Source organism: Oncorhynchus mykiss, chromosome 5 (genome assembly GCF_013265735.2).
Source record: "Oncorhynchus mykiss isolate Arlee chromosome 5, USDA_OmykA_1.1, whole genome shotgun sequence".
Classification (NCBI taxonomy): domain Eukaryota; kingdom Metazoa; phylum Chordata; class Actinopteri; order Salmoniformes; family Salmonidae; genus Oncorhynchus; species Oncorhynchus mykiss.
Window position 1 is genome coordinate 80,553,297 of NC_048569.1, and position 72,089 is coordinate 80,625,385.

A 72,089-nucleotide genomic window follows, 5' to 3' on the forward strand; every position below is an offset into this window, starting at 1 on the left:
GTTTGTTTTATCAACATTGGTTAAAGCAATACATTTGTATACACTCTCATCGGACTACGGCAACATGTTTCCCGCCATTTTCTTCAAATCTGAAAAAGGATGAAGCCACGCCTGTTTTCTGAAGAATTGCATTATGGGCCCTAAAACCATGGAAATAGTGTCCACTGCATGTATACTTTGTATTTTGGCGAATTTATTACGTACTTTTGGCATGTTAACTATATCCATACTATGACCAATAGCGATACTATATACTCAATTCATGTCACAAATAGTACGATTACTGCGGTTAGAATGAGTATTCGAACACAACTTAGGTCTCTAGTGCCGCCTTCAAAACAACTGGGAACTCGGAACTCTGCAATCTCTGACTTCCGGCTTCAATAAGTTCAAGACAACTGGGAACTCTGAAAAAAATGAATTCTGACTGGTAAAAATAGTTTTCAACAGTCATCCAACTCGGAATTCCAATTCGAAAAAACTCTGGCATCTTTCTCCAAATATCCTACCTGAAACTCACTGATGTCATGATTTGACCTTCTTTTTCCCCCAGAGTTCCCAGTTTACCACACATTTACCTGTTTAACCAACACAATCACTGTCACCATGTCTTATGGTCAGTGGCGATTTTAGCATGTATATCTTGGTGGGGGAAAAATAACTTCTGGGATGCATACCAGCAAAGCCACAACACAAAACTAAACAATACATTAATTGCACTATAACTGTGACAAACAATGCCCACAAACTGTTAGAGCCTACATAAAGCTGTCCCAACAGTAGTCCCTCTTGGGACTTACCACTGCTACACCTTGCTATCACTGGAGCCTTGTCTGGCAGCGAAACAGTTCATTCAGCCTCATTTACTGCCTTTAAAAAAAACATAGCTGATATGGCTGACTTGCTTAAACAAATGTGGTTTCTACTGACAATTGAGATTTTCAAACTATGGCATAAGGAGACAACAAGCGGATAAGAGGCAATACATCATTTCGATTAAGACATTAATGAGCAAGTTAGGACGGACGTCGTCAATATAACTATGTGTTCAACACTTTTGAAATGTACAGCGACAGAATTCAGAACATAGGCCGTTCTTACACTGTTTTCCCTGTACACTATGTCAGAACCGTAGGATAAACAAAGGAGGCAAATAAGCAGACAATGAAAGCTCTTACAATATTTGATTATTACATTTTCTCAAAAATAGGTTTAAGGGTACATGTGCACCACCAAGTCAGAACAGTATACCTAATTATTAGGGTGAGGCACATGGGCTACTAACAGCTTACTACACAACATATACTTAGTATTACTTTCTTAGCTACAGTATACATATCTCCCTGGCATATTACATAAATTATGCAGCAGCATACAAGACATTTTTGGACTCACCTTGTTGTGCTGTGTTCACTTGAACAGGAAGGTGGCACGGTGGTCCTTCGTGAGCAAATTTTTCAACCAAAGTCTGGCACTCTCTGGATTTATAGTGCTTTCAGTGCAACTGGGAACTCTGGGGAAAAAAGGTTGAATCATGATGATGTCAGTGTTCTTCAAGTCATAGGTCTAGAAAGAGGCCAGAGTTCCCGATTCAAAATTCAGAGATGGATGAAAGTTCAAAACATATTTCCTCAGTCCTAGCTCATTTTCCCGAGTTCCCAGTTGTCTTGAACTCACTGAAGTCAGATTTAACAGTTCCAAGTTAACAGTTGTTTTGAGCATGGCACAAATCATAATTTATTGACAGCATGGCCAATGTTGAATGTTTATAATTTTAAACTAGGAAAAGAGACCCTTAATCTTAGTGTTGGGACCACACAGACACTCCTCTGAATAGCAGGCTAATGATTGCTCTGCAATGCTTGCAGTTAGCCACAGATTCCTTCCAAACCACTCATTGTTGAATTTGCGATTTCCAACTTGTTGTGTAATGTTTATGTCCAATGGCCGATGAGCACCGATACGTTTTATCTATAATATAATAATTTATCTATAATTTATCTATAATTATTTATTTTCATATGACAAGGATTAAAAAGGATTTGCCAGTAGATTGTCGACGTGATTCATGAAGATGAGTGCTAGCTAATATTTTGAAAGTATGATGTTGGCAGTCCAATCAAAGCTACTGTAGATATAACGTCATTTGATGTCATTTAATCTGTAGCCAATGACCTTGAGCCTTCTTGGATGGGAACTTCTAATGTAACTCTATGGCAGCACCCAAGGGGCTTGAATTTTTGAGCTCTATCCTTAGACTTAACTTAATGCAATGCTGCAAAGCAAACGCAGCGTTTAATTGGAGACGTAGAGTTTAATTGGAAATGAATGTAATTCTGATGTACCAAAATGCAATGATGCTGTCATACCTGCATTTTGGTTCATACATTTCCAATGGATAGAACATGCTAGCAGAAGGTGAATGTTGAACTTTTGTTGAATACATATCCAGATGATGCTGCGTAACATTTTGTGCAATGACACTGTCGGTGTGTTCGAAGCTAACTGCCTCTGCAATGCAATACTGCAAGGCAAACACAGCGTTCTATTGGAATCCATTGAAAATGTATGAACCAAAATGCAGGTATGACAGCATCATTGCATTTTGGTACATCAGAATTACATTCATTTCCAATTAAACGCTACGTTTCCAATTAAACGCTGCGTTTGCTTTGCAGCATTGCATTGCAGAAGCGGTTAAGCTTTGAACACACCGAGAATGTTATTGCTCAAAATGTTAAGCAGTGTCATCTGGATAGGTATTCAACAAAAACTCAACATTCACCTTCCTCTACCATTTCTGTCAAGCCATCTACATATACAGTTTGACGCATACGTTGATAAATCCAACAAATGCACCACACCAAACGCACTGCAACTGCCTCTGCAACACAATGTTGCAAGGCAAAGGCAGTGTTTCATTAGAAATGAATGTAATTCGGGTGTAACAAAATGCAAAAACGATGTTGGTGTGTTCGAAGTGGTACAGCATGTTCTGTGTGGAGTTGGATTTATCGAGCATATGCTCAAACTGTATGCATAGACGGCTTGACAGAAATGGTAGCAGAAGGTGAATGTTGCACTTTTGTTGCACACATATCTATATGATGCTGCGTACTATTCTGCGCAATGACACTGTCGGTCTCAGCATGCATAGAAGTAGGCTACGTTGCCTGCTTGCAAGTGTTTGCTAAATGTGGGGATATTTCATAGTATTTCTGATGATCTTATCTCACCACCACCAATGAACCAATGGTTCAACTATCTAGAACTTAAGGATTCTTCTGCTGTTCCCATGGGAAAACCCTTTGATGAAGTCATTTTGGTTCCAGGTAGAACTCCTGCTGTTCCCATGGGAAAACCCTTTGATGAAGTCTTTTGGTTCCAGGTAGAACTCCTGCTGTTCCCATGGGAAAACCCTTTGATGAAGTCTTTTGGTTCCAGGTAGAACTCCTGCTGTTCCCATGGGAAAACCCTTTGATGAAGTATTTTTGGTTCCAGGTAGAACTCCTGCTGTTCCCATGGGAAAACCCTTTGATGAAGTCTTTTGGTTCCAGGTAGAACTCCTGCTGTTCCCATGGGAAAACCCTTTGATGAAGTATTTTTGGTTCCAGGTAGAACTCCTGCTGTTCCCATGGGAAAACCCTTTGATGAAGTCTTTTGGTTCCAGGTAGAACTCCTGCTGTTCCCATGGGAAAACCCTTTGATGAAGTCTTTTGGTTCCAGGTAGAACTCCTGCTGTTGCCATGGGAAAACCCTTTGATGAAGTCTTTTGGTTCCAGGTAGAACTCCTGCTGTTCCCATGGGAAAACCCTTTGATGAAGTCTTTTGGTTCCAGGTAGAACTCCTGCTGTTGCCATGGGAAAACCCTTTGATGAAGTCTTTTGGTTCCAGGTAGAACTCCTGCTGTTCCCATGGGAAAACCCTTTGATGAAGTATTTTTGGTTCCAGGTAGAACTCCTGCTGTTGCCATGGGAAAACCCTTTGATGAAGTCTTTTGGTTCCAGGTAGAACTCCTGCTGTTCCCATGGGAAAACCCTTTGATGAAGTCTTTTTGGTTCCAGGTAGAACTCCTGCTGTTCCCATGGGAAAACCCTTTGATGAAGTATTTTTGGTTCCAGGTAGAACTCCTGCGGTTACTATGTAGAATCCTTTAGGGTTCCATTACACAGAGGGTTCTACATGGAATTCAAAAGGGTTCTTACTGGAACCAAAAATACTTCTACCTGGAACCAAAAATGGTTATACCTGTAACTAAAAAGGGTTCTCCTTTGGTGAAAGCCAAAGAACCCTGTTGGAACCCCTTTTCAAGGTTTTTTACTAATGTGGAATTTTGGCTTCTAGAGTTCTCTTGCTGTTTAGGAGAATCAAGTGTTTTATGACACAAGTCAACATTATTTGGTATTTATTGTGAAAGCAAACCATAACCAATAAGATATTAAACACCAGATTGTGATTCCCCAGTTCTTGAATATTACTGGACCAGTGTTTGAGGCAAGATAAAATCCATGAAACATACAAATACAAATGCTAGGTACTACTGCCCACATCCGTTTTGCAACATTTCACACTAAAATCAACTAAAACGTACATATTTATTTTTAAGCTACATTCTTCTCATCATTGACATCAATTTTCATCAGCAATGACAAAAGGAAGACAAAAGAGAGCACCCCACACAAATGTTCTACATTTCCATAGTTCAACAGATGAAAATCATTCATCAAGATGCTCCCAGAGATAGCAGGACATTCAGTATTCACTGAATGAAGTAGGATACCAATCCCCATTTACAATTTAATTAATAAATTATTCTATAGCACATTCAATTACATGATTAATTTAGACTATAGACTACTCCTGAATCTACCTTGTACAAATTATTTTTTATTTTTTAAAAAATTTGATTTAATCTTTATAAAACTAGGCAAGTCAGTTAAGAACAAATTATTATTTACAATAACGGCCTACCGGGGAACAGTGGGTTAACTGCTCAGGAATTTGATCCAGCTAGGCTACCTGCCGCCCATAATACCATAATCATTGAATGAAGTATCGTACCCATCCACATTTACAATATAATTTATCAATTAGATAAACAATACTAGCACATACAATATTATTGTAAAATAGGCTACTCCTGTATCCACACTATAATAGGATAAGATTATGATTTCATTGGTCTTGTCAGGCATTATTTTAGGTCATCAATAGAAGTTGTATGTTGTACCTCGTTTCTATCCTTCAGGGGAAAGTAGTTATCTGAGGCAGACACTCTGGGGCAGCTATCTGGGGAAGACACTCTTGAAAATCCTGTCTGCCGCTTGTTGTGTGCAACAGTTTCATTTCAATAATAACGTAAAAAATAAAATGCATAGGGCTAAAGCCGATAAATAAAAACTGTTGAACATATCCTGATGATAATTCTGGTTCTTTTAATCACATTCATCTCTCTGTTCCGCCTGTCTGCCTCCCTTTATATCTGTCTTGACTTGAGCTATTGTTAGTGAAGTTCAACATTGTATGATCACTGGGTCTAGCCAGAAGCTGTCGCTAGCGAACTTCCAACATTGCATCAACTAGCCTATTACAGCACCTCAGAGTTTCCTGGGCAAGATATGGGACCATCAAATCATGAAATTTTGCTCTTTCAGACGAGGCTTGTTGATTATCGAGGCCGGGAGTGTTGGAAGAATGTTTCAATTACTGAGGAATGGATAAATTTGCAATGGATAAAAAATACTTTGTTGACTTGTGTGAGGCAAAGATAAAATTACTGATAGGTTATGCTTATTAGTAGTGTACGTGGTGAGTTAAGACAATCAAAAATCAAACATTGCCAAATGGGCACTTTCCTACATATGCATGCATTCCAGAGAGAGACGCACCACATCACCCTCACACACCCCTCCACTTTCTGGGAGAACTTGCACAATTGGTGGCCGACTAAATACTTTTTGCCCCACTGTAGATGTCCTAACCCACTTGCCAAAACTATAGTTTGTTCACAAGAAATTTGTGGAGTGGTTGAAAACGAGTTTTAATGACTCCAACCTAAGTGTATGTTAACTTCTGACTTCAACTGTATTTACGCCCAGGTGTCATGATCTTTTCTGTTGGAATCCGGTCCGTCTGCTGGAGAGTCCATCCGAGTTCCTCTATCTCTTTCTGTTTCCCTGAAGATCAAAGTATTTTGTGGTTAGAATGGGTACTTCAGTGTACCATTCACAAATGTTCTCATGGAATAGAAGTTTTGTCAGTTGTCGGTATTCGGATCCTAGGTTTCCATAATTTCTAGCTGCGGACTAGTAATTAGTATCTAAGATTTTCCCTTATACTGTAGGGATTGATAGTCTCAGAGTTTAACAATTTCCCGCCGTGTAGCCAATGCTCCACCTGGTATGGTTAGGAAATCAATAACTATTCGCAATCACAGCTCACGCTGTGGGTTTGCTTAGTCTTGGTACTCAAATGTGTGCCACCTCAGTTTACACCGAGGTATGCGTGGTCTGAAGAGGATTTCCTCAGGAGGGGTTTTTATTCGTAACACTAGAAAAGGCCTGATCATGTCTGTGTCACGGGGGCGGGCTAATGACTTAGTTAAACTATAAAGGGAATACAATTCTCTCACATTAAAGGTTTAACATCACATTACATCATTTCACAAATAGTTTCATCTTTACTCATTCATTTTATACAAGAATTAGATGCAAACCCCATAACTGAGAAATGTACACATTCAGATTTATAGTTATGTGTGTTTCCTGTCCTCTCTGAGGTCACCAAATGAAACACACTCATCATAAACGTCCCTTAAGTGGCCACGGACCATTCCCACCTCCTCATAAGTGGACATTTTGTTTCATTTTCCCATTGTGGAAAAATTTTAGGAGTTCGGCCACATGAAATCCTTTGTTCTCTCTGTGTCTTTCTCTCTGCATGACCAGGGGGAGAGAGTCTCCACCAGGAATTTACGACCTGAGATAACAGAACCTGGGTGTAGGAGAGAGTGAGAGAGGGGGAAGCCACGATCTATATCCAGAAAGGGCCACGTCATGATACTGTAAAGTAACAAAATGTGGAAAAAGTCAAGGGGTCTGAATACTTTCCGAAGGCACTGTATGAGTTATTGTGTTAGGTGTACGTATCCTGAATACAATTTATGTTTGGCTGTGTGGACTTGGAGACAGACAGCAAGATAACTATTGTGTTCTGTCAGCTTGTGTAACATTTTTATACTCAATGTTTAATAAAATATGTCACATTTTTGGACTACTGTGTGGCCTGCCTTCCACCCCATGCCCTATCCTAGAACCTGGTTGTGAGTGTGACACACACACACACACACACACACACACCCTCTCCCGGAATTGAGTCGATTCAGTAAAGGAAGTAAATCCAGTCCAAAAAGTCTCTGGGCTGATCGTAAAAAACACAGTCAGCTGTGTGATCGGAGTTTCCCTCAGAAACACTCATGTATTCTGTCTCGGGCTGTCTGACATAGAAAACTGTCCCAGCCCAAGTATGGCCCACTCTGCAGCAGGCCTACAGACCCCATCTGAGGATGAATGTCCCATCTGTAGGAGCACCCCAACGGACCCACATCACCCTGCTGCCTGTTCTCATGTGTGAGTCACCTCTTTTTATTGTCATATTCTCTGGTGTTATACTGCAGTGTGAAGCCTAATCTGTAACTTAATTTGTAGCCAGGTCTTTCTGTTCAAATTTAGTGAACGTAAAGTAGATTAAATTTCACACAGAAGCTCCTCTGTAGCTGTGAACTCCCAGAGATGATGGTTGGTTTATATCTCTAACCCCAAATAGGTCCAAATAGGTCAATCTTTCTAATGAAATGATTTCAGTATAAGGAACTCCCTCAAATACATGTTCTATTAGTTCTCTCCATTTCTATGAATAAAGACCATCAGCACAGTGCAAAGAACAGCCTCTGTGTACAAACTCAACATTATGTTTCTCCTTCACAGTGCTTTTCAATATCACTTGCGAAAAATTATAAACTACTGAGATGCGCTCAGATTATTTCTAAAAGAGACTAAGTTTAGTTTAGGCATGTCAAATTGTCAAAGATGATATGCTATGATTTGTCCAATACCTTCATACTCTAAGTAATAAACAGATGATTTACTTCCAACACATATGCTGGTAAGTAACACAGGGGAATTTCCCCTCACATCACAAAAAATACCTGTCTCTAGCAAATACTATACTTATAGGGGAGAGTGGGGTAATTTTACATTTTTTTTTACATTCAGCATCACTCCGTCAAGGGAAATGTAGTATTCTTTCTACCAAAGAGATCTACATATATTTCAGGATGTTGTGTATCCCTGGTAATAATCAGAATTCATATAAACATTACAGTTTTTAAAACATAGCTTCTGGTCTCTTGGCACAACTTACCTCGGGTACGGGGTAAATTGAGCCGCGGGACAGGATAAGTTAAGCCACCTACAAATTTCTGTGCTGAATGAAACATTACCACTACCGTTTTAAAACCATGTCTATCTTTATTTCCCAAACACAATTTAACACAATCACAGTCACTTTTTACATAGGCCAGGCCCTGTTGTTACCTTTCATTTTGCCGGAAACAAGGGTGGCTCAACTTACCTCTTTGGCTCAATTTACCACTCTCACCACTATGTTAAACTCTGTTCTTAATGGCAATCAGAAGTAGACTATTAGAATGAGGATGAGAGTTCTTTAACTATTCCCTTCCATTCTTACGACTAGTGTAGTCTGGATTTATTACATAGCTGCAGTGTTAGTCAATAGCAGTTTCTCACAGAACAGGTTTGGTTCTTCCTGTAAGTGTTTACTTCATGACTGAAGAATGTGCCACTTTATCAATGGACAATAACCACAGCTGTGCATGTTGCTTATGCATTTCATTGAATGATGCACTGTAAAACTCAATCTTATGTTTTGTGTGTGTGTGTGTGTGTTCCAGGTTCTGTCGCCCATGTCTGACCCGTTCTCTAATGTGGTTACCCCACTGCCCTGTGTGCAGAGCTGAGGCGCAGGTTGATGACATCAGGCCTGTCAGAGTCAAGACGGGGACCATGGTCGTCAGGTTGGGTCAACCTCTACCTGGCTTGTCGGGACTTTCCACCCCAGCAACAAGATCTGTGGCAGGTGACGTCCAGAGGTGAATGACTGACTGGTCCAGATACAGCCAAACACACACAGCCAAACACAGAGTGTGCATGACATATTTTAGCATTAAATTCAGAGGTTTACAATTCATACATTGACAGTCTCAATAATGACCTTAAGGTTGACCAATTGAACACTTAATGTTTCTTTTTTAGCTATATCAAACTGCTGCAAATGGGCACTCAGACAGAAGGAAGGAGCCTGGCCAATCAGACCCCAGCTGTCACCACAGCCCCTCCCCTTCCCACTCCAAGACACCTCCACAGACCACTCTCTTCCTCCATCACTCCTCCTGCCCCAACCAATGATGTAGACCTATATATGTCTATGACTCGTAGACCCGCCCCAACACTCACCCCAACAGCTGGCACTACTGCACCTACCAGCCAACTTGCCACCCCACCTACCATCCGATCTGCCACCAAACCTACAATTACTCGTCCTGCCACAACCAATGTTTTATACATGACTATGGCTCAAACACCTGCCCCCACAGTCACTCCAACAGGTGCCACAACTACACCAGCACCTACAACCACAACTACCATACCTGCCATCACACTGACACCTACCATCACATCTAAACCCACCCCAACACCCCGCACCAGGGCTCTCTCCGCCCCAGGACGACAGCCTTTGGCCATCCCTCAGCGCACACCTTCCTCAGCGCAAAGACCCACCTCCATGCCCTCTACCTCTAACTCTGCTCGCCCAGTACTGGCTGCTCCTCCATCCCTCTCCTTCACGGATGATGGGTAAGTCAAAGTCACCATTGGTTTGTATGTTTCCATAAGTGTGCTTGTGTGGTGTTTAGAGTTATTTTGATTGTTGTACTGCATATTTGCTGCTCATTATTGACTACTGCAGACTCATCATGAGAAATGAAACCTGATCATATGTCTCTTTTCAGTGACTTGTATGAAAACTTGCTGGGCTTGCAAGGCCAGTTAGTGAGGTAAGACTGTGCTGGTTAAGAGTGAATATTTACCCTTGTCTACAGTATTACATGTTTTATATTTTTCTCTTCAACGCTCACTCTGTCTCTATCTTTCTCTGTCTGTCTGTCTTTTCTCACTCTCTGTTTCTACGTGTCTGTCTGTCTGTCTGTCTGTCTGTCTGTCTGTCTGTCTGTCTGTCTGTCTGTCTTCCCTCCCTCTATCTCTCTCTGTCTGTACTCACTCACTCACTCACTCATTCTCTCTCTGTCTGTCTGTTCTCACTCTCTCTGTTTTTCTCTATCTGTCTGTCGGTTCTCCCTCTCTCTCTCTCTCTCTCTCTCTCTCTCAGTTCTGTGGTGAGGATGACGTTTGTCTGTCCGTTCTGTCAGGAGAGTTGCCTGGATGCGAGGGATCTGTGGATTCACTGCAATGGCAAGCATTACTATGACAACAGGCCCGTGGTCAGTGATATATTTGTAATGAATTACTATAAAGCTGTCAGTTGCGTCGTCAGTTGCTCTCAATCACTGGGTCTCAAATATGAGTTTATTTCATTTTATTTAAATTTTATTTAACCAAGATAATCCACTTCTTAACACTTGTCACTCACTCCAGGGATTCCTCGTCCATAGTCTCTACTCCTAGGAAGTTGTTAGCCAATTGGGATCAAACTTGGTTGCTCTGAGTGATTGTTGCTCTCTGGCATCCTCTAGGTGTGTCCAGTGTGCGTCTCTCTGCCTCATGGTAATCCACACCAAATTAGCAGGAACTTCATCATGCATCTGAACCTGAGACACTGCTACTATGCTGAGAAATACACGGTTGGCTACACACACACACACACACACACACACACACACACACACACACACACACACACACACACACACATACACACACTAATAAGATGTTTCTTTGGTCCACAGAACACCCATCAAACCGACATGTTGAACTTGCAAGATGGCATTATTGAGTCTCTCCAGGATACCAACCTGAATCCCAGATGATCTTTATCGATATCAGCCGCAACATCAGTAATCTAGTCATTTAGCAATAACACACTCATCATGATTTGTATATTTTCATGCTAAAGCTGCTCACAGAATCGTTGGTAAAAATGGCAATGTTGTCGAACGTTGATTGTTGCAGCTGTTCTTTTCTTTCTTTTCAATGTATAAAATCATGCCCTGTTTACTGCATCTATCGAATGTATCAACTTTAATGGACATTTTCAATATCAGCTTTGATATACTTTTTCGTACAGTACCAATCAAAAGTGTGGACACACCTACTCATTCATGGGTTTTTCTTTATTTTTACTATTTTCTACATTGTAGAATAATAGTGAAGACATCAAAACTATGAAATAACACATATGGAATCATGTAGTAAGCAAAAAAGTGTTAAAGTAGCCACCCTTTGCCTTGATGACAGCTTTGCACACTCTTGGCATTCTCTCAACCAGCTTCACTTGGAATGCTTTTCCAACAGTGTTGAAGTATTTCCCACATCTGCTGAGCACTTATTGGCTACTTTTCCTTCACTCTGCGGTCCAACTCATCCCAAACCATCTCAATTGGGTTGAGGTTGGGTGATTGTGGAGGCCAGGTCGTCTGATGCAGCACTCCATCACTCTCCTTCTTGGCAAAACAGCCCTTACACAACCTGGAGGTGTGTTGGGTCATTGTCCTGTTGAAAACAAATGATAGCACAAACCAGATGGGATGGCGTATCGCTGCAGAATGCTGTGATAGCCATGCTGGTTAAGTTTGCCTTGAATTCTAAATAAATCACTGACAGTGTCACCAGCAAAGCACCCCCACACCACTACTCCATGCTTCACGGTGGGAACCACACATGCAGAAATCATCCGTTCACCTACTTTTTTAAGACACAGCGGTTGGAACCAGAAATCTCAAATTTGGATAGATTTCCACCTTCTAATGTCCATTGCTCGTGTTTCTTGTCCCAAGCAAGTCTCTTCTTCTTATTGGTGTCCTTTAGTAGTGGTTTCATTGCAGCAATTCGACCACGAAGGCCTGATTCACACAGTCTCCTCTGAACAGTTGATGTAGCGAGGTGTCTGTTACTTGAGCTCTGTGAAGCATTTATTTGGGCTGCAATTTCTTGGGCTGGTAATTCTGATGAACTTGTCCTCTGCAGCAGAGGTAACTCTGGGTCTTACTTTCCTGTAGCGGTCCTCATGAGAGCCAGTTTCATCATAGCGCTTGATGGTTTTTCCAACTGCACAATTTTCCGGATGGACTGACCTTTATGTCTTAAAGAAATTATGGACTGTCATTTCTCTTTGCTTATTTGAGCTGTTCTTGCCATAATATGGACTTGGTATTTTACCTAAAAGGGCTATCTTCTGTATTCCACCCCTACCTTGTCACAACACAACTGATTGGCTCAAACGCATTAAGAAGGAAAGAAATTCCACAAATGAACTTTTAACAAGGCACACCTGTTAATTGAAATTCATTCCAGATGACCACGTCATGAAGCTGGTTGAGAGAATGCCAAGAGTGGCCTCCCGGGTGGCGCAGTGGTTAAGGGCGCTGTACTGCAGCGCCAGCTGTGCCATCAGAGTCCCTGGGTTCGCGCCCAGGCTCTGTCGTAACCGACCGGGAGGTCCGTGGGGCGACGCACAATTGGCCTAGCGTGGTTAGGGAGGGATTGGTTGGTAGGGATCTCCTTGTCTCATCGCGCACCAGCGACTCCTGTGGCGGGCTGGGCGCAGTGCACGCTAGCCAAGGTTGCCAGGTGCATGGTGTAGCCTCCGACACATTGGTGCGGCTGGCTGGGTTGGATGAGCGCTGTGTTAAGAAGCAGTACGGCTGGTTGGGTTGTGTATCGGAGGACACATGACATTCAGCCTTCGTCTCTCCCGAGCCCGTACGGGAGTTCTAGCAATGAGACAAGATAGTAGCTACTACAACAATTGGATACCACAAAATTGGGGAGAAAAAAGGGTAAAACAAAAAATTATTAAAAAAGAGAGAATGCCAAGAGTGTACAAAGCTGTCAACAAGGCAAAGGGATTCTTAGAATCTCAAATCTATTTTTTCTTTGTTTAACACTTTTTTGCTTACTACATGAGTTTTGATGTCTTCACTATTATTCTACAAACAGTTAAAATAAAGAAAAACTGGTACTGTATATTTAATATCCTTGTATATTCTTGACATAGAATAACTATAATAAAGAATATTGAAATCAAACCTATCGTGTGTCCTGGAGGATTATATTAGGCACTGATCCTTGAAGTCTACAAAACAACATTATGTATGTGTGTGTGTGTCTGTGTTTGTACGTGTGTGTGTGTCTGTGTTTGTACGTGTGCATGCATGCACGTACATGTGTTCCTGTAACACTTACATAAGCTAATGGGGGACAATTAAACAATCAATAATAATAAATTTGACAGCAATTGAAGATATTTTATCTTAAACCCTACATTTTACGCAATCTGCACAATCCTGCAAGCCTTGCAATTTGTTCAGCTTCTGTATAAAACCTAGCAAACACACACTCCACCCAGACTAAGGCTTGGACTGCTGCATATCGGTGGTCACAAACTGCACCCAGACTAAGGCTCGAACTGCTGCATATCGGTGGTCTTTGACCCCTTCTCTCTTCTTGTGCTTGTGATTACCGGCAGTCTTAGAGCCATGGCTTCTAAATGGATTGTTCTGGTCTTCAGTATGCTCTGGTGCTTGGTACGTTTCCTATTCCATCACTAATGTAATTTCATGTAAAACACTATATTACCTAAATTACATTACATTGCTCTGACCAACTGTATTTTTGTGGTGCCTGATACAGTTACTGTATTTGTCATAATTTTGCTTTCTTTTTTTCTCAGTTTTGTGTGGTCACATTTCTAATCTTGTTACATTTTAGTGCAGACCTGTTGCATTGCTCTGTTTTCTCTTCCTTGTTTATCTGTTTTCTTGTTTGTTTATTGCCTGCTGTAGTCAGCATCATCCCGGCTCACAGGTGAAACAGGTGAGTGAAACCTCTTATTGTTGTTGTTCATAACTATGACTCATAGTGGTGGTAGAAATAATGTCAAGCAATTGTGTGCTGTGGTTGATTTAGACATTCTCTTACCTGCAGAGACTGATGTGGATGAGGGACACGGACACGACTGGGACATCTTTGACATCAATAAAGGTATATAAGAAAGTAACTTTATAACATGACTGTGTGTATAGATAGTATCTCTGTGTGCTGATTGTCTAACTCTAGTGTGTTCATTTGCAGAGGCAGGATTGGACCTGCTGGAGGGTGATATTGTAATAGATGAGGTGAGTTTGACAGCTCATCTTTTCCTTTACTTGAATAATGATATGGATTTCTCATAGCCTGCCAACAATATCTGGTCATCACTGATCACCATGAGGGTGTTGTGTCTGATTGCACTGATTGAGAGTGTGTGGTTCTCTCTGTTTAGACTGACAGCAGAAACACTATTCTTGGGGAGCAGTATCGCTGGCCTCAGACTGTACCCTACTATCTGAAGGACAGCCTGGGTGAGAAATAGTACACTTCAATACTTCAAACATAGCTTTGGTAAAACACATTTAAATCAATCAGTGTGTCAAAATTCAACACAAAAATACATTTAAATCAGTGCAAAGAAATTCTATACAATTTTGAAATATATATTTCTCTGTGTGTGTGTGTGTGTGTGTGTGTGTGTGTGTGTGTGTGTGTGTGTGTGTGTGTGTGTGTGTGTGTGTGTGTGTGTGCGCGTGCGTAGACATAAATGCTAAGGGGGTGATTCTGAAGGCCTTCGAGCAGTACAGACTGAAGACCTGCATCAACTTTGTGCCATGGAAGGGAGAGAATAACTATATATCTGTGTTCAAAGGCACCGGGTGAGCGCACACGCATGCACACACACACACACACACCGACACCACAATGTCCGATACATTTTTGAACAATACATTTTTGAACAATTATAAATTATAATTCTATTCTTCCACTCTATTTTCCATATCTTTCTCTCTCTCTATCTCTAATAGAATTTCTATTTAAGGGCTTTATTGGCATGGGAAACATATATTTACATTGCCAAAGCAAGTGAAATAGATAAGAAACAAAAGTGAAATAAACAATAATAAATTAACAAACAAATGTCACAAAAGTTCCAAAAGAATAAAGACATTTCAAATATCATATTGTATATATACAGTGTTGTAACAATGTGCAAATAGTTCATGTACAAAAGGTAATATAAATAAACATATATGTTATATTTACAATGGTGTTTGTTCTTCACTGGTTGACCTTTTCTTGTGGCAACACGTCACAAATATTGGGATTGCACACTGTGGTATTTCACCCAGTAGATATGGGAGTTTATTTGTTTTCTAATTCTTTGTGGGTCTCTCTCCTTCTCTCTTTAGGTGCTACTCCTCAGTAGGTAACAGGCAGGTGGGGAAGCAGAAGTTGTCTATTGGTCGTAACTGTGACCGTCTGGCAACGGTTGAGCATGAGTTTCTGCATGCTCTGGGTTTCTGGCACGAGCAGTCCAGAGCTGACCGCGATGACTATGTCAACATCATGTGGGACCGCATCGAAGAAGGTAGCAATCAATCAATAAATCTGTATTAATAATATAAGATGACCGCCATGTTTTAGTTAATAGTATGTTAGAGATTATTTATATATAGCCTCACTGTCTGTAGTTGTCTATCAATCTGCTGGTGTGTCACCAACTAAATGTACTTTATACATATGCATTTCATTGACTGAACATTGCATTATTTCCCTTTTTAGGAAAAGAACATAACTTCCTGATCCACGGTGAGTCAGTGTCGAGTGCTCTGAACGTGCCCTATGACTACGGCTCTGTGATGCACTACAGTAAAACAGCCTTCAACATCGGGTCAGAGCCCTCCATCATTACTAAGATACCGAGCTTCATGGACGTGATTGGTCAACGCGTGGAGTTCAGCGACAGTGACCTGCTGAAGCTCAACAGGCTCTACAACTGCAGTGAGTCCTCACCTGTCAATCAATATCAATCAAAAGTCCGATCAAAAATCAATCAATCAGCCAATAATGTACTGTAACTCAGGAGTTCATCAGACTGAACTTTAGTTAATGCTTTAACTTTATCAATATGTAATAAATATCTAGCTAATGAAGGTGATTACATAAGGATTGTCCAGCCAGGTAGTAGATTATCTACAGAAGAGTTACATAAAGCTGTTTTTATTGGTCTCTTGAGTCTTACTTTCATAGACTAATGTGACCTTCCCTCTCTGTCACCCCATCTCCCTCTCTCCACAGCAACTTCCTCAACGTTCCTGGACTCATGCAGCTTTGAGAAGGAGAATATCTGTGGGATGATCCAGGGTCCTGTTGGGAAAGCTCAGTGGGAACACAGACACAGTGTGGCTGGGGGACCCAACACCGACTACACTAACATGGGCCAGTGTGATGGTAAGATATACATACACGCATGCACAGACAGAAGCTTATGCATGCGCACACACTTTACTCTGATGCAAGGCCCAGAGACCATAGTCCTAGTGTAACATGATAATCATGCCACTATAATGGCACATCTACTTATCTGCTGTTCTCCTAAAGAGATAGAGAATGGCCAGGAAGGTCAATGCCCTCCAACGTGTTTCTTTGTTTGTCTCAAGATTCAGTGGAGGGACTTTGGTTGATTAGTTCTCAGAGGATCACAACATTGAATAACTCTGTAGCACCATAATGATAACATCTATTTGAGGTCGATATCATTAATATTCTAATTGGTTTTATAAAAGATGAAACATTTTCTCCCATTACAGAATATGCATATTTTTTGATCCATGATCAGTTTGTCTCACTCAAATGTTTTATTTCTGTTTCCAGGAAAAGGTTATTTCATGCACTTCAGTACTGTTAAGGGTAACCATGGGGACCAGGCCAACCTGGAGAGTCGTCTCTTCTACCCCAAGAGAGGTTCCCAGTGCTTGCAGTTCTACCTCCACAACAGCGGGGGTGCTGATGATCGACTGAACGTGTGGGTGCGGGAGTATGACGACGCCAACCCCAAAGGAAAACTGAGGCTCATCCAGAAAATCGATATCACAGGTTTGACATCACATCTCAGCTCATACAAAACAATGTTGTAGAACAGTATAGAGCAGGGGTATTCAAATCTTACACTATGAGGTCTGGAATACTGCTGGTTTTCTGTTCTTCCTGATAGTTAATTGCACCCACCTGGTGTACTAGGTCTAAATCAGTCCCTGATTACAAAGGGGAAGAATTGTAAAAAGCAGAGGAGCTGGCTTTGAGCTCCAGATTTGAATTTGAGGGGTATATGCTGACCACACCGCTCACGTTGCAAAATAAATGTTATTCAATCATTGCACCCACACTGCTCATGCGCATCTGCGTAACCGGGCACTAAAATAGAACTTGGTTCTATTTGTGACGCTTGACGCGCTGCAAGTCCCATCTCTCCCATCTCCTCATTGGTTTTTAGGAGCATATACCCAGGTGCCATCTCATTTGTTTTTAGGAGAATATACCCAGGTGCCATCTCATTGGTTTTTAGGAGCCTATACTCACATTGGTGATTGAAAGATGAACTTGAGGTCCACACTCCAGTCCAATTGATGGTGGTAATGCACCTTAAAGTTGTTTGCTAATTGCCATATAAAGTTCAAAGAAGAAGAAGCCTGAAGGAGGAGAGATTATTAGAAACTAACTCGGTTTACCCATTTATCTGTGGATTAATTGTCAGAGTAGATCACCTTGTGCATTTCAGGTAAAATAACAACCCAATGTTTATATCCCAGGTCAAATTAGCTAACAGCAGCAAGCGAACTTGCTAAATTGCCATAAATGTTTGCTTATCAACCTGTCCCCAAATTAATATAGTTGGTTCAGAGTTCATTTTGATATTTCACCTTGTGTGTCCTGATCGAGTCAGGTGTGGGGGGACAAAATCAACATGCGTGCGGTCTGCTCAGCATGTACGTTTATAGGGTTTGTGTGGATGTCTGTTTCCTTCGGTCCTACAGGTGGCATCAGAGACTCCTGGGAACTGTACCATGTGACCCTGGATGTGAAGATGAAATTCCGGGTTAAGTTTGAAGGCTTGAAGGGCACAGGGGCATCCACCGGAGGACTCTCATTGGATGACATCAACCTATCAGAGACAACCTGCCCGCAGCACATCTGGCGCATCCGTGACTTCGCCGGTCTCTTAGAAACCACACCGACAGGTGTGAACATCTACAGCCCACGCTTCCTGTCCCCCAGTGGCTACTCCTTCATGGTGAGTGTCACTATAGTAACAGAGTTGAGCCGTGAATTTTCTAATATCCCATAACTCTTTGCATAAATGTGGTGGAATGGTGAACATCGATAAAGGGTTAAATGCGGAAGACACATTTCAGTTGAATTAATTCAGTTGTACAACTGACTGGGTATCCCCCTTTCCCTTTCTGCATTTGAATACATCATTGTTGTCCGGGCCTGGTAATAATGAACTACCTAGGTGAGCGTGTACATCAATGGCCGTAGCAGCCCAGGTAGCATGGCCATCTACTTCCACCTAACCTCCGGCCCTAAAGATGACTCCCTCACCTGGCCCTGTCCATGGCATCAGGCCACCATGGCCCTGATGGACCAGAACCCGGACATCAGACAGAGAATGTCCAACCACCGCATGATCACCACCGACCCCAACAAGCTGTCCTCAGATGGTGAGAATGCGTACACAAAAAATGCTTACAGTATGCCAAATAATAGCATGCCATTGGCTCTCTGTCCTTCATAGAAGCTGCAAGGTCTTCCAATCTGAGACGAGCGTGAGGAGACTCAAATTAGACTAGAAACAGTTAGGGAGACAGGTGTGGGAGAACCTGAAGTCAAATTGTTTCTATTGAAGATTTCCCTTCTCTCCCCCAGGCAATGATTTCTACTGGGACAATCCCCTTAAGGTGGGCAGTCTGGTAAACGGTTCTGATGGCAGCCAGTTCTACCGGGGGCCTGGTACCGGAACCAGCAGCTACCTCACCCACAGCAGGCTGAAGAGCAGGAACTTCATCAAAGGAGACGACGCCATCTTCCTCCTCGGTCTAGAGGGTAAGACATTACATTCCCGTCGCTGGAGAAGGCTCTTAACCATACATTCCCAATCGTTCCTTAGCTCTAGTCCCAGGTCCGTTTGTGCCATCTTACAGCATAACAATGACTATAGCAGTTGGCAAGACAGAGAAACAGATCTGAGACCAGACTACCTTGACCTCTCACTCTGTTCTAAACCAGTGTTCTTAACCCCAACCTCTTCAGATGTGTCTGCACTGCTGGAGACCCAGCCCCTTCCTCATTCTGCTGTTCATCAGTCTGAGAAGAGTGCCGTAGTATCACCCAGCAGGGAGACCAACACGTCCACAGTGGTGATGGCTGTGTTCATGAGCTTGGCGGCGGTCATGTTTGTGGTTGCCATGGTAAGCGCGGTGTACACCAGGAGAGTGAGGAGACCGGAGAGTGACAGGGACGTGATCGTTGTGGAGAACATCTAGTACTGCGAGTGACAACCAACCTAAAATGGCTTCTTTACTTTTCCATCGGCAGATTGTTGAAAGTGCTACTGAAGAAACTTGACAGAAACTAGAATATAGCCTAACAAACACTTGACTGCCTGAGGAGAATCAATAGATGGAAATGTTAGCTATAAATTATCAATACATTTTTTTTACAAACCAGAAGTGAGACTTGTTGTGGAATATCTTTACAGGAAAATCTGACAATGACCTTCCATCTCTTCATAAGAAACCGTGACCAACAATGGAAGATACAATGTATGTTATTGTAAGTGAAATTGATCCATTTTATGTAAAAAAAACTATCTATTAAAACAAACTAGTCTTGCTTCCAGTTTGCAGTTAAAACTACTACCATTCACTGGTTCCTGGATAAACTCCCAAACTTAGAGGGCCTTTCAATAACTCCACATTTACATTTGAACAAACTCCAGACCACATTTCATGCTCAACCCATTTATTAGAGACAGTTCATGATGACCATGAGTAGACCAGACAGGTTGGGACTGGCTCTTGTGATTGGCTGCCCCAGCTCTAAATTAGGAAGACCACGCCCTCTGACATCATGACCTGGTTGTCGGCCTGCATGTGCCCCAGCAGCTTCTCTACCTCCTGCTCGTCAAACTCATGGTCGTCCTGACCGTGTGTGGTCTTATTGACCAGGGTCATGAGCTCCGTCACCGCTACAGACTGGGAACGTGTAGTCTGGAAGGCCTTCATCAGAGCAGCCTTAAACAGCTTCAGCCTGGGCAGGAGGGGTTTGAGAATACACAAACGAACGTCATCCCACCTGGACGGTCTCTGAAGAGCGGATAAATGGGCTAATCATTTTTTACATGCCATTCTTCCTGCAACAGGCTTAGAGGTTGATTTGGTTTAGTGTTTGAGCAGTACCAATCCCTGACAAGGTGTAGCTTACCTCTAAAATCACCAGTTCTGACAGTAGAGTAGCTAAGTGGTGCAGTACTCTGTGACCAGTAAGGTCCAGTAGAGTTAAGGTTACTGAAATAAAAAGGAGTAGAGGGGAGATGTACCTGTCCTGTCTGATGTCCTGTCCTGTCCTCAGGCTCTGAGAGGTAGTATTCTTGTGTTTCAGAATAGACTGGGCTAGGAGGGAGAAAGAGAGTGATGAGAAATGTATGATGATTCTTAGTCATCAAAATAAAGTATTTACAATGGTGCAGATGGAGAAATGGTTTATAACCCTAAGAACTGAGCTCTATTGGTGACCAGGTGGGGTACAGACAGACCTTGTACATGCAGGGTGTGCGCGCGCGCGCCTTACCGTGTTCCTCATCCTCAAACTCATAAGGGTCAGACTCTGCCCCAGCATCTGTCACGTCCATGTTTTCCTTACGCTTCCTGGTCATGAAGGAAAGGAGACAAAGGCAGCCATTTAGGATTATTCACACCTAGTCTGACGCAACCAATCTCTCCAGTTCCTACATCCTTGAGATAAGCCTGTATTCAAAAAATGTCAGTAAGAGCACTCATCTGGGATCAGGTTCCCTTGTGTCTATACAGTGCCTTGCAAAAGTACTCATCCCTCTTGGCGTTTTTCCTATTTTGTTGCCTTTCAACCTGTGATTTAAATTGATTTTTATTTGGATTTCATGTAATGGACACACAAAATAGTCCAAATTGGTGAAGTGAAAAAATGACTTTTGTTTAAAAATAAGAGTGCTGAGTGCACATGTGTTCACCCCTTTGCTATGAAGCCCCTAAATAAGATCTGGTGCAACCAGTCACAATTAGTTCAAGTCCACCTGTGTGCAATCTAAGTGTCACATGATCTCAGTATACACACACACACACCTGTTCTGAAAGGCCCGAGTCTGCAACACCACTGAGCAAGGGGCACCACTAAGCAAGAGTCACCATGAAGACCAAGGAGCTCTCCAAACAGGTCAGGGACAAACTTGAAGTAGAGATCAGGGTTGGGTTACAAAAAAATACATCTAACTTTGAACATCCCACAGAGCACCATTAAATCCAAATGGAAGAATATGGCACCACAAACCTGCCAAGAGAGGGCCACCCACCAATACCATCAGACCAGGCAAGGAGGGCATTAATCAGAGAGGCAACAAAGAGACCAAAGATAACACTGATGGAGCTGCAAAGCTCCACAGCGAAGATTGGAGTATCTGTCCATAGGACCACTTTAAGCCGTACACTCCACAGAGCTGGGCTTTAAGGAAGAGTAGCCAGAAAAAAAGCCTTTGCTGAAAGAAAAAAAATAAGCACACACATTTGGTGTTCGCCAAAAGGCATGTGGGAGACTCTCCAAACATATGGAAGAAGGTACTCTGGTCAGTTGATACTGAAATTGGGCTTTTTGGCCATCAAGGAAAACACTGTCTGGCACAAACCAAACACCTCATCACCGAGAAAACCCATCCCCACAATGAAGCATGGTGGTGGCAGCATCATGCTGTGGGGATGTTTTCCATCGGCAGGGTCTGGGAAACTGGTCAGAATTGAAGGAATGATGGATGGTGCTAAATACAGGGAAATTCTTGAGGGAAACCTGTTTCATTCTTCCAGAGATTTGAGACTGGGATGGAGGTTCATCTTCCAGCAGGACAATGACCCTAAGCATACTGCTAAAGCAACACTCGAGTGGTTTAAGGGGAAACATGTAAATGTCCCGGAATGGCCTAGTCAAAGCCCAGACCTCAATCCAATTGAGAATCTGTGTTATGACTTAGATTGCTGTACACCAGCAGAACCCACCCAACTTGAAGGAGCTGGAGCAGTTTTGCCTTGAAGAATGGGCAAAAATCCTAGTGGCTAGATGTGCCAAGCTTATAGAGACATACCCCAAGATACTTGCAGCTGTATTTGCTGCAAAAAAGGTGGCTCTACAAAGTATTGACTTGGGGGGTGACTAGTTCAATTATATTGTCTTATTTGTTGTTTGCATCTTCAAAGTGGTAGGCAAGTTGTGTAAATCAAATGATAAACACCCCCCCCCCACCCCCCAAAAAAAACATTTTAATTCCAGGTTGTAAGGCAACAAAATAGGAAAAACGCCAAGAGGGGTGAATACTTTTGCAAGGCACTGTACTAGAACGGTCACCCCCATCGTCTGACACTCTAGAAGAAAATCGTCCATGACCTGCCAGAACCCTAGATTTGATTTAGTTTGTTTTTATTGAAGCCTCAGATTCTCATAGTGAAAAGAGCGATATACAATCTATTGTATATTTTTTTCATTATGAGCCAAAATGCTGAACTGATCCTATAACCAGCATTCTTAGTCAGAGCTGCTTTTTGAATATGGGCTCAGACCTGGTGCTTGTCCTCTGACTGGCCACTTCCTGGCTCGGAGTCACACCCATGTCGTCCTCGACAACCTTCCTCCTCTTCTCCAGAATCTACATGTAGACAGGACAGTATACATAGCAACATGAATTAAAGCCTATCCATAAAGTTAATCATTTTGTCTCCAAGGAATGTATCCAGTGTCAAACTGTTTGATCCCAACGTTACCTTTTTAAAGTAGGCAAACTGCATGAGCTCCAGAGCAGCCTCTACGTCAACCAAGTCTGTGGTCTTGCTCATACGTGCTTTGGCGTGGGCAGTGGACAATCGTATCATTGTCTCTAGCGCTCGGGCTGTCACCGGCATTGTCTACATGGCAGACAACCCATCAACACAAAGTACAATGTCTATTTGAAGCAGACACTGCCAAACCAATAGTGCATTTTTCCATGATTAATTGATTGCCTGTCTCATCATTTTACATACAGGATTGTTAACTGGGCATAACAATCAGGAAAGGATTCCCAATGCAATAATAAAAAAAGTATTCCATAATTCCTAAACAGCTTTTAGACTCTAGTAAAGTGCCGGATAAGATACACAAGTATGTGGACACCCCATCAAATGAGTGGATTCAGCTATTTCAGCCACACCAGTTGCGGACAGGTATTAAAAAAATAAAAAGCACAGCCATGCAATCTCCATAGACAAACATTGGCCTTACTGAAGAGCTCAGTGATTTTCAAGGTGGCACCATCATAGGATGCCACCTTTCCAACAAGTCAGTTCGTCAAATTTCTGCCCTTCTAGAGCTGCCCCGGTCAACTGTAAGTGCAGTTATTTTGAAGTTGAACGTCTATGAGCAACAGCAGCTCAGCAGTGAAGTGGTAGGTTACACAAGCTCACAGAATGGGACCGGCAAGTGCTGAAGCACGTAAAAGTTGTCCATCCTCGGTTGCAACACTCGCTACAGAGTTTCAAACTGCCTCTGGAAGCAAAGTCAGCACAAGAACTGTTGGTCGGAAGCTTCATTAAAAGGGTTTCTATGGCAGAGCAGCCGCACACAAGTCTAAGATCACCATGTGTAATGTCAAGCATCGGCTGGAGTGGTGTAAAGTTCGCTGCCATTGGACTGGTGCAGTGGAAACACTCTAGAGCAGTGGTCAACCTTAACTGAGTCAAGATCACTTTGAGTCAAAATGCATGCTGAGATCTACCGCTCTGATTTTTTATTACCATGACTTAAATGTAAGCCTATGCAACAATAACCTATTAAAAACAGTTGTAGCAATGAGGTTAGTGCACTAAGCTATAGGCCCCAACACATTATCACCACATACTGGCTTTGCTTGAATTTATCTGCCAATGCATTGTTTGGAACATTTAAAATTATATTTCAACATTTGAGGCAGGCTATATGATCACACTGGTAATAGATCCATTGTTGTATTACTTATTTTACTGGGCTGATGGTGCCTACATCTGATGGTCAGCCTCAGAGGAGGGAGAGAGCAGCAGACTGAGGAACCGTCTCAACATCCCTCCGCTCTCCTTTTCCTCCACTGACCAAAGGTACACCGTCTTCCAGCTGATGGCGAAACGAGTCGCACCGCATTACTTCTGCCTCATGGACAAATTCATGTTGTTACGTCAATTAACAGAGAAAGTGAAATATTCCTTGATATTAAAAAAGACCCAAGCCGCTTATAACAAGATACATTTTCCTACTCATTCATTACTGCTGCACTGCTTGTTGTAGCGATGAGTGGAAATAGGAAGAACATGCATTTTTTGGTTTATAAAAGTGTTGAATACAAAGTGTTGACAGTGCAGAGTAAGAAATTAAACATGAACTCACTCAAAAACAGCAGCTCTGCTGTATTCGTTAACAGTCTCTCTCTAGTCATGTTTGTAAACGTTTTGAAGTCAATTTTGCCGTAGCTTTCTTTTATGCCTGCTACGTTACTGCAGACTCGGTCATCTGAGCAATCTGATTGGCCAGCAGAGGCATAGTGCACTTGAAAAGGCGGAGTTTGTACCTTCAGACACATGAAATGGCAACAGTTTGACTACCCAGCGCGCAGGGAAGCTGAATTGGCTGCACTTATCACCAACAGCCCGAGACTAATAAAAAAAATAGGAACAGAAGGTTTTATTGTTGGGTTTTTTACAGAAATGTTTGGAGATCAACTAGAAATGCCTTGGAAATTGAGAAGTCCGGTTGGTGACCACTACTCTAGAGTAATGAATCACACTTCCCCATCTGGCAGTACGACGAACAAATCTGGGTTTGGCGGATGCCAGGAGAACGCTACATGCCCAAATGCATAGTGCCAACTGTAAAGTTTGGTGGGGAAGGCATAATGGTCTGGGGTTGTTTTTCATGGTTCGGGATAGGCCCCTTAGTTCCAGTGACTGGAAATCTTAATGCTACAGCTTACAATGATATTTTAGACAATTCTGTGCTTTGTGGAAGGTCCTTTCCTGTTTCAGCTGACAATGCCCCCTTGCACAAAGAGAAGTTTATATAGAAATGGTTTGTAGAGATCGGTGTGGAAGAACTTGACTGGCCCGCACAGAGCCCTGACCTCAACCCCATTGAACACCTTTGGATGAATTAGAACGCTGACTGCGAGCCAGGCCTCATCACCCAACATCAGTGCCCGACCTCACTAATGCTCGTGACTGAATGGAAGGAAGTCCCCACAACAATGTTACAATATCTAGGGGAAAGCCTTCCCAGAAGAGTGGAGGCTGTTATAGCAGCGGGGGGGGGGGGGGGGGGGGGGACAACTCCATATAATGCCCATGATTTTGGAATGAGATGTTTAACGAGCAGGTGTCCACCACATACTTTTGGTAATATAGTGTATGTAAGTACTACAGACCCTGGCTGATTCGGCGTTCACTTGGTCATGGCTGCGGAGCTTGGAGTACTCCTCTGCTATGTGGTCTGAGGCCTGCTGGGTTAGAACAGGCTTCACCAGCTTAGCCACGTGGATGTACTTCCTGATAAACTCCATGGTAACTACTTTCTCCCTGGAGGATGACAGACACCATCATAAAAAGGGGTTAACACACACAGCCATGGATTTTCAGAAAAAGGCAGGGGTTCTATAAGAAAGGCAGGGGGGGTTCTATAAGAACATAATGTGTAATGTACTACGTGTGTAATAATGGAGGTTTTGCTGGATACTTTTTATTCCGGTGTCCGTGCAGGACATTGTCCTTCTTCTCGTAGATCTGGAGTTCCTGTTCGGCGGATTCTGTGAGGTTGGGGTCCTCCGTGGCGAACACATCCACAGTGCTGCCCATGGGCATGGCTGCAGGGTACAGGGGCATCAATCAACAGATCAGATAGTGAGCAACAAAAATCCACGGTGCATTAGCATGTGTATTTAGTCAGTAGTGTACCCCACCTGTTCCCTCCTGCTCCCCTGGTGCTCTGTAGCGGTGCATGCGTAGAACATGCTCCGAAACCTTCCTGTCACTGTCTGCATCCATCTGGTCCAGAACAATGAAGAGAAGGTCGAACCGAGACAACAGAGAGTCCTGCAGACCAATGTTCTCCATGGGAGTCTTATACTGGTCGTACTGTAAGGAAAGGTAAGAGAAAACATACATAGGTTGTCACGGAGACATGAACAGTGTGTACAAAATGGATTGATCCGCACAAAGAATTACTAACCTACAAATGAACTTGCATCCCAAAAAACAACTTATGTGATCAAGATTGGCGAATCTATGCAAAGCCTTGTCCAGGTCGAGCCCAATGACGGTGCATTAAGAAGGCGGTGAGGAAAGTCCATGTATTCCAGTTATTGAGATGGAGGATTATTGGCAAGTAGCTGTGACATCCTGTTATACAGTGCCGTGAATTTTTTTTTTGATACCGAATGTTAAATCAGATCTTCAACCAAATCCTAATATTAGAATAAGTCAGTTTTATTTATCTAATTAAAGTTACGCAAAACCTAATTCCCTTGTGTGAAGTAGTAATTGCCCCCTTAAACTCAAACTGGTTTTGCCACCTTTAGCTGCAATGACTGCAACCAAATGCTTCCTGTAGTTGATCAGTCTCTCACATCGCTGTGGAGGAATTTTGTCCCACTCTTCCATGCATAACTGCTTTAAAATCAGCAACGTGTGTGGGGATGCTTTGCTGCCTCAGGACCTGGATGACTTGCCTTAATAGAAGGAACCATGAATTCTCCTCTGTATCAGAGCATTCTACAGGACAATGTCAGGCCATCCGTCTGTGATCTGAAGCACAGCTGGGTCATGCAGCAAGACAATTATTCCAAACACACAATCAAGTCTACATGAAAATGGCTAAAAGGCAACAAATTTGAAGTTTTGGAATGGCGTAGTCAAAGTCCAGACCTTATCCCAATTGAGATGTTGAGGCAGGACTTGAAACGAGCAGTTCATGCTTGAAAACCCACAAATGTTGCCCAGTTACAGCAGTTCTGCCTGAAAGAGTGGGCCAAAATTCCTCCACGGCGACGTGAGGAAGCGTTTGATTGCAGTCATTGCAGCTAAAGGTGGCACAACAGTTCCGAGTGTAAGGGGCCAATGGGTGTTGCAGAAATTTGTTCATGAAATATGTAATTGTTATGTTTTTTGTTCACTCAAGATCACTTTATTAGAAAGGGGGCAAATACTTTTTCACAGCACTATACATGGTCTTAGATTATATAGACAGACTGGGTTAGCATTAGCTCGCCTCACCCTGCCGTAGACTGGGTTAGCGGCGGCTAGCACACTGCAGCGGGCGTTGAGCCTGGCCAATATGCCAGCCTTGGCGATGGTGACACGGCCCTGTTCCATCACCTCGTGGATGGCTGTGCGGTCCATGTCAGACATCTTGTCAAACTCGTCAATGCACACCACTCCTCTGTCTGCCAGCACCATAGCCCCGGCCTCCAGCCGCCGCTCACCTGGAGAGGAAGTGAGAAGGATGGAGACATAGCGAGAAAGGGTATGAACAGAAGCGTGTGCATCGCGTGAGTGGTATGCAGAGTGGGATAATAATTATGGTAAATAGGTGGAAGAGGAAGGAGTATCAGCTTCAAGAATGATATTTTTCTCTGCGGGAACTCCGTTTTTATGAAGGTGGATGGAGCGGGAATAACAGGATGCAGACAAATAACAAGAGCACAATCATTAAAAATGACATCCCAAAATAGTTCTCCATACCAGTCTCCTGGTCTGTGGTGACAGCGGCGGTCAACCCCACGCCAGTTGATCCACGTCCTGTAGTTGGTATGGCCCGTGGAGCAGTGTGCAGGACGTAGCGCAGCAGCTGGGACTTAGCCGTCGACGGGTCACCTGACCAGAGAGAGACCAACCAGGTTAGAGACAAACAGAAGAGGCCATGCATGGAGTTCAATGTTAAGCTACATCCCGATGTGCAACAATGTGTAAAGTGTGCACTTGCACACTTCCTGTCATGGATTTGAAAGCATTGGATTGGTGTTAGCATCAGCTAGAGGGAGTTCCCACCAGCCAGAGGAAGTTCCCACCATGGTTAGACCCGTGAAGTGCGCAGGTGTACACTTGCAGAGAAGAATCAGGACAACCATAGAGCTAGACCACAAAAAAAGTCTTAGAAATTACTCCAACCCATCAATAGTAGTGGTTGACTATAAGACTAACCTATCAGCAGTATGTTGATGTCTCCACGGATACGTGTCCCATTCTCCAGGATGGTCTCGTTGCCCCCCAGCAGGAGACACAGAATGGCCTTCTTTATGTACTCATGGCCATGTATACTGGGAGCCAGTGAGCAGCTCAGATGCTCAAACACATCCTGGAAAACAATCATGACACAGAAAACTGACATGTGTATGACTGAAGAGCATTGGTATCAAATGAGCCAACTGGTACACAGTGCATTCAGACCCTTTGAGTTTTTCCACATTTTGTTACTTTTCAGCCTTGTTCAAAAATGTATTAAATAAAAAATCCTCAATCTAGACATACCCCATAATGACAAGCAACAGAAGGTTGGTAATTTTTGCTAATTAATTTACTTAAGTTTTCAGCCCCTTTGCTATGCGACTCGAAATTGAGCTCAGGTGCATCCTGTTTCCATTAATCATCCTGGAGATGTTTCTACAACTTGGAGTACACCTGTGGTAAATTCAATTGATTGGACATGATTTGGAAAGGCACACTTGTCTACATAAGGTTCCACAGTTGACAGTACAAGTCAGAGCAAAAACCAAGCCATGAGGTTAAAGTAATTGTCAGTAGAGCTTCGAGACAGGATTGTGTCGAGGTACAAATCTGGGAAAGGGTACCAAAAAATGTCTGCAGCATTGAAGGTACCCAATAACAGTGCCCTCCATCATTCTTAAATGGAGGAAGTTTGGAACCGCCAAGACTATTCCTAGAGCTGGCTGCCTGGCCAAACTTAGCAATCGCGGGAGAAGGGCCTTTGTCAGGGAGGTGACCAAAACCTGATGGTCACTGACAGAGCTCTAGAGTTCCTCTGTGGCGATGGGAGAACCTTCCAGAAAGGCAACCATCTCTGCAGCATTCCACCAATCAGGCTTTTATGGTAGTGGCCAGATGGAAGCTACACCTCAGTGAAAGGCATATGAGAGCCAGCTTGGAATTTGCCAAAAGGGTCTGATGGAAGCAAGACTGAATTCTTAGGCCTGAATACAAAGTGTCTCGTCTGGAAGAAACCTGGCACCATCCCTACGGTGAAGAATGGTGGTGGCAGCGTCATGCAGTGGGGATATTTTTCAGCGGCAGGGACTGGGAGACTAGTCAGGATCGAGGGAAAGATGAATCTCCACCCGGCACAGCCAGAAGAGGACTGGCCACCCCACATAGCCTGGTTCCTCTCTAGGTTTCTTCCTAGGTTTTGGCCTTTCTAGGGAGTTTTTCCTAGCCACCGTGCTTCTACACCTGCATTGCTTGCTGTTTGGGATTTTAGGCTGGGTTTCTGTACAGCACTTTGAGATATCAGCTGATGTACGAAGGGCTATATAAATACATTTGATTTGATTTTGATTTGATGAACAGAGCGATCCTTGATGAAAACCTGCTCCAGAGCACTCAGGACCTCGGACTGGGACGAAGGTTCACTTCCCAACAGGACAACAACCCTAAGCACACAGCCAAGACAATGCAGGAGTTGCTTCAGGACTAGTCTCTGAATGTCCTTGAGTGGCCCAGCCAGAGCCCGGACTGGAAACCGAGCTAACATCTCTGGAGAGACCTGAAAATAGCTGTGTACCAACGCTACCCATCCAACCTGAGAGAGCTTGAGAGGATCTGCAGAGAATGGGAGAAACTCCCCAAATGCAGGTGTGCTAAGCTTGTAGCATCATACCCAAGAAGACTCAAGGCTGTAATCACTGCCAAAGGTGCGTCAACAAAGTACTGAGTAAAGGGTATGAATACTTACGTAAATGTAATATTTCAGTTTATTTGTAATACATTTGCAAAAATGTCTAAAAACCTGTTTTTGCTTTTTCAATATGGAGTTGTGTAGATTGAGGAAAAACATTTAATCCATTTTAGAAAAAGTCTAATGTAACAATGTGGAAAAAGTCAAGGGATCTGAATACTTTCCGAATGCACTGTATACCAAATGTGATGTAACAGTTTGCATGCCAAGAAGTGATCCGATCGTCTGATTGTATGAAACACCTTTATCGTCATTTAAAATGCTCTACCACAAGATACTGTAGTAGAGTTTCCCATCAGAGTTCAATGCAAGACGCTTTAGAGTCAGTGACTTACTTTAGAATGGGCTTTACAGAACTTCTTGATTTTATTAATATCTTCAGCAGAAAAGGTTGGCACGATTTCTTTACTCATCCGCTTCACGTGATTGGCCAGCAGAATCGTCCTGCATTAAACAGAAGGTTGTGTTCACTAAAATAAAAAAGATAATTGAAAAGCAACAGGACTGATTTTATTTACTTCCTGAATTGAAATTTACCCCAACCCTTCATCAAAACTATTTGGAAGCAGAACACATATAGATAGACCTGTTCCCACACCCACCCACCTGAAGGTGCCAGAGGTGAAGCCTCCTTGTTTGGCCGGCAGACAGCGGTAGATCCCAACCATCTGAACACGGTCGCCCGGTTTGACCTTGTCGACCAGGTCATCGTTAGCGATTATGTCCACAGAGCGGGGGAGCTGTCCGGCAGGGGCCTTCTCAGGCATCTCCTGGATGGTCAGGGTCTGGTGGTCCTTATAGACACATAGCCCAAACTCTGTCTCTAAGGGGTTGTTCTCCTCATCCTATAGACCAAGGAGAGAGGTGGCAAAGAAGTTTGTGTGATATCTGTAGCAGGAATGTTGTAGATAGTGGAGCATGGGGAGGGATAGAGCACCATTCAAAATTGCACAGTTACACACCTTGGTAGGGTATATGGAGCTGGAAGGAAAAGCGTCCAGGGAGGTCAGGTCAGTGTACTTCCTCTCCAAGGTTTTCTTAGTGGCTGGACAGTAGTGGACACTACGGGTGATCTTAGGCCTCACCAGAGAACCTACCACAATGACAGAAACACATGCAGGCTGTTAGCAGTAGTGTAATTCTAATAAGGAGGAACCAAGAAAGGTTGCGTGGTAAAGAATGGTCAATTGATCAATCTGAATACAACTGGATAATGAGCAATTCAAATTCATTATATACTTACACTTGGTAACGATTCCTTCCACGCAAACCAGGTTCCCGAGATATCGTGCCGCGAGGTTTCGAGGGGTCACGTGCTTGGTTCCAAAGCTACCCTCGAACCCCACATGGAACTCCTCAAACTGCTTGGCGTAGGTTGCGTCGATGGACGCAACAAAGTCCTTCAGAGCTCCTTGGAAAGCAACGAGTTCAATGAAGGAGTCTTTCAGCAATCTGAAAAGAGTATTTAAAAGTCTATTTTATAAACAAATTCTCATTTATTTTAAACATAATCAGGAATACAGGCCTCAAACCAATTACGACATTTTATCCACCACTTGGCATTTGTCACTCAAGGATCAATAAAGGGAATGGAACACTGCCGCTACCTCGCTCTCCAACAAGGTGCATGAATTAATGAGAAAAATTAAGTGAACAAGAAATTCAGTTACTCAGCAGTTCCCAAGCTAGGGGTTGCGACCCCATGTGGGTTCACCTGATATGATAATGGTGTCGTGAGAATTTCCAAAATCCTGAAAAAGAAATAAAATACATAATATTCTGGTTAACCTTAATCTGAATGAAAATGAATCAAAATGTAAAGTTCAACCAGAGAGAGCCCTTAGATCATGGGAAAAGGCCACACTTGACCGTTGCACTTGTATCATTCCCACTACACAATGACACTATTGCAGAGACTGATATAACCGGCCACTAATGATATTGTTTTCACCATGTGTGGGGAGGCAGATGCACAAACTCACAGAAACACCTTTGTAAGAATTTATGCTTTTGCTAGCAATCAGAAACTCCCCGGCTTATGCTCTCCAAATGGACGATAGCTTTGAGGGCCGAGATGCCCATGCACAGGTCCCCCCCAAAATCGCTATACATGTCCGAGGATGCTATTCACGAGGACACATCTTTCTCACAATTTCCGAGCATGGAACGGCACAGGAGATTGGATGTTCAGAGTGCTGCGAGGCTATATTGACGAAAAACAGATTCCATGGAATCGAATGGTAGGCTTTTGCACAGATAGGGATCCATCTATGGCTGGCAGACCGCTACACTCTAGCTTCATATGGAAGCATTTTATGATACACCGAGAGGAACTAGCGGCAAAAGAGCTTAATACAGAACTCAGATAACAATCGAAGTTACCTGCTGCATTATAACTACATCAAACCACATCCACTGCGCATGCCTGTTGGCAAAACTATGTGGCGATGTTATCAGAACATGACAATCCACCACTTGGCATCCACCACAGTTCTTTACTGAACAAAATATGAACACAACATGTAGCGTTGGTCCCATGTTTCATGAGCTGAAATAAGTTCCCAGAAATGTTCCATATGCAGAAAAAGCTTATTTCTCTCAAATTTTGTGCACACATTTGCTTATTTCCTTTGCCAAGATAATACATCTGACAGGTGTGGCATATCAAAAAGCTGATTAAACAGCATGATCATTACACAGGTGCACATTGTGCTGGGGACAATACAAGGCCACTATAAATGTGCAGTTTTGTCACACAACACAATGCCACAGATGTCTCACACTTTGAGGGAGTGTGCAATTGGCATGCTCACTGCAGGAATGAACCACAGACCACGTGTAACCACGCCAGCCCAGGACCTCCACATCCGGCTTCTTCACCTGCGGGATAGTCTGACATCCAGTCATCCAAATTGTTGTATTTATATTTTAGATAAATATATTTCACACTTGGTGGTTATCGAGGAGTGTTGGGCAGATTTTTCACATTGAGAGGGGATCTGTTGTCATTCACAACGGAGGTAAAAAAATAAATAAAAAAAATACTTGGTTGACTGTCATGACAAAATGTATCCTTGCCTATGTAACAGAGATACAGGGCTGTGAAAAAGTATTTGCCCCCTTTCTAACTTCCGCATATTTTTGATACTGAATGTTATCAGATCTCCAACTAAAACCTAATATTAGATAGGGAACAAATAACAATTACATAAACACAGTAATGCAACACCCAATTGCCCTGTGTGGGAAAAGTAATTGCCCCCTTACCCTCAACTGGTTGTGCCACCTTCAACCAAACGGTTAATGTAGTAGTTGAGTCATGTCGCTGTGGAGGAATTTTGGCCCACTCTTTCATGCAGAACTGCTGTAACTCGGCAACATTTGTGTGTTTTCAAGCATGAACCGCTCGTTTCAAGTCCTGCACAACATCTCAAATTGGGATAAGGTCTGGATTTGACTACGCCATTCCAAAACTTCAAATTTGTTGCCTTTTAGCCATTTTCATGAAGACTTGATTGTGTGTTTAGAATAATGGTCTTGCTGCATGACCCAGCTGCGCTTCAGATCACAGATGGATGGCCTGACATTGTCCTGTAGAATGCTCTGATACAGAGCAGAATTCATGGTTCCTTCTATTAAGGCAAGTCTTCCAGGTCCTGAGGCAGCAAAGCATCCCCAAACCATCACAATACCAAGCTTCACTGTTGGTATGAGGTTCTTACTGTTGAATGCAGTGTTTGGTTTTTTTGCCTGGCATAACGAGACCCATGTCATCCAAAAAGTTGACTCAAGTTCACCAAACAGCTCCTGGAAGCACCTGGATGATCATCAAGAATCTTGGAAGAATGTTCTGTGGACAGATGATCCAAAAGTCTAACTTTTTGGATGACATGCGTCACAAAACTGCATATTTTAGAGTGGCCTTTTATTGTCCCCAGCACAAAGTGAACCTGTGTAATGTTCATGCTGTTTATTCAGCTTCTTGATATGCCATACCTGTCAGGTGGATGGATTACCTTGGCAAATAAGAAATACTCTAACAGAGACGTAAAGACATTGGTGCACACAATTTTATAGAAACAAGATTTTTGTGCATATGGAACATTTCTGGGATCTTTTATTTAATTTGTGTTTATATTTTTGTTCAGTGTACTTTTTTACGGCAGTGTATTTGATAAACTGAACGAACTGAACGCAAGCATGCAGGGGAAATACAAAAACATTCTACAGACGAGCGACCGAGTCAGTGGATTCAGAGGAAAGAATACTTATTGAAGAGAGAGTATTTCAAATGCGAACCATGCCCCCTTCCCTCGGCTGTGCATGTTTCTAACAGAAAACAGCATCAGTAAGCGTCCCACATGAGTGATGGCTGCTCACCTCCAATGCTAGGAAAGACCATTTTGGGACCTACTTTCCATTCCATTTGACTGTGATCCCTGGCTCAGTTGACATACTGGTAAATTAAATTGAACAGCTGAACGAGCTGTCATGTGACCGAATGCTGCAGACAACACATTCATGGGTCACTAACTGGGAACTCTGGGGGGGTCCGACTGGGAAAAATCATTTTGAACTGTCATTCAACTGGGCATTCCAACTCAGGAACCCGGGCCCCTTTGCTAGAGCATCGACCTGAAGATAATTGACATGATTCTACCATGTATTTTTGAAAGCATCATCTGCATTAAAACCAAATATCGATCCAGATTGGATGTGACCGCAGAGATTAAACAACCACGTCCCCTGACTTAGAAGAGCAAACGTAACATGCATCAAGCACACCCATCTCATTAGTAGTGGTGAATTAAGACATTATGTCACTCATTTGCAAGTAACTGTCACAGCCCCACATTAAAAGTATACAGAGAGTTAAAGACAATCAGAAATACTGTTACAATTTTTTTCACATGGTTGGGGTGGGATAATTTTAAAAAAATGGGGTTTAGGGCCACTTTTTTTCCCTGCACTGTTCAACCAATCCAGTAAATGTGGAGTAAAGATATGTTGCCTTGTTAACAAAGGCTGTACAGTATGGTGGGATAGAACAGATTTTCCAATAGAAATCCCTGATCTCACTTGTAGTCATTGTGAGTTGGTCTAACAATCATCTTGAGCCAAACTACACGTGCAGGCCATCAAATCAAAGGCACTCCTTTGATATAAAAGTCGTTTTTGCCTAAAATTAAAACATGTCAGTTTGTCACTTTCACAAGTTTGGAGTAATAACATGTTCAACTACTTATGAAATTGGCTTAAATCTAGGTTATGCCTTCAGATTTGGCAAAACTTAACTACTAAGGAGGAATTTTTCACTTCTCAAAACCTGGTCTGTTACTCAAGCCTTCCAGGAAGTCTCGATGTTGCACCTGTGGGTTTAGTGGTCAAACTCAGAAGTTGTGTCACTGCCTCTTCCACTTCCCCTGAAAACATGTGCAACAACCGCTTTTTCCGTTTTCTAATCACATTGTGATTGATCTCTGAACCTATAGGGGGGGCATTTTGAAATGATACGTGCTATTAGGTATCCTTGGGAAGTCCCCCCCATTGTACTTTACATTTAATCTCTCCGCCTAATTGGAATTTACATTTAATATCAAGATTATGGACGTTGTAAGGGTCTCGGATAGCACTGACAATTTGTAAAGGTATAACCATGATTCGATATGTAAAATGAGAGGTTAAAACCCTAATCAAGGCTAAGGGCTGAAAAACATTTAGTTAATAAGTTAAATACTTACACTGCCCTCCAAAAGATGGGAATTTCCTCTTCACTCAATGTCCAACGTGAGAAACTCGAGTAATAACTGGGTTTGTTTGTCAGGGTCTATACTCACGCTTTGGCCCGCTTCTCGTTCCTCCTTCTCAGGTCGTTGATGTTCACGATGAGGCGGCACCGGTTTTCTGACACCATACTTCTGACCCTCTCATGATAAACTCCTTGATCTTGCTACAAAATAAATAAGCAACACATCTTACATTGCCTCACATTAATAGCCGCACTTTTGATTGATTTTTATGTAACACATTCTACTATCCTCTGTACTTACATTGTCATCCAGAAAGTCCAAGTATTCTCTCTGCGCCTCTCTCAGTTCCAGATCTTCCATCTCAACACCTTCCCAGGGCAAATACAACTTCTCCTCCAGGTAAACTGTAGTCTGGCAAGAAGCCGTGGCCAGATTCAGGTTGGGGTAATTAAATGTGCAGGTGTGATGGACTGAGAAATCTACAGGTGTTATTTTACACTTCTAATCAGGGTGAGTGCATGCAGAAAGGAACAGGCGAATCGATAGGATTTATTCTGCCAAAATCTGTCTATGTGAGATAAACCCTTTTTTGTAAGGAGGTATATGAGAGTAGAATTATGTGAGACTTTTTTTGATTAAATATACATTTCGTAATGTTTAAACGGTTAAACATATACTGCTATAAATGGATGCACGTGGCATTCTGGCAATGTTGAGTATAGCAACGCGTATCTTCCCTCTCATTGGCTAGAATGGTCCCACCTGATCTCCAATCATTGAGGGGGTTCATTGAGGGGGTTCGATTAATCTGGCCTGGGGCGAATCGAACAGTAATCTGAGCCACTGTCATGTTGGCAACAAGACAGCCTGGTGCATCATCCAGAAACATATTTATCTTTTCCATAAAATCAATGTTTTAATTTTCAAACTAGTTTTCATTGGGAAGTCATATAAAGCGTTTCTATCAAAAGCAATCACTTTTGCGTGTGAAAACACAGTATCCTACTCATGACTAGTTAATGTTTTGAGCCGACTTCGCCCTCGGACAGAGTGGGGCACAGCGCCTGGTTTATGCCGGTGTGAAACACGCCTACACGTGTGCCCGGGCGAGATGAATCGATCCCCCTTGTTGAGGATAAGTATTTCCGTCGTTAGAATTGCCACGCCGCGCTTGTCAATATAATAGATAATTTTTGGTGCATCTCAGTAGTTGGGCCTTCATCCCTCATTTGCACTAATTAGAAGAATCAGGAAAGGTGAAAGCAATGTGGTGGATCTTTACAAGGGATTTGCTTTCAACTGTCCAGTTATTTCCGATCAGTACAGAAGCAGAGGATGAGGGATCCACTTAATTGAAATGCACACCGATTTGGCACATTTTAGGTTAAATTAATGGATTGGAGTTTATTTACCAAAAGTATCATACACCCAAATATTCAAGTGTTAATGTCATATGCACAAATACCGTGAAATGCCTTTCTTGCTAGCTCTAATCACAATGCAGTAATCAATAACAATGTAATACTGAAAATATTCTGAACAAAATTTAAACACAACATGCAACTATTAACGATTTTACTGAATTTTTTTATATAAGGAAATAAGTCTAAATAAATAATTAAGGCCCTAATCTATGCATTTCACATGACTGGGCAGGTGCACAGCCATGGGTTTGCCTAGGAGGGCATAGGCCCAGCCAATCAGAGTTGGTTTTTCCCACAAAAGGGCTTAATTACATACAGAAATACTCCTGTTTCATCTGTCTGGGTGGCTGGTCTCAGACGATCCCACAGGTGAAGAGGCCAGATGTGGAACACCTCGGCTGTCGTGGTGACACGTGGTCTATGGTTGTGAGGCTGGCTGGACGTACTGCCAAATTCTCTAATATGACTTGAGGCAGTTTACGGTAGAGAAATTAACATTCAATTCTCTGGCAACAGCTCTGGTGGATAGTCCTGTAGTGAGCACGCCAATTGCACACTCCCTCAACATCTGTGGCATTGTGTTGACAAAACTGCACATTTTATAGTGGCCTTGTCTCCAGCACAAGGTGCACCTGTGTAATGATCATGCTGTTTAATCAGGTTCTTGATATGCCACACTTGTCATGTAAATGGTTTCTCTTGGCAAAGGATAAATGCTTAACAGGGATGTAAACAAATTTTTGCACAAAATTTGGGAGAAACAAGCTTTTTGTGCATATGGAACATTTTAGATCTTTTCACTTGGCTCATGAAACCAACACTTGATGTTGTGTTTGTAGTTTTGTTCAGTATTGCATAAGGTAGAACATTTAAAAAAAAAGAAGAACGAGAAAGCATACCATATACAGGGTCAATATCATATTTACAATGTGCAGGGATACTGGTGTTACGCACACCTCTGAAGAGGGAACGCAACACCCTGCTACAACTCAACATGAAGCGAAAGAGGTATGACTGTAGGTGCGAGTAAGGATCACAAAAGGCAGAATTCACCGCTTACTAGGAATTTATTCCGTCACGGTAATATGGGGAAAAGGGGCTAGACGGACCCAAAACAAAGAAAGTAAATCTCAAAGCCCTCACGCCTACCTTACCTGCCTACCCACTATTTACCACCACCTGGTGCCCTAACCAAAACACAGGGGGTGGTCCACCCAGGTCTTACCTAGTGTGCCTAGACAGTGAATATACTACGAGTATGTGTATGCCCGCGGGCCTCTTGCCTAAGCACTCCCTAGGTGCCTTCCCCTTGGGAACAAATATAACAGAATATTAAACAATCCACTTCACAACAAAACTGAGAAAAACTCAGGCCATTAAAGAAGCTCTGACAAAGCAACAAACACGGAATATACCAAAGCTGCTACCAACAACTACTAACATAATACATACCAACATGCTATACCCCCTCTGCAATAAACCTCCTCTCTCAACAATGATCTATATCACAATCCATCTCTCCCCTGAACAACAGAACACTGGCTTTTATAGCTTCTGAAGGCATTGGAAATTGGAGACAGCTGCGTCCTGACGAGGGGGCGTGGTCTGCTCTCCAATTAATTGTGGAGTCGACCAATCAGCTGCTGGGGGATTTCAGGAAGCCATCTCCTGAAACACTCAAATACACAAACTACAACACAGAAACTGGGGAACGTAACAGGAGTGAAAGAGGTAGATATATATAGTATATGATAAACAGAGTAGCAGTAGTGCATATGATCATTGTGTGAGTGGGTGTGCGTGTGCGTGTGTGTAGAGTCAGTACAAATGTCCATTTGGAAGACCCATTTGCGACCAAGCTTTAACTTCCTGACGGATGTCTTGAGATGTTGCTTCAATATATCTACATAATTTTTTCCCTCATGATGCCATCTATTTGAAGTGAAGTGCACCAGTCCCTCCTGCAGCAATGCATCGCCACAACATGATGCTGCCACCCCCGTGCTTCACATTTGGGATGGTGTTCTTCGGCTTGCAATCCTCCTCATTTTTTCTCCTAACATAATGATAGTCATTATGGCCAAACAGTTCTATTTTTGTTTCACCAGACCAGAGAACATTTCCCCCAAAAGTATGATCTTTGTCCCCATGTGCAGTTGCAAACCGTAGTCCGGCTTTTTTTATGGCAGTGGCTTCTTCTTTGCTGAGCGGCCTTTCAAGTTATATCGATATAGGACTCGTTTTACTGTGGATATAGATACTTGTGTACCTCTTTCCTCCAGCATCTTCACAAGGTCCTTTGCTGTTGTTCTGGGATTGATTTGCACTTTTTGCACCAAAGTACGTTCATCTCTCGGAGACAAAACGTATCTCCTTCCTCAGTGGTATGACTGCTGCATGGTCTCATGGTATTTATACTTGCGTACTATTGTTTGTACAGATGAACGTGGTACCTTCAGGCATTTGAAAATTGCTTACAAGGATGAACCAGACTTGTGGAGGTCTACAATTTCCTTTCTGAGGTCTTGGCTGATTTCTTTTTATTTTCCCATAATGTAAAGCAAAGTAGGTAGGCCTTGAAATACATCCACAGGTACACTCAAATTATGTCAATTAGCCTATCAGAAGATTCTAAAGCCATGACATAATTTTCTGGAATTTTCCAAGCTGTTTAAAGGCACAGTCAACTTAGTGTATGTAAACTTCTGACCCACTGTAATTGTGATACAGTGAATTACACTTTGTGATACAGTGAAATAATCTGCCTGCAAACAATTTTTGGAAAAATTACTTGTGTCATGCACAAAATAGATGTCCTAACCTACTTGCCAAAACTATAGTTTGTTAACAAGAATTTTGTGGAGTGGTTGAAAAACAAGTTTTAATGACTCCAACCTAAGTGTATGTAAACTTCCGACTTCAACTGTAGGTATTCATTTTAACTAGGTGGGTGAGGGCAGTGGGGAGAGCAGTTAAGATCGCATCATCTATGGATCTGTTGGGGTGGTATGCAAATTGGAGTGGGTCAAGAGGTATCTGGGATGATGGAGTTGATGTGTGCCATAACCAGCCTTTCAAAGCACTTCATGATTACAGATGTGGCATGAAGCCTTAGAATTCTTGTGAACAGGAATGATGGTGGTCATCTTAAAATGTGCGGATTACTGTCAGGCGTGTGCGCACTTGTGCTGAAGTCAGGTGCAGGAGAGCAGAGAGTCGTTAACAGGCACACTTTATTACGGCAGGAAAGATATACAGATATAAAATCTCCTCCAGCCAACAAGGCAAAGTGTATAGCGCGCACAATAGTCACACACCATAAATGTATAACAATACAAATAAGCTTTGTGAAAACACACGGAAAATAACAAACGCTTAGCCTAGTGCGTATGTAACAGGGTTATATTGGTGATTCCCCTTGCCCCTTTATTGTTAAGCCAATGGGTTTTTGGTTTGAGTTTGTCTTGCCTTCACCTACTCAACATGGCATCTTATTGGCTGGTTTGCGTAGCTTGCTTACGAGGGGGGATGTTCCAGTTAGAATCGTCCCAGTGAACAAGCACCAAACCAGCAGGTAAGTTGTTGGTTGCAAAGCACTGTACATCAAGTGATTTTTATACTCTCAAGTGATGATTTAAATGTACAATTTATATAAAATTGTTTGTAAATGTTATTCGAACATCACACATAAGATGCAGCGGTTTTTGGAGAATATTTGTTGTGCATTTTGTTGTAAAGAATTCCCGCCAGTACTAGCTAGCAACTTACTGTGTCTGGTGGGGGGGGTTCATATATTTTGTACAGTGTGTGAGTGCAGAGTTGGATGGTGAGACGTGCATTGCATGACGTGCAATTTTGTGCCGTTCCTAACAGGTACATTGTTAAATATATTATATGGTATATTGTAATTGTGTTATTTTGGTAACTACCTAGTGTACAAGCACCAAACCAGCGAATAAAGCTACATGACTGGTGCTACATGTTGGAGTTCCGTGTCGATGACTGATTGTACACAACGCAAGACGAGTACTGTTACACGTACAAGACATAAGACATAAATAATTTCACACAAAGACATGAGGGGGAACAGAGGAATAAATACATGTAGTGTGATTGGGGAATGCAAACCAGGTGTGAATGGAACAAGACAAAACAAATGGATAATAGAAAAATGGAGCGGCGATGGCTAGAAAGCCGGTGACGCTGAACGCCGCCTGAACAAGGAGAGGGACGGACTTCGGCGGAAGTCGTGACAATTACAGACTGGGACAAAGAGAGGTTGAAAATTACAGTGAATATGCCTGGCAGCTGTTCTGCATATTTTCTGAGAATGCGCCCTGGAATACCGTCGGGCCCTGCGGCCTTGCTGGTGTCGACCTGATTAAAGACCTTACTCTCGTCGGCCTCTGAGAGTGAATTCACCCAATCTTCTGGGTCGGTGCCTGTGTAATATGATTCCACCTTATTCCTACATTATCATTTTGCTCGTTTGATGACTCTGCAGAAATCATGAAGTATGTTTTCACAGGCAGCCCAATTCAGATATTTTTTTCACTAATTGTCCTTTTGACCAATCAGATCAGTTTATTCCAATTCGTTGAATAAAAATCAGAATTGAGCTGCCTGTGTAAATGCAGCCAAAGAGCACTAGGTTTGAAGCAAATTGCCATTTTGCAATCAGGGCTGTGGAGTTGTCTGTAACCCACATGAACACTAGGGGGCGCTGCTTTCACACTCTTCAGGCTCCAGACACAGAGCAGCAGATGCCCATCATTAGCAGCAATCCAGCCCCACTCAGAGCGCTCGGTCTCTTACTCCCCGAACTGAGAACAAATGCGTTTATACCAGATTGATATACCAGATTGATGTACCCCACTATAGCAAAAGGCGATCGCGGATTCATATGTTTGAAGATACATAGCATAACTTGCGAGAAACTACCAAATAAGGTATTTAAAAAAATTGAAATTCGGTGGGAAAGTCGACACAACAGGCCTATGGATGAAAGTTGAATGAATTCATAAATTAATGGCTGAATTACTTCTGTTTTGTGTTTGGACGGGTTTTCCTTGAGAATTACGGACTTTGACAAGAGGTCTCGACCTTATTGTCACATATTTTGTTGCGGGTTGTTGTTGGTTCATTCTATCAGACGATTAATACTTATTTCTAGACTCGGGAGTCGGAATCCTGGCATTTCCGTGCTGCTATGGAAACGCAGTTCGGGCGCTCTTGGTTGAAACTGGGTGACGTCAGCTCAGTGACGGAGAAGCGGGCATTGCGTGCTAGGAGAGAGTTCGTGCACCATATTCCATCGAGGAGAGAGCTACAGTAGTAGTTCGGTGACTGCGGAGACAGCGATTTTGGCAACATGGATGACGTTGTGGGGATTATTATTACTAACGGATTTTAATTGGGAACTACCGGTAAAATGGCAGAGCGGTAAGTAAGCCTGAAACGATTTATATTCTTACGTCGCTGATGTGTCCAATGAAATGTATTCTGTAGCGATGCTTCTTCGTTGGCGACCTAGCCAGGACTAAGCTGAGGCAAAAGGATATCTGCTGTTTTTTCTTAGCTAATGTTACCGGGAATTGAGCTATCCTGCCTCTCGGTCAGTTTATTCGTTTATGTGGTCATGTTACTCCCGTTGGCCATCTTTACCGGGTAGCTGGAGGACTTGACCTATCCAGCCCTTCAGTGTGTGAAACTCAAGATCCAGCGGCACGAGCAGCATCTGTTTCTGTGAGGGTGTTTGCAGCACTGTGAATGCACCTGTTTTTTCCCTCAGCCTTGAATCTCACCTGACAACACAAACACCTACACTGTTTTGTAGTTGATATGCTTTACCGGAAACCATAGCTAGTGAAACTTGTGGTATTACGCATTTCTGGGGTTATTACACCGATATGATGGGTAGTTGGGTAGGGCTAGCAATCCAACTCTCAGCATTTCGATGGCTTGCTAACCATCTGCGAGAGAGAAGGAACCCGCGAGCCGAGGATGCCACATCTAGAACCATAAGAACACTCCTATTTGCCCCCACGCTCAGCCAGCTATGGGCTATTCCAAAAAGGTAAAAACACCTGTTTACATGGGAGTTCAAATGAGAATAGCCTAGACGACACATGCCTTTTTAGTGAGGTTATATGCTCCGAACCAACCTATTCGCTCAGTCAGTAAGAGTTAATAATTTATACCTATTAAATGTGTTGCAGGGGTCATTCACCCGTATGTAAATTACAACAGTCATTTGTATCGCGAGTGCATAGAACTTAATGCAAATTCGAGCATGTTTATCAAACGAGAAAAATACCTCACTGGCTCCAACTCCTGCTTCCACATCTGCAACCAAACAGCGTGAACTGGAGGTAGACCTGCTCCATGGCTTGCAGAATTTAGCTTAATGTCACAGTTAATGAGGTGTATGCATGCACTGTACAACTTTTACCTCGAAATGTACATAATTATCCTGGCACTAAAGTTGCCAGCTTAATACTGTAATTTTATTTTACAGCATAGATGCTGTAATATATTTCACAGTAATTTTCCTTACTGTAAAACATTATATTACAGCAGGGTTGATTTGAACCAGGAATCTGTACAGTATCATTTATGAACTATATATTCAATATAGTTTATGAACTCAATTGAGTAATACAACAAGAGTACTGTAACTGGACTGATAAAAATGGTCAGAATTCAATAAATATTTATTAGGCTATAAAACATATGGTTTTAAAGAGGTTAAAACAACAAATAACATTCCTGCAGAGCATATAGCATGTCTACTAACTCTTCCAAGCATTTTCTTCTCCCACTGTTCAAACAGACCACATTTCAAGACACAAACCAATAAAGTGTTTTTGGGGCAGCAGGTAGCCTAGTGGTTAGAGCGTTGGGCCGGTAACCGAAAGGCTGACAAGGTAAAAGTTACAGATCTGTCGTTCTGCCCACTGTTCCCCGGTAGGCCGTCTGTAAATAAGAATTTGTTCTTAACTGACTTGCCGAGTTAAATAAAGGTTAAATAAAAAAATAAAAAAGATCAGGTGTGGCCAACACAAGTTGATGGTAAATGTGAATGAAGTTGATGGTACATGTATATGGAATGGTTTGAATAATGAAATAGTTTTGGTCCCAATTAACACAATCACACATTAAAAAAATGTATAAGTGATGGCATTTTATTGCAATCTTCAATTTTCTCTCCCCTTCACCAGCTTGCAAACGCAGTGGCGAGCGCTGCAGAGAATTAGTCAGTCACTGAAAACCCAAATGTTTAGAATGTTCAAAGTTCCAACTTGACACAAATGGCTGCTGACTCTCCCACTCACAAGACTGATCCTTCATGTACAACTGCTGAATACCACAGCATATGGTCCCACTGTGGAACTCCTTCCACTTTCAGGTCCCACACACACATACACTCAGCCTCTGCAATACAAGCAGATCCTGGGCTTTTATGAGCTGTAGCCCAGGTTGGGACATGGGCACCTCTGGACTACTGGGGAAACCTCCACCTTCCCAGGACGACACCACTAATGAGGCCACGACAGCAGCTCCTCCACGGCTCACATCAGCAACTGGAGGTCTACCCTCTGCTCCCGCCATTGGGCTCAGGCCGCCCTAAACTCCTCAGATAATCCTACAACACCTCCACCGCAGTCTGCTTCTTGGAGATCACGCCAGCCAGGTCCATTCAACGACTTGCAAAAATCAGTCCAAAAACAAATACTATGGGTCTCTCCAAAAAGGGCTTGGGATTTTAACCCACCACCATGGGAATAAGGAGGACCCATGATTGCACAAAAACATTTACATTAGTTTAAAAGACAGAGAAACATCAAATAGAACATGATTACAACTAATCAGGGAGACTGAAAGCGTCAGTGAACTACACGCTAATTATCTAACTCACCAGGGCCGTCTTGAACCTGAGCAAGCAACTCTGTAGCAAACAATTAAGGTCAGGAACACCTAAACTAGTAGATATCTATGCATGGCAATGGAGTAGTGCACTTTATCCAACCACACATGTGGTTTAGATAATAACAACTTCATGAAATGTATTTTAAAGACCTTTTAAAATGGTGATGAGGCCAGTCTAAAGCTGCCTCATCACAACAAATAAGACAGTAAGTGGTTCTCAACTGGAGTCTGAGGAAGAAAAAAAACGTGTTTTGCATATTTTTATGAAAGAATGCTCTAGTCTAAACCTCAATGAAGAACTTCAGGTAGAAAGGGTGTAGAAAAGATAATAAACTAATAAAAATGTTAGAATTTTTTCTTCAATCGTAGAATTTTCAAGCAGTGCTATTTGGGTCAATTTTGTGGTCTCAGACCACTGAGTTTATTAACATTGGGCATAATTATATTATTGACAATGAAAGAGGTGGGAATGTTGTTCCATTGTCATGTTAATTTCTAAATGTACTATCATTATAGCATTTAAATAGTTTTTGTAACGTCGGGAAGCAAGTTCAGGGAGTGCATCATTTAATAAACAAATTAACAAAACAAGAAACACGAACAACGCACAGACAGGAGCACACGTGACATTTTTCCAGATTGTATTTTGCCGATAATTTATTGCGATGCGAATATTTGTTCAATTTGGGTCCCGAGGATAAAACCCAGTTGAGAACCACTGAGCTAGATACACATTACTTCAAACCATAGCTAAACTAATATAACATTGCTATAGCATTACTCAATACCACAGATTACTTTACCAGATTCACCACATTTTCCTTTCTTTTTGTGCCACCAGATGTTTGCATACTACTGGTAAAGTGAACGGGTTTAGCTGATACTGTATCATTATGGAACAATGTTGTTTAAATTCAACAAATGGTTAGGGAAGAGAGGCTATATTGACACTCCTGGCCTGCAAAACGATGGCTTATGTTGCACTGCTGAGAGCCAAATGAACCGAATCACACAGGGTTTTGACAGCTAAATCCCGGTGTGGTTGCCATTCATATGTTTGTATTTGCGTTAAGGATCCGCATTAGCTGCTGCCAAGGTAGCAGATACTCTTCCTGGGGTCCAGTAACATTAAGTTCAGGGAGTGCATCATTTAATAAACAAATTAACAAAACAAGAAACACGAATTTTATAATATTTACACTACCGGTCAAACGTTTTAGAACACACTCATTCAAGGGTTTATTTTTACTATATTCTACATTGTAGAATAATAGTGAAGTCATCAAAACTATGAAATAACACATATGGAGTCATATAGTAACCAAAAAAGTGTTAAACAGCCTGGAGGTGTGTTGGGTCATTGTCCTGTTGAAAACAATTGATAGTCCCACTAAGCCCAAACCAGATGGGCTGGCGAATTGCTGCAGAATGCTGTGATAGCCATGCTGGTTAAGTGTGCCTTGAATTCTAAATAAATCACAGACAGTGTCATCAGCAAAGCACTCCCACACCAACACCTCCTTCTCCATGCTTTACGGTGGGAAATACACATGCAGAGATCATCCGTTCACCCACACCGCGTCTCACAAAGACACGGCGGTTGGAACCAAAAATCTCCAGTTTGGACTCCAGACCATAGGCCTGATTCACACAGATGTGTCTGTTGCATGAACTCTGTTAAGATTTTTTTGGCTGCAATTTTGGCTGCAATTTCTAATGTTGGTAACTCTAATGAACTTATCCTCTAAAGCAGAGGTAACTCTGGGTCTTCCATTCCTTTAGCGGTCCTCATAAGAGCCAGTTTCATCATAGTGCCTGATGATTTTTGCGACTTGAAGAAACTTTTAAAGTTCTTGAAGTTTTCCGCATTGACTGACCTTCATGTCTTAACTGACCTTCATGTCTTAAAGATAGACTGTCGTTTCTCTTTGCTTATTTGAGCTGTTCTTGACATAATATGGACTTGGTCTTTTACCAAATAGGGCTATCTTCTATTTACCACAACACAACACAACTGATTGGCTCAAACGCATTAAGAAGGAAAGAAATTCCACAAATGTAGCTTTTAACAAAGCACACCTGTTAATTGAAATGCATTCCAGGCGACTACCTCATGGAGCTGGTTGAGAGAATGCCAAGAGTGTGCAAAGCTGTCATCAATGCAAAGGGTGGCTATTTGAAGAATCTCAAATATAAAATATATTTTGATTTGTTTAACACTTTTTTGGTTACTACATGATTGTACAATGTTGAAAAAGGTAAATATGAAGAAAAACCTTTGAATGAGTAGGTGTTCTAAAACTTTTGACCGGTAGTGTACAACTTAAAATATTACGACATTATATTTCATAACACTTTTCACATCACATTACGTGTGTTCCCTCAGGCCTCTACTCTACTACCACATATCTACAATACAAAATCCATGTGCACATGTCTGCAGAGTGTCTGTCTTATCATGTGTATGTGTGTCTGTGCCTGTGTGTGTGTCTCTCTCACAGTCCCTGCTGTTCCATAAGGTGTATTTTTATCTGGTTTATAAATCTGATTCTACTGCTTGTATCAGTTACCTGATGTGGAATAGGATTCCATGTAGCCATGTCTCTATGTAGTACTGTTCGCCTCTCATAGTCTGTTCTTGACTTGGGGATTGTAAAGTGACCCTTGGTGGCATGCATATTATTAATGTTAGCTCTCTGTGTACATTTAAGGGCCAGCCATGCTGCCCAATTGTAATATTCCGAGGTCCCTCTTTGTGGCACCTGACCGCATGACTGAACAGTAGTCCAGATGTGACAAAACTAGGGCCTGTAGGACCTGCCTTGTTGATAGTGTTGTTAAGAAGGCAGAGCAGCATTTTTTTATGGACAGACTTCTCCCCACCATAGCTACTGTTGTATCAATATGATTTGACCATGACAGTTTACAATCCAGGGTTACTCCAAGCAGTTTAGTCACCTCAACTTGCTCAATTCCCACATTATTTATGACAAGATTTAGTTGAGGGTTATGGTTTAGTGAATGATTTGTCCCAAATAAAATGCTTTTAGTTTTTGAAGTATTCAGGACTAACTTATTTCTTACCACCCATTCTGAAACTAACTGCAGTTCTTTGTTAAGTGTTGACTGAATTCACTAGATGTAGTAGCTAAATTATATAGTGTTGAGTCATCCGAAAATGTAGACAAACTGGCTTTACTCAATCATGCTCTCCCCATTGAGTAAACTGTATCACGGTGATATCTAGATGGCTACGCTGTGATATACAGTTGAAATTGGGGGTTTACATACACTTAGGTTGGTGTCATTAAAACTTGTTTTTGAACCACTCCACAAATGTCTCGTTAACCTGTTGAGTGTAGGGGGCAGTATTTTGATGTTTGGAGGAAAAACGTACCCAAATGAAACTGCCTATTTCTCAGGCCCAGAATCTAGAATATGCATATAATTGTCAGATTAGGATAGAAAACACTCTAACGTTTCCGAAACTGTCAAAATATTGTCTGTGAGTATAACAGAACTGATATTTCAGGCGAAAACCTGAGGAAAATGCCTAAGAGAAACACATCTCCCTGTTCCATTGCATGCGTTCCCTCCATTTAAAGGGATATCAACCAGATTCCTTTCCCTATGGCTTCCACATGGTGTGAACAGTCTTTAGACATAGTTTCAGGCTTTTATTCTGAAAAATGAGCGAGAAGGGTCACATCGCGTCAGTGGATGGCTGGGTGCCAGCAGAGTTTTGCATGCGTAACAGCTTGGAGCAGACATTTTCTCTCTCTCTCCTATTGAAAAAGCTACGGTCCGGTTGAAATATGATCAATTATTTATTGTAAAAACAACCCGAGGATTGATTCTAAAAAACGTTTGACATGTTTCTACAAACTTTCCGAATACTATTTGGAATTCTTGTCTGCCACGTCGTGACCGCTCGAGCATGTGGATTTCTGAACAAAACGCGCCAACCAAATGGAGGTATTTTGGATATAAAAATAATCTTTATGGAACAAAAGGAGCATTTATTGTGTAACTGGGAGTCTCGTGAGTGCAAACATCCAAAGATCATCAAAGGTAAGCAATTCATTTTATTGCTTTTCTGACTTTCGTGACCAATCTACTTTGCTGCTAGTTGTTTGTAATGCTTTGTCTGCTGAGAGAGATGTCCTAACATAAAAGCTTGGATAGCTTTTGCTGTAAAGCTTTTTGGAAATCTGACAGGCCAGGTGGATTAACAACAAGCTAAGCTGTGTTTTGCCATATTGCACTTGTGATTTCATGAAAATTAAATATTTTTAGTAATTTAATTTGAATTTGGAGCTCTGCAATTCAGCGGATGTTGACGAAAATGATCCCGCTAACGGGATGGGTGCGTCAAGAAGTTAACAAACTATAGTTTTGGCAAGCCGGTTAGGACATCTACTTTGTGCATGACACAAGTAATTCTTCCAACAATTGTTTACAGACAGATTATTTCACTTATAATTCACTGTATCACAATTCCAGTGGGTCAGAAGTTTACATACACTGAATTGACTATGCCTTTAAACAGCTTGGAAAATTCCAGACAATTATGTCATGTCTTTAGAATCTTCTGATAGGCTAATTGACATAATTTGAGTCAATTGGAGGTGTACCTGTGGATGTATTTCAAGGCCTACCTTCAAAGTCAGTGCCTCTTTGCTTGACATCATGGGAAAATCAAAAGAAATCAACCAAGACCGGGCAAAAAAAGTTAGACCTCCACAAGTCTGGTTCATCCTTGATAGCAATTTCCAAACGCCTGAAGGTACCACGTTCATTGGTACAAACAATAGTACGCAAGTATAAACAACATGGGACCACACAGCCGTCATACCCCTCAGGAAGGAGATGCGTTCTGTCTCCTAGAGATGAACGTACTTTGGTGCAAAGTGTGCAAATCAATCCCAGAACAACATCAAAGGACCTTGTGAGATGCTGGAGGAAACAGGTACAAAAGTATCTATATCCAAGTCTGAAATAAATCATTCTCTCTACTATTATTCCTGACATTTCACATTCTTAAAATGAAGTGGTGAACCTAACTGACCTAAGACAGGGAATGTTTACTAGGATTAAATGTCAGGAATTGTGAAAAACTGAGTTTAAATGTATTTGGCTAAGGTGCATGTAAACTTCAGACTTCAACTGTAGATAGCTAGCTAGGTTAGCTAAGAAAATATACAGTAATTCAACATTGGCTAGCAATACAGATACTTATAAACAAGTCAAGGTTTCTACCCAGCAGCTGTTGAAATTATTATTCCACTTCACCGTCGCTTCAAAACTATATTTACAAAAATAGTCTGAGTTTCATGTGGCTCACCTGACAGCATGAGATTGGCGCCTGAAACAGACAATTTGAATCTACTGTTGGCATAAGCTATTACTGTAAAGAAATACAGTATGTTAGAATAATTTTTACAGGAAGCATACATTAACAGTTATTAAATAGCATTGATTTCAGCATTTTACCCAAAATGCAGTGCAAAATACAGCATTAGTGCTGGGAAACACTTTTATGGTATTTTACTGTTGAAATGACAGAAAAGTGTTACATTGTGGGATTGTCGGTAGTGTGTGCGCCCAGTGGTGTGTGCGGACGGAGATCTAGAGTGGATTATGTAATTTCGTATTGGTGAGGAGCTGAATTGGCTGTCCCTTGCAATTTTGCTGCGGTAGGCTATTCCGGCATGGGGTTTATCAAGGTATTTTCTCTCTCTCTGCAGCAGCATCGGAATAGTAAGCTTACATAGCGGATCATGCAGGGGAATCTATTCTAAGTGGCATGTTGTGGAGCCTATATAGGCTCATGGTGAATTTTAAATTGCTGTTAGTTCTTACAGAGGCAGGACAGGGTCATTGCTGCAGATGGCTATTCTGCTGTAGCCTATTGTGCATTTGGAATTTCAGAGGACAGTCATCCGCCATGGAGTTGAATTTAGCCGTCAGATAAAGACACGTTGTGATGTTTTCAGTATGTCACTGTCAACATTCCTTTTCCAAGAGAAAGCCAGTACATTTTTGTGGGGGAGTGGTAGGGCTTGGCTTCGGACTGAGTGAGTAGGCAAGCAGCATCAGTGTACTGGCATCGATACCGGCACATGCACAGCTGCTGAATTCTTCCCTCGCTCTCTCCTCGCCCCTCGCTATTCCCCATGCCTCCCTCTTGTCGCTGCCCTTCCTTCTTTATATCCCAACCCGCTGGTTGCTATGCACCTGTCATTCCTTCTCCTACCCCGGCCTCCATTCACCACATGAAACCCGACTCGAGACAAGTCTCTTAAGATGTAGTTATGCAGCATGCTGCCATTTTACATAGTCATCTCCCCAGGCACCGTTTACTCATGGATGGCCTTTTTGGGTGGTTTCACTATATTTCATGGTATTTAACCATATTCATCAAGCAGTTAGTAGCCAATTGAGCCATTCACAATCATATATATGCCAAGAGGCTATGTTTCTGCACCACCCCAGCCCTGGCAGTCCAACATTCGATCCAGTGAGTGAAGCAGAGAAAGACGGAGAGGGTCGGGGTGGGGCGGCGATACGCCAGGGCTCGTGTGTTTCACCAAAACATGCAGTGGGTAAAATATTTATATCTCCCCATTCAGTCAGGGCTCTTGGACCGCAATGCCTGTCTGCCTATCTGCATGTCTGTGTGTCTGCTTGTCTGCGTGTCTGCCTGTTTGTCTGTCTGCTTGTCTGCCTGTCTGTCTGCTTGTCTGTCTGTCTGCCTATCTGCTTGTCTGTCTGTCTGTCTGTCTGTCTGTCTGCTTGTCTGTCTGTCTGTCTGCCTATCTGCTTGTCTGTCTGTCTGCCTATCTGCTTGTCTGTCTGCCTGTCTGCCTGCCTGTCTGTCTGTCTGTCTGTCTGTGTGTGTGTGTGTGTGTGTGTCTGCTTGTCTGTCACAGTTCTAGATTGGGGTTTTCTCACTGGCAGGGTAGGGATGGTATATAGGGCATTTATTTATTTTCAACCATGTTGTTACATAAGGTACAGTTTTAGAAGCAGTATGAATATTGGCTACACCACATGGCTCCTTTTAAAAAGAGATTCCTATCATTTCAATGGGACTCACATAGATGGATAAAGGAAGGATGCATAAAGAAGAATGGTGGTGTTGAAGCTACTGGGGGAAATCTTTGGAGCAGCAGTATTGTAGTGGAGATGCTGCAGTGCTTTAGCATGGATCTAAACTGAAATGCTCCATTACTGTGACGTGAAACAAAATAATTCCGTTTGGATTCCAGGCTAGCAGGGCTGCTAGGGAAGGGAGCACGGCATTACCATGGCAGACACAGACAGTACAGTATCGCAGTGTGTAGCCTCTTTCTCACAGTGCAGGGGAGTGTCAATGTTTGTGTGTGTGTGTGTGTGTGTGTGTCTGTCCGTTTGTGTGTGTGTGTGTTTGTGTTTGTTTGTTTGTTTGTTTGTTTGTGTGTGTGTGTGTGTGTGTGTGTGTGTGTGTGTGTGTGTGTTGGTGTGTTGGTGTGTTGACCTACTTGTCCTGAATTGCTCTGTAGCGTGATGTGAGTCTGGTGATCCTGTGCCTTGGAGCAGTGGTCTGAATCATACAGGGCTTATTTGGCCTTGAACTCTTTCTTTTTAACTGTCTGTCTGTGTGTGTGTGTGTGTGTGTGTGTGTGTGTGTGTGTGTGTCTGTGTGTGTGTGTGTGTGTGTGTGTGTCTGTGTGTGTGTGTGTGTGTACGTGTGTACGTGTGTGTGTGTGTGTGTGTGTGCCCCCCTTCATTCTGATGATCAAATTGATAAAAGTATGCCTTTATGCTGAACCACTCCCACGCACCGGCATCACAGGGCACAGCCAACTGATTACAACGCAGAGCAATAATAGCATTATCAAACAAATGTGTCACATTTGTCAGACTCTGATAATGAAATGCCTGAGTCAGGAATGGAGTGTAGTCCTATCACTTATGTTAAGACAGCCTGTTATTTGACTCTGCAGGGGAGTGCAGTATAAATTCATGCATTTATGCCACAATATAATATACCCAAATTAGACAGTATCCACTTTAGTGAATTGTACCATGGACATTGCAGGATACCCTAATGCTGTAGTGTAGCTATTTGGGACGCAACCTATAGTATGAATATATTAGGCATCTGCCAAGTTATTCCTTGTTAATGAGTCAATTAATATTGTCTTGTTGGGTCATTTGTTTATCGTTATGTTAAATAAGTTGCTTCTATTGGTCGTGTGATATGCACTCTCCCTGCCCATTGGCAACACTTGAGTCTTTCTCCCATTAGGCCGACAACCCTTGTCTGCTGAACAACTCAAGTGTAGACCTATTTGTAACAACAAGGGGGTTTGAACCTATATGTTTGTGTGTGTGTGCTTACGATGACAGTGTGTATGTGTGTGTGGGCAGCAGTGGTACTGTAGCATCTCAAGGACATTGGAGTAAGATATGAGGCTTCAGATCAGTGTTTCTGTGATTTAGTATTTTTTTTACTTCCGCTCATTCTCCTCTCCTCCTACTGTTTTCCTCCTTCTCTCTTATTATCCTGATCTACGGCTATAACCTTCTCCTCTGTGTGCCTGCACACACACACACACAGTCATGGGTCGACGGCCTGAACACCGGGGGTTGGGCCCCTAGGATGGAGGAATGGATAGAAAAAAGATAGTGATGGAGAAAAAAAGGGAAAGGAGAGGAGGATATGAGCTTGAGATGTGTGAGAGAGTTAGAGTAGGACGGAGAGAGTTAAGAGTAGGCTGGATAGAGTTAGAGTAGGATGGAGAGAGTTAGAGTAGGATGGAGAGAGTTAGAGTAGGACGGAGAGAGTTAAGAGTAGGATGGAGAGAGTTAGAGTAGGATGGAGAGAGTTAAGAGTAGGACGGATAGAGTTAAGAGTAGGATGGAGAGAGTTAGAGTAGGATGGAGAGAGTTAGAGTAGGATGGAGAGAGTTAGAGTAGTATGGAGAGAGTTAGAATAGGATGGAGAGAGTTAGAGTAGGATGGAGAGAGTTAGAGTAGGATGGAGAGAGTTAGAATAGGATGGAGAGAGTTAGAGTAGGATGGAGAGAGTTAGAGTAGGATGGAGAGAGTTAGAATAGGATGGAGAGAGTTAGAGTAGGATGGAGAGAGTTAGAGTAGGACGGAGAGAGTTAAGAGTAGGATGGAGAGAGTTAGAGTAGGATGGAGAGAGTTAGAGTAGGATGGAGAGAGTTAGAGTAGGATGGAGAGAGTTAGAATAGGATGGAGAGAGTTAAGAGTAGGATGGAGAGAGTTAGAGTAGGATGGAGAGAGTTAGAGTAGGATGGAGAGAGTTAGAGTAGGATGGAGAGAGTTAAGAGTAGGATGGAGAGAGTTAAGAGTAGGATGAAAAGAGTAGAGTAGCATGGAGAGAGTTAGTAGGATGGAGAGAAAAGGGATAGAAAAGCAAGGGAATAATGTATGTCATCCTTTTAATTTTAAGCCAAATTAAATCTGACATCCTGTAATTGTTAAATAATGAATTGGCTCCAGGGTCTGTTGTTGTACCTTGAACAGTCATGGTGGCATTAAAACTGGTTTGAATTTGAGTCTCATGAGCGGAGATGGGCTATCGACTGACATTGACGGCTAGAGTGGATGGAGGGAGATAGAGGGATGGAGGAGTATTGATCGATAGAGGGATGGATGGAGAGCTGAACTGTAATATTGACTGGCATTGACTGTCAGCGGATGGTGATTGAGGGATGGAGGGAGATTGAGGGATGGATGGAGATTGAGGGATGGAGGGAGATAGAGGGATGGAGGGAGATTGAGGGATGGAGGGAGATAGAGGGATGGAGGGAGATAGAGGGATGGAGGGAGAAAGGGTGAGAGAGAAGAGAAAGACTTGTCTCAGTGTAATAGGATTAGTGTGTAAATGTGTTTGTATGAAAAGCTGTTTTTGGAGATCCTTTAATCTGTGTGTTATTGTAGGGACGTGGGGTGACGGTGGAACGGGAGACCTGCAGTACAGAGGGGTGTGTGTGTTATTGTAGGGACGGGGGGTGACGGTGGAACGGGAGACCTGCAGTACAGAGGGGTGTGTGTGTTATTGTAGGGACGGGGGTGACGGTGGAACGGGAGACCTGCAGTACAGAGGGGTGTGTGTGTTATTGTAGGGACGGGGAACGGGAGACCTGCAGTACAGAGGGGTGTGTGTGTTATTGTAGGGACGGGGGGTGACGGTGGAACGGGAGACCTGCAGTACAGAGGGGTGTGTGTGTTATTGTAGGGACGGGGGGTGACGGTGGAACGGGAGACCTGCAGTACAGAGGGGTGTGTGTGTTATTGTAGGGACAGGGGGTGACGGTGGAACGGGAGACCTGCCGTACATAGGGGTGTGTGTGTTGCAGGCCTGAGAAGTGGAAGGGAAGATTGAAAGACAGCAATATGGAATTGAGGGCGTGAATGAATGGTCCCACGGTTTCAGTACTGAGGATATCTGGCTGTTGAGTGGTACCTCCTTTGCTACTGGCAGCACTATCAGCAGACACACTGTGCCCAAAGCACTTGGGACTGGTTTACAGGCACTCGTCTAGTGTGTGTGTGTGTGTGTGTGTGTGTGTGTGTGTGTGTGTGTGTGTGTGTGTGTGTGTGTGTGTGTGTGTGTGTGTGTGTGTGTGTGTGTGTGTGTGTGTGTGATTATAGTGTATGTTCTCTTTGTGTCAGAAGAAGTGAGAGGAGATGGTTGTGTGAAGGATTGGGGGAGGAGAGAAAAGAGGGAGGGCACATCATTGACCCCCGTGTTGCTCATCTCCTATTGACTATCCCCCTCCCTCCCCCTCTCCGCTTCCTCTTCCCTCCTCCCATTCTCACACCATGTGTCCCCTTTTAAAACTGCAGCAGAATTTTATTCCCTCCAATCTGTCCCTCTGCCTCTTCCCTCTCCTCCCCCTGCCTCTTCCCTCTCCTCCCCCTGCCTCTTCCCTCTCCTCCCTCTGCCTCTTCCCTCTCCTCCCCCTGCCTCCTCCCTCTCCTCCCCCTCTCCTCCCCCTGCCTCCTCCCTTTCCTCCCCCTGCCTCTTCCCTCCTCCCCCTCTCCTCCCCCTGCCTTCTCTCTCTCCTCCCCCTGCCTCCTCCCTTTCCTCCCCCTGCCTCTTCCCTCTCCTCCCTCTGCCTCTTCCCTCTCCTCCCCCTCTCCTCCCCCTGCCTCCTCCCTCTCCTCCCCCTGCCTCTTCCCTCTCCTCACCCTTACCCTGCCTCCTCCCTCTCCTCCCCCTGCCTCGTCCCTCTCCTCACCCTTACCCTGCCTCCTCCCTCTCCCCCTGCCACCTCCCTCTCCCCCTGCCTCCTTCCTCTCCTCCCCTTACCCTCTCCTATTGAATATCCCCCTCCCTCCCCCTCTCCCCTTCCTCTTCCCTCCTCCCTATCCCATTCTCACACCATGTGTCCCCTTTTAAAACTGCAGCAGAATTTTATTCCCTCCAATCTGTCCCTCTGCCTCCTCCCCCTGCCTCTTCCCTCTCCTCCCTCTCTCCTCCCTCTGCCTCCTCCCTCTCCCCCTGTCTCTTCACTCTCTTCCCCCTTACCCTGCCTCCCCCCCTCTCTATTGAGATGTCAGAAAGCTCCGGAAACTGGAATCTGCGTGTGGCTCTAGTGTCTTCTGCCGCTCCTCTCCTCGCCTCTCCTCACTCTGTCCGTCCATACCTCCCGTTTCAGCCTCCTCTCCTTCAATTTCTCCCTCTCAATTCAATTCAAAGGGCTTTATTGGCATGGGAAACACATGTTCAAATTAAATTAAATATATTTTCATTGCCAAAGCAAGTGAAATGGATAATAAACAAAAGTGAAATAAACAATAAAAATGACCAGTAAACACTACACTCACAAAAGTTCCAAAAGAATAAAGACATTTCAAATGTCATATTATGTACAGTGTTGTAATGATGTGCAAATACTTAAAATACAAAACGGAAAAATAAACAGAAATATGGGTTGTATTTACAATGGTGTTTGTTCTTCACTAGTTTACCTTTTCTTGTGCCAACAGGTCACAAATGTTTTTGCTGTGATTGCACACTGTGGTATTTCACCCAGTAGTTGGATTTGTTTTCTGAGGGAAATATGTGTCTCTAATATGGTCATACATTTGATAGGAGGTTAGGAAGTGCAGCTCAGTTTCCACTAGAGGTCGACCGATTAATGATTTTTCAACGGCGATAATGATACCGATAATTGGAGGACCAAAAAAAGCCGATATCGATTAATCGGACTATTTTTTTAAATGTATTTGTAATAATGACAATTACAACAATACTGAAAGAACACTTATTTTAACTTAATATAATACATCAATAAACATCCATTTAGCCTCAAATAAATAATGGAACATGTTCAATTTGGTTTAAATAATGCAAAAACAAAGTGTTGGAGAAGTAAAAGTGCAATAAGTGCCATGTAAAAAAGCTAACGTTTGAGTTCCTTGCTCAGAACATGAGAACATATGAAAGTTGGTGGTTCCTTTTAACATGAGACTTCAATATTCCAAGGTAAGAGGTTTTAGGTTGTAGTTAATATAGTATTTATAGGACTATTTCTCTCTATACCATTTGTATTTCATATACCTTTGACTATTGGATGTTCTTATAGGCACTATAGTATTGCCAGTGTAACAGTATAGCTTCCGTCCATCTCCTCGCCCCTACGCTAGATAAACTAGTAATATGCTAGATAAACTAGTATTATGCAACACAGGACACGCTAGATATACTAGTAATATAAAACACAGGACACGCTAGATATACTAGTAATATAAAACACAGGACACGCTAGATATACTAGTAATATGCAACACAGGACACGCTAGATAAACTAGTAATATGTAACACAGGACACGCTAGATATACTAGTAATATGCAACACAGGACACGCTAGATAAACTAGTAATATCAACACAGGACACGCTAGATAAACTAGTAATATGCAACACAGGACACGCTAGATATACTAGTAATATGCAACACAGGACACGCTAGATAAACTAGTAATATGCAACACAGGACACGCTAGATAAACTAGTAATATCAACACAGGACACGCTAGATATACTAGTAATATGCAACACAGGACACGCTAGATAAACTAGTAATATGCAACACAGGACACGCTAGATAAACTAGTAATATGCAACACAGGACACGCTAGATAAACTAGTAATATGTAACACAGGACACGCTAGATAAACTAGTAATATGCAACACAGGACACGCTAGATAAACTAGTAATATCAACACAGGACACGCTAGATATACTAGTAATATGCAACACAGGACACGCTAGATAAACTAGTAATATCAACACAGGACACGCTAGATGTACTAGTAATATGCAACACAGGACACGCTAGATATACTAGTAATATGCAACGCAGGACACGCTATATAAACTAGTAATATGCAACACAGGACACGCTAGATAAACTAGTAATATGCAACACAGGACACGCTAGATAAACTAGTAATATCAACACAGGACACGCTAGATAAACTAGTAATATGCAACACAGGACACGCTAGATATACTAGTAATATGCAACGCAGGACACGCTAGATAAACTAGTAATATCAACACAGGACACGCTAGATAAACTAGTAATATGTAACACAGGACACGCTAGATAAACTAGTAATATGCAACACAGGACACGCTAGATAAACTAGTAATATGCAACACAGGACACGCTAGATAAACTAGTAATATGCAACACAGGACACGCTAGATAAACTAGTAATATGCAACACAGGACACGCTAGATATACTAGTAATATGCAACGCAGGACACGCTAGATAAACTAGTAATATGTAACACAGGACACGCTAGATATACTAGTGATATGCAACACAGGACACGCTAGATAAACTAGTAATATGCAACACAGGACACGCTAGATAAACTAGTAATATGCAACACAGGACACGCTAGATATACTAGTAATATGCAACACAGGACACGCTAGATAAACTAGTAATATGCAACGCAGGACACGCTAGATATACTAGCAATATCAAATCAAATCAAATTAATTTATATAGCCCTTCGTACATCAGCTGATATCTCAAAGTGCTGTACAGAAACCCAGCCTAAAACCCCAAACAGCAAGCAATGCAGGTGTAGAAGCACGGTGGCTAGGAAAAACTCCCTAGATAGGCCAAAACCTAGGAAGAAACCTAGAGAGGAACCAGGCTATGTGGGGTGGCCAGTCCTCTTCTGGCTGTGCCGGGTGGAGATTATAACAGAACATGGCCAAGATGTTCAAATGTTCATAAATGACCAGCATGGTCGAATAATAATAAGGCAGAACAGTTGAAACTGGAGCAGCAGCACGGTCAGGTGGACTGGGGACAGCAAGGAGTCATCATGTCAGGTAGTCCTGGGGCATGGTCCTAGGGCTCAGGTCAGTTGAAACTGGAGCAGCAGCACGGCCAGGTGGACTGGGGACAGCAAGGAGTCATCATGTCAAGTAGTCCTGGGGCATGGTCCTAGGGCTCAGGTCCTCCGAGAGAGAGAAAGAAAGAGAGAAGGAGAGAATTAGAGAACGCACACTTAGATTCACACAGGACACCGAATAGAACAGGAGAAGTACTCCAGATATAACAAACTGACCCTAGCCCCCCGACACATAAACTACTGCAGCATAAATACTGGAGGCTGAGACAGGAGGGGTCAGGAGACACTGTGGCCCCATCCGAGGACACCCCCGTACAGGGCCAAACAGGAAGGATATAACCCCACCCACTTTGCCAAAGCACAGCCCCCACACCACTAGAGGGATATCTTCAACCACCAACTTACCATCCTGTGACAAGGCTGAGTATAGCCCATAAAGACCTCCGCCACGGCACAACCCAAGGGGGGGGGCCGACCCAGACAGGATGACCACATCAGTGAATCAACCCACTCAGGTGACGCACCCCCTCCAGGGACGGCATGAGAGAGCCCCAGTAAGCCAGTGACTCAGCCACTGTAATAGGATTAGAGGCAGAGAATCCCAGTGGAAAGAGGGGAACCGGCCAGGACACGCTAGATAAACTAGTAATATGCAACACAGGACACGCTAGATAAACTAGTGATATGCAACACAGGACACGCTAGATAAACTAGTAATATGCAACACAGGACACGCTAGATATACTAGTAATATCAACACAGGCCACGCTAGATAAACTAGTAATATGCAACACAGGACACGCTAGATAAACTAGTAATATGCAACACAGGACACGCTAGATAAACTAGTAATGTGCAACACAGGACACGCTAGATAAACTAGTAATATGTAACACAGGACACGCTAGATAAACTAGTAATATCAACACAGGACACGCTAGATAAACTGGTAATATCAACACAGGACACTCTAGATATACTAGTAATATGCAACACAGGACACGCTAGATAAACTAGTAATATGCAACACAGGACACGCTAGATATACTAGTAATATGCAACACACGACACGCTAGATAAACTAGTAATATGTAACACAGGACACGCTAGATAAACTAGTAATATGTAACACAGGACACGCTAGATATACTAGTAATATCAACACAGGACACGCTAGATAAACTAGTAATATGCAACACAGGACACGCTAGATATACTAGTAATATGTAACACAGGACACGCTAGATAAACTAGTAATATGTAACACAGGACACGCTAGATAAACTAGTAATATGTAACACAGGACACGCTAGATAAACTAGTAATATCAACACAGGACACGCTAGATAAACTAGTAATATGCAACACAGGACACGCTAGATAAACTAGTAATATGCAACACACGACACGCTAGATAAACTAGTAATATGTAACACAGGACACGCTAGATAAACTAGTAATATGCAACACACGACACGCTAGATAAACTAGTAATATGTAACACAGGACACGCTAGATAAACTAGTAATATGTAACACAGGACACGCTAGATATACTAGTAATATCAACACAGGACACGCTAGATAAACTAGTAATATGTAACACAGGACACGCTAGATATACTAGTAATATGTAACACAGGACACGCTAGATAAACTAGTAATATGTAACACAGGACACGCTAGATAAACTAGTAATATCAACCATGTGTAGTTATAACTAGTGATTATGATTGATTGTTTTTTATAAGATAAGTTTAATGCTAGCTAGCCACTTACCTTGGCTTCTACTGCATTCGCGTAACAGGCAGGCTCCTTGTGGAGTGCAATGGTTAGAGCGTTGGACTAGTTATCTGAAAGGTTGCAAGATTGGTTCCCCCGAGCTGACAAGGTGAAAATCTGTCATTCTGCCCCTGAACAAGGCAGTTAACCCACCGTTCCTAGGCCGTCATTGAAAATAAGAATTTGTTCTTAAACTGACTTGCCTAGTTAATAAAAGGTTGAATTTTTAAATCAGCACCCAAAAATACCGATTTCCGATTGTTATGAAAACTTGAAATCGGCCCTAATTAATCGGCCATTCTAATGAATCGGTCGACCTCTAGTTTCCACTCTCTCCCACTCTCTCTTTATCTCCCTCAATTATTTTCTTTACTTGTTCTCCCTTGTCTGTTCTTTTTTGTATCCCTGTGTTTATCATTTTCCCAACCTCACTCCTTCTCTCCCTCCTCCCAACCCCCGTTTTTATCCTCCTGCTCTCTCTGTGTCCTGTTTCTGTGGTCTGTGTCATTGTGCGTGTGCCATTGTCACATTGTGGTTGGTGTCTTTTGAAATGGATGAGGATTAGGGGGACAAATCCGTTATATTTGTAGCACTTCAGGAGTGTTTTATATAGGTTTTATTGGTGTACTGTCTGTCTATTTACTAGTACAATCTAGGCCTATATATTGACTTTGCCATACAGTTGGCTATACATGGTCATAGGGCCAAGGCCAAAATAGTCTATTTTATATAAAATATGTTTGTTAAGTTAACATTTTTGCCTGTCATTTCATACAGGTTTATTTTGTAAGTAGCGACCAGTAGTTTTCTGTGTGAGGGAAAATATATCCACTGACTAGTTTCTACCAGTCCTGCCCCTTCTTGAGCAGCCAGTCAACTACAGAATGATTTACTATGGCTCTGGCATGGTGATTGAGGCAGCCTGATGCCGCTGAGTGTCCACTCCACCCACTGCTTCAGAACGGCCCATAAAGACAGAGAAACTAAAGGGACCACAGGGAGAACGATAATAGACCCATTCTCTGGTCTCTGCGGCTGCCCAGCATGTTGAGATGAGGAAGATTCTTCCCACTTTGCATGATAGTAGAGGGAGTTACTCTAGAATTTAAAATGCTCTCTCAGCTAAACTAGAATCAATACTAAAGAGGTTGCAATCACACAGAATTCTGTTTTTCACACATTAAAGGAAAGAAAAAATATCTTACTGCATTTTGTAAACGCAGATCTAAAATGCTTGTTATTTTATTTTTCTGCTTGGGTTCACTCACGGTTTGCTACAGATCATGAACGTAATTGCACTTATGCACTCGAATGAGAAATCGTTGCTGTCGTCTTGATCAATAAGATTCTAGCATTCACGAACAGCGCTTAAGACAGTGCTCTGACTGATGTTTACCGGTAGTTCATTTGGGAATGAAGCTAGCTAGCCACATTCTCTAATACATTCCAGGAGAACTATAGTTGCCTTATAACTCTTTTGAAGCAAAAGCCATACCGTTGACTTTCAAAATAAAAACGCAGTTGAAAATTTTTAAAACACAGAATTTTTTTAATGGTCTGAAAATGCAGATTTCTGAAAGCTAATATGACCCTCTCTGATTCCACCACCTTCCTCTGGTATTATTTTCATCTCTCTCTGTCTCATGCTCTCTTTTTGTTGTTCCCTCCCTTCCCTCAGTCTCCCTCCTGCTCCCCCTGAGCTCACTCTTGCCGTCTTGAGAAAAAGAGAGAGAGAGAGAGAGAGAGAGAGAGAGAGAGAGAGAAAGAGAGAGAGAGAGAGGAGAGACGTAACCGTAATGCTGAGGTGACATTGGCACGCACTATACTCTTCAAGTCTTGATGGTTGCTAGGCAGCGCCAGTTAACCATTCTCCTGTCAGTTCTAAACTTTGCAAGGCATGTCACTTCTCCCGTCTCTTCACATAGCTCACCACTAAGCATGCACTGTTTTGTTAACCACAACTGGGTGGATTCATAAAGAATTACTGTGGGAATAAATGTAACTGAGTGAGGAAAATATTGGAATAAAGTAGGCTGATGCAATTGAAGGCATGTATCAAATTGCTGCTTACTGAAACTCCCAAAGTCTTCCAATCGTTGTAATAAAATTTAAGCAATAGCCTACCCGCGTGTGTTCAACTAGATGATAATTTCAGCACCTTTTGGATTGGGAAAAGCTCTATCGTGCTGTCACGACTTCTATCGAAGGTGGCTCCTCTCCCTGTTCGGGCTGCGCTCAGCGGTCGGCGTCGCCGGTCTACTAGCCATCACCGATCCCTTTTTCCTTTTCTGTTTGTTTTGTCTTTGGTTCTTTTTCACACCTGGTTTCATTTGCGTTAATTCCTGTGTGTATAATTGTAACCTGCTGCCTGCCTAAATTTGTGTGGTCTTTTATTGTGATGTGCTCGGTTGGATTTACCGTTATTTGTTTTCATGGTTACTTAAGTGTATGAGTGTCGGAACTTTGTTTGTTCTTCCGTGCGCTTGCACGGGTTCTCTGTTGTCGAGGGCGTTGTAACTTTTCGATTGTGCCATTCCTGTGTTGGTGGACTATCTTATTAAAACATTCTCAGACATCCCTGCTCTCCTGCGCCTGACTCCCACACCTACCACCTAGACATACCTTATCACAGAATTCCGCACCAGTTCAATGGAGTCAGCAGGAGCGGAGCGCATATAACTTTATAACAGCATTTAGTACCACATCTGGCCATTATGAGTACCCCGTCATGCCGTATGGGTTGAAGAATTCTCCAGCAGTCTTACAATCTTTTGTAGACGAGATTCTCATGGACCTGCACGGGCAGGGTGTGTAGATTTATATCGATGATATTCTGGTCTATTCCGCTACACGCGCCGCACATGTTTCTCTGGTGCGCAAGGTACTTGGGCGACTGTTGGAGCATGACCTGTACGTCAAGGCTGAGAAATGCTTGTTCTTCAAACAGGCCGTCTCCTTCCTTGGGTATCGTATTTCCACATCAGAGTTGGTGATGGAGTGTGACTGCATTGTAGCCGTGTGTAATTGGCTGACTCCAACCACGGTAAAGGAGGTGCAGCGGTTCTTAGGGTTTGCCAATTACTACCGGAGGTTTATCCGGGGTTTTGGGTAGGTGGCTGCTCCCATTACGTCACTGCTGAAGGGGGGGGCGGTGCATCTGGGGTGGTCGGCTGAGGCGGACAGGGCTTTTGGTCACCTGAAGGCTCTTTTCACCTCGGCTCCCGTGCTGGCGCATCCAAATCCCTCTTTGGCATTCATAGTGGAGGTGGATGCGTCCAAGGCTGGGATTTGAGCCGTGCTCTCACAGCGCTCGGAAAGGCCACCGAAGCTCCGCCCATGTGCTTTCTTTTTGCAGTAGCTCAGCCCGGCGGAGCGAAATTATGACATGGGGGATCGGGAGTTGCTGGCTGTCGTCAGGGCCCTGAAGGTGTGGAGACATTGGCTTGAGGGGGCTCATCTGGACTTGGCTTGAGGGGGCTCAACCCTCCTCCTTGAGAGTCCATGAGAGCTACTGGGTGTGCAGGCTTTTTATCCAACCCTCCTCCTGGAGAGTCCATGAGAGCTACTGGGTGTGCAGGCTTTTTTCTCCAGCCCTGCTCGAACGCACCACATTGTAAAAAAAATCAACAGGACCTTGATAAACTGTCTCTGGTGCGTTTGAGCAGGGTTGGATAAAAAGCCTGCACACCCAGTAGCTGTCATGGACTCTCCAGGAGGAGGGTTGGATAAAAAGCCTGCAAGCCCAGTAACTCTCATGGACTCTCCGGGAGGAGGGTTGGATAAAAAGCCTGCACACCCAGTAGCTCTCATGGACTCTCCGGGAGGAGGGTTGGATAAAAAGCCTGCACACCCAGTAGCTCTCATGGACTCTCCAGGAGGAGGGTTGGATAAAAAGCCTGCACACCCAGTAGCTCTCATGGACTCACCAGGAGGAGGGTTGGATAAAAAGCCTGCACACCCACTAGCTCTCATGGACTCTCCAGGAGGAGGGTTGGCCTCCCTGCAACATTACAATTACAGCCAAATATTTTTTATGTCTTTATAAAATAATTCCATTATTATACAGTAGCCTGTCAGTGCAATATTTTACTTTGTTAAGTGCCTTGCCACAATGGCTGGAAATATAATACATGGGATCAGAGACCAACAGCCTTCCATTGTCAATACCAGTGATAATAATTAAGGTTCTTTTGTGGTGGTTCCTTGCATCATACAACAACATTTTCAGTCACCCTTTTGGCCCATGGTGTTACAGAGCATTTATTTGGTGACTTGCGCTTTCGGACAAGTAAAACAATCAGTACTGCTTGTCCAAAGGACAAGTGGCTAAAAATGTTCATGTGTGTTGACTGTGATTGGTGGTAGGTGTGTCTTGTCTGTTTAATAAACATAATAATGAACTATTGATTTAATAATTTTGGAAGTAACATAATTAAACTCAAAATATGCCATTCTATTGTTTTAGTCTTATAATGATTCTCCCTAGCATGCTGTCAATTAACTTCTGGGCCACATTCTGACTGATGGCAGCCCATTCTTGCATAATCAATGCTTGGAGTTTGTCAGAATTTGTGAGTTTTTGTTTGTCCACCCGCCTCTTGAGGATTGACCACAAGTTCTCAATGGGATTAAGGTCTGGGGAGTTTCCTGGCCATGGACCCAAAATATCTATGTTTTGTTCCCTGAGCCACTTAGTTATCACTTTTACCTTATGGTGAGGTGCTCCATTATGCTGGAAAAGGCATTGTTTGTCGCCAAACTGTTCATGGGTGGTTGAGCGAAGTTGCTCTCGGGGGATGTGTTGGTACCATTCTTTATTCATGGCTCTGTTTTTGAGCCAAATTGTGAGTGAGCCCACTCCCTTGGCAAGCCCACACATGAATGGTCTCAGGATGCTTTACTGTTGGCATGACACAGGACTGATGGTAGCGCTCACCTTGTCTTCTTTGGTGCGAAAAGTGCAAATCAATCCCAGAACAACAGCAAAGGACCTTGTGAAGATGCTTGAGGAAACAGGTACAAAAGTATCTATATCCACAGTTAAACGAGTCCTATATTGACGTATCCTGAAAGGCCGCTCAGCAAGGAAGAAGCCACTGCTCCAAAACCTCCATAAAATAACCAGACTAGGTTTGCAACTGCACATGGAGACAAAGATCGTACTTTTTGGAGAAATGTCCTCTGGTCTGATGAAACGAAAATGGAACTGTTTGGCCATGATTACCAAATTATGTTTGGAGGAAGAAGGGGGAGGCTTGCAAGCTGAAGAACACCATGACATCATGAGGAAGAAAAATTATGTTGATATATTGAAGCAACATCTCAAGACATCAGTTAAAGCTTGGTCACAAAAGTGTCTTCCAAATGGACAATGACCCCAAGCATACTTCCAAAGTTGTGGCAAAATGGCTTAAGGACAACAATGTCAAGGTATTGAAGTGGCCATCACAAAGCCCTGACCTCAATCCTATAGAACATTTGTGGGCAGAACTGAAAAAGCGTGTGCGAGCAAGGAGGCCTACAAACCTGACTCAGTTACACCAGCTCTGTCAGGAGGAATGGGCCAAAATTCACCCAACTTATTGTAGGAAGCTTGTGGAAGGCTACACAAAACGTTTGACCCAAGTTAAACAATTTAAAGGCAACGCTGCCAAATGCTAATTGAGTGTATGTAAACTTCTGATCCACTGGGAATGTGATGAAAGAAATAAAAGCTGAAATAAATCATTCTCTACTATTATTCTGACATTTCACATTCTTAAAATAAAGTGGTGATCCTAACTGACCTATTTTACTAGGATTAAATGTCAGGAATTGTGAAAACTGAGTTTAATTGTAATTGGCTAAGGTGTATGTAAACTGTAACATTTGATTTGATATTTGATTTGAAATTTTTTAGTGTGCATTTTGTAGAACGAGAGCATTTTAGTGTGCCGTTTTGCTTGTTTGAGAGGGTGCATTGCATGCTAGTGAATGATTTGCTTTAATTTACACAGCAGACAGAGCCGGAGGTGGAGATGGGGTCACATGCAAGATGGCACGCGTTGCCTTCCAGAGAGACATCAGAGATTGTAGCATTCTCTGTTTCAAGGAAACATGACTCACTCAGGATATATTGTCAGAGTCGGTACAGCCACCAGGTTTCTTCATGCGTCGCGCCGACAGAAACAAACATCACTCTGGTAAGAAGAAGGGTAGGGGTGTATGCCTCATGATTAACGGCTCATGGTGTAATCATAACAACATACAAGAACTCAAGTCCTTTTGCTCACCTGACCTAGAATTCCTTACAATCAAATGCAGACCGCATTGTCTCCCAAGAGAATTCTCTTTGATTATAGTCACAGCTATGTATATATCCCCGCCCCCAAGCAGATACCTCGATGGCCCTGAAATAACCTCACTGGACTCTATGTAAACTGGAAACCATATATCCTGAAGCTGCTTTTATTGTAGCTGGGGATTTTAACTAAGCCAATTTGAGAACAAGGCTGCATGAATTCTACCAGCACATTGATTGTTGTACCCGCTCGAGCAAAACATTGGACCACTGCTACTCTAACTTCTGCGATACATACAAGGCCCTCCCCCGCAAATCTGACCATGACTCCATCTTGTTGCTCCCCTCCTATAGGCAGAAACTAAAACAGGACGCGCCCATGGTTAGGTTTATCCAACGCTGGTCTGACAAATCGGATTCCACGTTTTAAGATGACTTCGATCACGTGGACTGGGATATGTTCCGGGTAGCCTCAGACAATAACATTGACGTATACGCTGACTCGGTGAGTGAGTTTATTAGGAAGTGCATTTGAAATGTTGTACCCACTGTGACTATTAAAACCTTCCCTTACCAGAAACTGTGGATTGATGGCAGCATTTGTGCAAAACTTGAACCGTGAACCACCGCATTTAATCATGGCAAGGCGACTGGAAACATGACCAAATACAAACAGTGTAGCTATTCCCTCCGCAAGGCAATCAAACAAGCTAAGCGTCAGTATAGAGACAAAGTAGAGTAGCAATTCAACGGCTCAAATACGAGATGAATGTGGCAGGGTCTACAGACAATCACGAATTACAAAAAGAAAACCAGCCCCGTCGCGGACATCGACGTCTGGCTCCCAGACAAATTAAACAACTTCTTTGCGCACTTTGAGGACAATACAGTGCCAGCGACATGACCCGCTACCAAAGTCTGTGGGCTCTCCTTTATCTTGGCCAATGTGAGTAAAACATTTAAATGTGTTAACCCCTGCAAGGCTGCCGGGCCAGACGGCATCCCTAGCCGCATCCTCAGAGCATGCGCAGACCAGCTGGCTGGTGTGTTTACAGACATATTCAATCAATCCCTATTCCAGTCTGCTGTCCCCACATGCTTCAAGATGGCCACCATTGTTCCTGTTCCCAAGAAAGCTAAGGTAACTGAACTAAATGACTATCGCCCCATAGCACTTGCTTCTGTCATCATGAAGTGCTTTGAGAGACTAGTCAACGATCATATCACCTCCACCCTATCTGATACCTAAATTTGCTTACCGCCCCATTAGGTCCACAAATGATGCAATCGCCATCACTCTGCACACTGCCCTATCCCATCTGGACAAGAGGTATGTAAGAATGCTGTTCATTGACTACAGCTCAGCATTCAACACCATAGTACCCTCCAACCTAATCATTAAGCTTGAGACCCTGGGTCTTGACCCCACCTTGTGCAACTGGGTCCTGGACTTTCTGATGAGCCGCCCCCAGGTGGTGAAGGTAGGAAACAACATTTCCACCCCTCTGATCCTCAACACTGGAGCCCCACAAGGGTGCATTCTCAGCCCTCTCCTGTACTTCCTGTTCACCCATGACTGTGTGGCCATGCACGCTTCCAACTCAATCATCAAGTTTGCAGACGACACTACAGTGGTAGGCTTGATTTCCAACAACGACGAGACAGCCTACAGGGAGGAGGTGAAGGCCCTCGGAGTGTGGTGTCAGGAAAATAACCTCTCACTCAACGTCAACAAAACAAAGGAGATGATCGTGGACTTCAGGAAACAGCAGAGGGAGCACCTCTCTATCCACATCGACGGGAGAGTAGTGGAGAAGGTGGAAAGTTTTAAGTGCCTCGTCGTACACATCACGGACACACTGAAATGGTCCACTTACACAGACAGCGTGGTGAAGAAGGTGCAACAGTGCCTCTTCAACCTTGGGAGGCTGAAGAAATTTGGCTTGTCACCTAAAACCCTCAAATAATTCTACAGATGCACAATCGAGAGCATCCTGTCGGGCTGTATCACCACCTGGTACAGCAACTGCACCACCCTGAACCACAAGGCTCTCCAGAGGGTAGTGCGGTCTGCAAAACGCATCACTGGGGGCAAACTACCTGCCCTCCAGTACACCTACAGCACCCAATGTCACAGGAAGGCCAAAAAGATTATCAAGGACAACAACCAGCCGAGCCACTGCCTGTTCACCCCGCTATCATCCAAAAGGCGAGGTCAGTACAGGTGCATCAAAGCTGGGACCGAGAGACTGAAAAACAGCTTCTATCTCAAGGCCATCAGACTGTTAAACAGCCATCACTAACATAGAGAGGCTGCCGCCAACATACAGACTCAAATCACTGGCCACTTTAATAAATGGATTTAGTAATGGTGTCACTAGTCACTTTAAATAATTCCACTTTAATAATGTTTACATATCCTACATTACTCATCTCATATGTATATACTATATTTTATACCATCTATTGCATCTTTCCTATTCCGCACGGCCAGCGCGTATCCATATATTTATAGGTACATATTCTTATTCCATCTCCTTACATTGTGTCTACAAGATAGTCGTTGTGGAATTTTTTAGATTACTTGTTAGATATTAATGCAACTAGAAGCACAAGCATTTTTGCTACACTTGCTTTAACAGCTGCATGTTCACAAATAAAATGTACATTTATTTGATAGGTGAGTGTGACCGGTTTCATTTAAAGAGAGAGACAGGGAGAGAGAGAGAGGGATGGGGAGAGGAAGAAAAAAGACACAGGGGAAGGCGTGGACAGTGGGGGGGTTGAGTCTAAAGGCTTCTTAAATTAGCCACACTGCCATTAAAGAACCAATCAGTCTAACGTGACACACACACAGAGATAGAGAATCTGTCAGTCTGTGGAAATGAGACATTCCCCATTAGGGGGGCTTGGGGGCAGTGGAGCAGGTCTGAGGAGTGGGGCAGGAGTGCACTTTCATTTGTTCAGAATGAACCAGCTCCCATTTTCACCTCTCCTTAACACTTGCCCCATCCTACACCCATCCTGATGCCTTTCCCCTCTCACTTTCACCTGCCAATCAAGCCTTCAAACAATGCATTTAGAGAGAGAGAGAGACAGAGGGAGGAATGGAGAGAGAGAGAGAGAGAGACAGTGGGAGGAAGGAGGGAGGGAGAGAGAGACAGAGGGAGGAATGGAGGGAGGGAGAGACAGGGAGGAATGGAGGGAGGGAGAGACAGAGGGAGGAATGGAGGGAGAGAGAGACAGGGAGGAATGGAGGGAGGGAGAGAGAGAGGGTGGAATGGAGGGAGGGAGAGAGAGACAGAGGGAGGAATGGAGGGAGGGAGAGAGAGACAGGGAGGAATGGAGGGAGGGAGAGAGAGGCAGAGTGAGGAATGGAGGGAGAGAGAGACAGAGGGAGGAATGGAGGGAGGGAGAGACAGGGAGGAATGGAGGGAGAGAGAGACAGAGGGAGGAATGGAGGGAGGGAGAGACAGAGGGAGGAATGGAGGGAGAGAGAGACAGACAGAGGGAGGAATGGAGGGAGGGAGAGACAGAGGGAGGAACGGAGGGAGGGAGAGAGAGGGAGGAACGGAGGGAGAGAGAGACAGAGGGAGGAATGGAGGGAGAGACAGAGGGAGGAATGGAGGGAGAGAGAGACAGAGGGAGGAATGGAGGGAGAGAGAGACAGAAGGAGGAAGGAATAGAGGGAGAGAGTGACAGGGAGGAATGGAGGGAGGGAGAGACAGAGGAAGGAATGGAGGGAAGGAGAGACAGAGGGAGGAATGGAGGGAGGGAGAGAGACATGGAGGGAGGGAGAGAGAGACAGGGAGGAATGGAGGAAGGGAGAGAGACATGGAGGGAGAGAGACATGGAGGGAGTGAGAGAGAGACAGGGAGGAATGGAGGGAGGGAGAGACATGGAGGGATGGAGAGAGAGACAGGGAGGAATGGAGGGAGGGAGGGAGGAATGGAGGGAGGGAGAGAGACATGGAGGGAGGGAGAGAGAGACAGAGGGAGGAATGGAGGGAGGGAGAGAGAGACATGGAGGGAGGGAGAGAGACAGAGTAAGGAATGGAGGGAGAGAGAGACAGGGAGGAATTGAGGGATAGAGAGACAGAGGGAGGCATGGAGGGAAGGAGAGACAGGGAGGAA

General features: G+C 43.2%; 4 protein-coding genes across 4 annotated transcripts in view; 3 read left to right on the top strand and 1 right to left on the bottom strand.

The window, feature by feature from the left end:
• The first annotated feature begins 7,452 nt into the window (after positions 1-7,452).
• LOC110522891 (proteoglycan 4) lies at positions 7,453-11,444 on the top strand. The gene is made up of 7 exons (XM_021601341.2): positions 7,453-7,628; positions 8,972-9,169; positions 9,333-9,932; positions 10,088-10,132; positions 10,465-10,576; positions 10,829-10,936; positions 11,042-11,444. The coding sequence occupies exons 1-7, from the start codon at positions 7,525-7,527 to the stop codon at positions 11,120-11,122; spliced, it is 1,248 nt and encodes a 415-aa protein (XP_021457016.2). The 5' UTR covers positions 7,453-7,524; the 3' UTR covers positions 11,123-11,444.
• Positions 11,445-13,357: 1,913 nt separating this feature from the next.
• mep1b (meprin A, beta) lies at positions 13,358-20,041 on the top strand. The gene is made up of 14 exons (XM_021604491.2): positions 13,358-13,837; positions 14,096-14,126; positions 14,238-14,294; positions 14,385-14,428; positions 14,575-14,653; positions 14,884-15,001; positions 15,536-15,714; positions 15,909-16,127; positions 16,425-16,577; positions 17,001-17,222; positions 18,161-18,417; positions 18,640-18,847; positions 19,053-19,229; positions 19,437-20,041. The coding sequence occupies exons 1-14, from the start codon at positions 13,790-13,792 to the stop codon at positions 19,667-19,669; spliced, it is 2,025 nt and encodes a 674-aa protein (XP_021460166.2). The 5' UTR covers positions 13,358-13,789; the 3' UTR covers positions 19,670-20,041.
• An 89-nt stretch (positions 20,042-20,130) lies between these two features.
• Positions 20,131-36,824, bottom strand: mcm3l (MCM3 minichromosome maintenance deficient 3 (S. cerevisiae), like). The gene is made up of 17 exons (XM_021604492.2): positions 36,434-36,824; positions 36,221-36,333; positions 31,627-31,835; positions 31,346-31,476; positions 30,990-31,228; positions 30,719-30,827; positions 28,616-28,769; positions 28,157-28,288; positions 27,689-27,897; positions 26,377-26,551; positions 26,154-26,280; positions 25,846-25,996; positions 23,186-23,326; positions 22,985-23,070; positions 20,976-21,052; positions 20,725-20,797; positions 20,131-20,435 (listed from the first exon to the last, which is right to left on the bottom strand). The coding sequence occupies exons 1-17, from the start codon at positions 36,491-36,493 to the stop codon at positions 20,225-20,227; spliced, it is 2,397 nt and encodes a 798-aa protein (XP_021460167.2). The 5' UTR covers positions 36,494-36,824; the 3' UTR covers positions 20,131-20,224.
• Positions 36,825-41,990: 5,166 nt separating this feature from the next.
• Positions 41,991-72,089, top strand: part of LOC110523013 (rho GTPase-activating protein 39-like) — a 190,841-nt gene continuing 160,742 nt past the window's right edge. The window contains exon 1 of the mRNA XM_036978529.1: positions 41,991-42,999. Coding sequence (XP_036834424.1) covers positions 42,989-42,999 — 11 coding nt within the window. The 5' untranslated portion in view covers positions 41,991-42,988. The remainder of the gene's footprint in view (positions 43,000-72,089) is intronic.

Bases quoted from the DNA above. Each gene is read 5' to 3' on its own strand.
- mcm3l (XM_021604492.2), bottom strand. From the start codon at position 36,493: ATGGAAGATCTGGAACTGAGAGAGGCGCAGAGAGAATACTTGGACTTT. The intron at 36,334-36,433 runs GTAAGTACAGAG...TTTATTTTGTAG, and splicing joins TGGACTTTCTGGATGACAAT to CAAGATCAAGGAGTTTATCA. The intron at 31,477-31,626 runs GTAAGTATATAA...TCATTGTGGTAG, and splicing joins GGAAGGAATCGTTACCAAGT to GTTCTCTGGTGAGGCCTAAG.
- mep1b (XM_021604491.2), top strand. From the start codon at position 13,790: ATGGCTTCTAAATGGATTGTTCTGGTCTTCAGTATGCTCTGGTGCTTG. The intron at 14,654-14,883 runs GTGAGAAATAGT...GCGCGTGCGTAG, and splicing joins CTATCTGAAGGACAGCCTGG to ACATAAATGCTAAGGGGGTG. The intron at 16,128-16,424 runs GTGAGTCCTCAC...CTCTCTCCACAG, and splicing joins CAACAGGCTCTACAACTGCA to CAACTTCCTCAACGTTCCTG.
- LOC110522891 (XM_021601341.2), top strand. From the start codon at position 7,525: ATGGCCCACTCTGCAGCAGGCCTACAGACCCCATCTGAGGATGAATGT. The intron at 9,933-10,087 runs GTAAGTCAAAGT...GTCTCTTTTCAG, and splicing joins CTCTCCTTCACGGATGATGG to TGACTTGTATGAAAACTTGC. The intron at 10,133-10,464 runs GTAAGACTGTGC...TCTCTCTCTCAG, and splicing joins TTGCAAGGCCAGTTAGTGAG to TTCTGTGGTGAGGATGACGT.